The sequence below is a fragment of the Oncorhynchus masou genome, chromosome 9 (genome assembly GCF_036934945.1).
Source record: "Oncorhynchus masou masou isolate Uvic2021 chromosome 9, UVic_Omas_1.1, whole genome shotgun sequence".
In the NCBI taxonomy this organism is placed as follows: Eukaryota; Metazoa; Chordata; class Actinopteri; order Salmoniformes; family Salmonidae; genus Oncorhynchus; species Oncorhynchus masou.
Genome location: NC_088220.1, coordinates 86,386,991 through 86,459,079, shown reverse-complemented (window position 1 = coordinate 86,459,079; position 72,089 = coordinate 86,386,991). Strand labels below are relative to the sequence as shown.

At 48.8% G+C, this 72,089-nt stretch overlaps 1 protein-coding gene across 1 annotated transcript; it reads right to left on the bottom strand.

Moving 5' to 3' along the window:
- Window positions 1–28,447: 28,447 nt before the first annotated feature.
- Window positions 28,448–63,702, bottom strand: LOC135545344 (cyclin-dependent kinase-like 1). The gene is made up of 10 exons (XM_064972958.1): window positions 63,240–63,702; window positions 62,891–63,079; window positions 62,233–62,354; window positions 50,843–50,915; window positions 50,592–50,682; window positions 45,325–45,525; window positions 45,122–45,204; window positions 42,653–42,709; window positions 31,011–31,166; window positions 28,448–28,884 (listed from the first exon to the last, which is right to left on the bottom strand). Exons 2-10 carry the CDS (start codon window positions 63,056–63,058, stop codon window positions 28,780–28,782), a joined length of 1,056 nt encoding a protein of 351 aa, XP_064829030.1. The 5' UTR covers window positions 63,059–63,079; window positions 63,240–63,702; the 3' UTR covers window positions 28,448–28,779.
- Between the last annotated feature and the right edge of the window lie 8,387 nt (window positions 63,703–72,089).

Sequence of the window (72,089 nt, the reverse complement as noted above, 5' to 3'; positions counted from 1 at the left end):
TCTTAATAAAATATAAAGGCTATTTTTCCCATTCAGAAGTGTGCGGATATGAAGTGTCTGTGTTGAGCATGAAAGTCCTCATTTGAAACAGGTCTTATACACTAGATTTAGAGTTATTAAACAACTTTACTTGTAAATTATACAAACCTTAGAATGTGTTAGAAATCCAAAGATATATTGGCTGCACGCTGGGACTGCCGACTATTGATGATTCCAGTAAGTTTGCTGTCTGTCCCTTGCCTCAGGCTGCACATGCTGTTCTCTCATCAAGTGATCACATTTTACCCCACCAGACTATTCTCAGTTCAATATTGTCTTTGTTAATATGTAAAATGAGTTTTGATTTATCAAATTTGTCAGAAACAGGGGCAAGAAGAGAAATACATGTCTTCAATAATGCACTGAAATAGTGAATGGAGGCCACTACCTGATGGTAGTTAGAGCCCTGAGTACCAGGCCATTAAGACCTGATGGTAGTTAGAGCCCTGAGTACCAGGCCATTAGGACCTGGTGGTAGTTAGAGCCCTGAGTACCAGGCCATTAAGACCTGATGGTAGTTAGAGCCCTGAGTACCAGGCCATTAGGACCTGGTGGTAGTTAGAGACCTGAGTACCAGGCCATTAGCACCTGATGGTAGTTAGAGACCTGAGTACAAGGCCATTAGGACCTGATGGTAGTTAGAGCCCTGAGTACCAGGCCATTAAGACCTGATGGTAGTTAGAGCCCTGAGTACAAGGCCATTAGGACCTGATGGTAGTTAGAGCCCTGAGTACCAGGCCATTAAGACCTGATGGTAGTTAGAGCCCTGAGTACCAGGCCATTAGGACCTGGTGGTAGTTAGAGACCTGAGTACCAGGCCATTAGCACCTGATGGTAGTTAGAGACCTGAGTCCCAGGCCATTAGGACCTGATGGTAGTTAGAGCCCTGAGTACAAGGCCATTAGGACCTGATGGTAGTTAGAGCCCTGAGTACCAGGCCATTAGGACCTGATGGTAGTTAGAGCCCTGTATACCAGGCCATTAGGACCTGATGGTAGTTAGAGCCCTGAGTACCAGGCCATTAGGACCTGATGGTAGTTAGAGCCCTGAGTACCAGGCCATTAGGACCTGATGGTAGTTAGAGCCCTGAGTCCCAGGCCATTTGGACCTGATGGTAGTTAGAGCCCTGAGTACAAGGCCATTAGGACCTGATGGTAGTTAGAGCCCTGAGTACCAGGCCATTTGGACCTGATGGTAGTTAGAGCCCTGAGTACCAGGCCATTAGGACCTGATGGTAGTTAGAAGAGAAATACATGTCTTCAATAATGCACTGAAATAGTGAATGGAGGCCACTTTCCCACTCGTTAATGTTTCCCTCACGTCTGATAGGTTACTCGGGTTATTTCGCTGCCACAACGGGTGTTATTCTGCCCAAACTCTGTATACCATGGGCTCTCACAACGGGTGTTATTCTGCCCAAACTCTGTATACCATGGGCTCTCACAACGGGTGTTATTCTGCCCAAACTCTGTATACCATGGGATCTCACAACGGGTGTTATTCTGCCCAAACTCTGTATGCCATGGGCTCTCACAACAGGTGTTATTCTGCCCAAACTCTGTATACCATGGGCTCTCACAACAGGTGTTATTCTGCCCAAACTCTGTATACCATGGGCTCTCACAACGGGTGTTATTCTGCCCATACTATGTATGCCATGGGCTCTCCAACCCTGTTCCTGCTACCCAGTACTCTGTATACCATGGGCTCTCCAACCCTGTTCATGCTACCCAGTACTCTGTATACCATGGGCTCTCCAACCCTGTTCATGCTACCCAGTACTCTGTATACCATGGGCTCTCCAACCCTGTTCATGCTACCCAGTACTCTGTATGCCATGGGCTCTCTAACCCTGTTCCTGCTACCCATACTATGTATGCCATGGGCTCTCCAACCCTGTTCCTTCAGCTGCCCAGTGCTTAAATTAGGAAAACCAAATGAAATCTGTTCAGGAACATCCATAGTAACATGTTTTTACAACTAAACATATTTCCTAAAGTGCCTCTCTCTGTGTGCTGGAGAAAAGAATGAAGGCGAGAGGAGGTGGAGATGGTAACACACAGTGGTGAGAGATTCTGTAGTTAATGTGTTGGCCAATAAGTTATGAAAAATATATTTTTTAAATCCCTATTACTAGGCTAATCAAAATCAAATACAAATTCTAGGAAAACTCTGAATTTGTTTAATTTAGACTAGACAATCGCTGTTTTAATTCAGTTTTTTGGGGGGAGGCTTGGCATATGAATATGAATAAGCTCTAATTTGATTATGCATGTTTTTGAATGAATCATCACCTTAGAAAGCGCTGTCGTCCAAACAACAACCATGTTTCCCACTCAGTTTCGACCTGTTGTTGAACTTTCTTTCTTCAAATTGATCATTCACAGTGAGGTGAGTTTTAAAAAGCACAATATTGTTTTGATGATGCGATTTTCGATAGTGTTTGTATGGATGTCAGAGTGGCTAGAGGGACAATAGAGCCCTGAGTACCAGGCCATTAGGACCTGATGGTAGTTAGAGCCCTGAATCCCAGGCCATTAGGACCTGATGGTAGTTAGAGCCCTGAGTACCAGGCCATTAGGACCCGATGGTCGTTAGAGCACTGAGTCCCAGGCCATTAGGACCTGATGGTAGTTAGAGCCCTGAGTACCAGGCCATTAGGACCTGATGGTAGTTAGAGCCCTGAGTACCAGGCCATTGGGACCCGATGGTCGTTAGAGCCCTGAGTCCCAGGCCATTAGGACCTGATGGTAGTTAGAGCCCTGAGTACCAGGCCATTAGGACCTGATGGTAGTTAGAGCCCTGAGTACCAGGCCATTGGACCTGATGGTCGTTAGAGCCCTGAGTCCCAGGCCATTAGGACCTGATGGTAGTTAGAGCCCTGAGTACCAGGCCATTAGGACCTGATGGTCGTTAGAGCCCTGAGTCCCAGGCCATTAGGAACTGATGGTCGTTAGAGCCCTGAGTACCAGGCCATTAGGACCTGATGGTAGTTAGAGCCCTGAGTCCCAGGCCATTAGGACTCGATGGTCGTTAGAGCCCTGAGTCCCAGGCCATTAGGACCTGATGGTAGTTAGAGCTCTGAGTCCCAGGCCATTAGGACCCGATGGTCGTTAGAGCCCTGAATCCCAGGCCATTAGGACCTGATGGTAGTTAGAGCCCTGAGTCCCAGGCCATTAGGACCTGATGGTAGTTAGAGACCTGAGTACCAGGCCATTAGGACCTGATGGTAGTTAGAGCCCTGAGTCCCAGGCAATTAGGACCCGATGGTAGTTAGAACCCTGAGCACCAGGCCATTAGGACCTGATGGTAGTTAGAGACCTGAGTACCAGGCCATTAGGACCTGATGGTAGTTAGAGCTCTGAGTCCCAGGCCATTAGGACCTGATGGTAGTTAGAGCCCTGAGCACCAGGCCATTAGGACCTGATGGTCGTTAGAGCCCTGAGTCCCAGGCCATTAGGACCTGAGGGTAGTTAGAGCCCTGAGTCCCAGGCCATTAGGACCTGATGGTAGTTAGAACCCTGAGTCCCAGGCCATTAGGACCTGATGGTAGTTAGAGCCCTGAGTCCCAGGCCATTAGGACCCGATGGTAGTTAGAGCCCTGAGTCCCAGGCCATTAGGACCTGATGGTAGTTAGAGCCATGAGCACCAGGCAATTAGGACCTGATGGTAGTTAGAGCCCTGAGTCCCAGGCCATTAGGACCCGATGGTAGTTAGAGCCCTGAGTCCCAGGCCATTAGGACCTGATGGTAGTTAGAGACCTGAGTACCAGGCCATTTGGAACTGATGGTCGTTAGAGCCCTGAGTACCAGGCCATTAGGACCTGATGGTAGTTAGAGCCATGAGCACCAGGCCATTAGGACCTGATAGTAGTTAGAGCCCTGAGTACCAGGCCATTAGGAACTGATGGTAGTTAGAGCCCTGGGGACCGGAGGCCCCGGTCCCCAGTCCAGGGCCTCCAGCGATGATCCACGGTCCGGGTCTAGAAAGGCGGAGGGATCAGCGTAAAGAGGGGGGGCTGTGTCCAGAACCGGAGCCGCCACTGAGGGTAGATGCCCACCCGGACCCTCCCCTATAGGTTCAGGTTTGCGGCCGAGAGTCTTCACCTTTTTTTTCTACATTCCAGTTCACCAATTTGAACTATTGTGTGTATGTCCATTACATGAAATCCTAATAAAATCCATTTAAATGACAGGTTGTAAGGCATCAAAATAGGAAAAACGCCAAGGGGGTGAATACCTTTGCAAGGCCCTGTATTTAGCTACTGGCCATAACTGGGCCCAGAGTTTCTTCCTGTTTAGCTACTGGACATAACGGGGCCCAGAGTTTCTTCCTGTTTAGCTACTGGCTATAACTGGGCCCAGAGTTTATTCCTGTTTAGCTACTGGCTATAACTGGGCCCAGAGTTTCTTCCTGTTTAGCTACTGGCCATAACTGGGCCCAGAGCTTCTTCCTGTTTAGCTACTGGCTATAACTGGGCCCAGAGTTTCTTCCTGTTTAGCTACTGGCTATAACTGGGCCCAGAGTTTCTTCCTGTTTAGCTACTGGACATAACTGGGCCCAGAGTTTCTTCCTGTTTAGCTACTGGCTATAACTGGGCCCATAGTTTCTTCCTATTTAGCTACTGGCTATAACTGGGCCCAGAGTTTCTTCCTATTTAGCTACTGGCTATATCTGGGCCCAGAGTTTCTTCCTGTTTAGCTACTGGCTATAACTGGGCCCAGAGTGTCTTCCTATTTAGCTATTGGCCATATCTGGGCCCAGAGTTTCTTCCTATTTAGCTACTGGCCATAACTGGGCCCAGAATTTCTTCCTATTTAGATACTGGCCATAACTGGGCCCAGAGTTTCTTTCTATTTAGCTACTGGCTATAACTGGGCCCAGAGTTTCTTCCTGCTTAGCTACTGGCTATAACTGGGCCCAGAGTTTCTTCCTGTTTAGCTACTGGCTATAACTGGGCCCAGAGTTTCTTCCTGCTTAGCTACTGGCTATAACTGGGCCCAGAGTTTCTTTCTATTTAGCTACTGGCTATAACTGGGCCCAGAGTTTCTTCCTGTTTAGCTACATACAAGGCCCTGTATTTAGCTACTGGCTATAACTGGGCCCAGAGTTTCTTCCTGTTTAGCTACTGGCTATAACTGGGCCCAGAGTTTCTTCCTGCTTAGCTACTGGCTATAACTGGGCCCAGAGTTTCTTCCTGCTTAGCTACTGGCCATAACTGGGCCCAGAGTTTCTTTCTATTTAGCTACTGGCTATAACTGGGCCCAGAGTTTCTTCCTGTTTAGCTACTGGCTATAACTGGGCCCAGAGTTTCTTCCTGTTTAGCTACTGGCTATAACTGGGCCCAGAGTTTCTTCCTGTTTAGCTACTGGCTATAACTGGGCCCAGAGTTTCTTTCTGTTTAGCTACTGGCTATAACTGGGCCCAGAGTTTCTTCCTGTTTAGCTACTGGCTATAACTGGGCCCAGAGTTTCTTCCTGTTTAGCTACTGGCTATAACTGGGCCCAGAGTTTCTTCCTATTTAGCTACTGGCCATAACTGGGCCCAGAGTTTCTTCCTGTTTAGCTACTGGACATAACTGGGCCCAGAGTTTCTTCCTGTTTAGCTACTGGACATAACTGGGCCCAGAGTTTCTTCCTGTTTAGCTACTGGACATAACTGGGCCCAGAGTTTCTTCCTGTTTAGCTACTGGCCATAACTGTCTGGCTATAACTGGGCCCAGTTTAGCTACTGGCTATGTTTAGCTACTGGCCATAACTGTCTGGCTATAACTGGGCCCAGTTTAGCTACTGGCTATGTTTAGCTACTGGCCATAACGGGGCCCAGAGTTTCTTCCTATTTAGCTACTGGCTATGTTTAGCTACTGGCCATAACGGGGCCCAGAGTTTCTTCCTGTTTAGCTACTGGCTATAACTGGGCCCATACAAGGCCCTGTATGTCCAGATGAATATGGCTGCTGTCTAATCTAACAAAAGTTGTCTGTTTTGATCTTATCCGGGTTTCAGTCTTGACTAAAGTTCTGACCGGTAAACATTACCTTAACAGACAGTTTGTGTGTCTTCCACAGTCTCTGGCTGAAGTTGATCAGGAAAGTGAGAGAGGTAAGTACCTCACTGTTGCTATCTCGTATAATTTCCCCCATGAGTTAACAGTAGAATTTAGAATGATTGAAAATGCTTACATACGGCTTATGAATGCAGTATGTATGGGTAATGTAGTCCTTATAAGTACCCTCAAAAAACAGATGTTATTTATATTCTGTCCAGGGTTAGTTATCTGGCGGTAGTTGACTTCCTGTTTCCTCCAGGGTGTGATGTCAACGCTCGTCCTGCAGAGACAGCAGAGTCTGACCCCGAGCCTCACCGCCCACATCACAGACAGAGACCCCCAACCTGACACTCCCACCGACAGGGACACTGCCTCGCCACGGGCGACAGTGAGCACCTCGACCCCCACCGCCACCCCGACCGTCACCCCGACCGTCACCCCTACCACCACGCCCTCAGCCTCCCGGGCCGGGTCCTTCAGAGACAACAGCCTGGGTCAGTCGGGACATCAAAAAAGAGACAACAGTCTGGGCAAGTCAGGACATCAACAGAGAGACAACAGCCTGGGCAAGTCAGGACATCAACAGAGAGACAACAGTCTGGGTCAGTCGGGACATCAACAGAGAGATAACAGTCTGGGTCAGTCGGGACATCAACAGAGAGACAACAGTCTGGGTCAGTCGGGACATCAACAGAGAGACAACAGCCTGGGCAAGTCAGGACATCAACAGAGAGACAACAGTCTGGGTCAGTCGGGACATCAACAGAGAGACAACAGTCTGGGTCAGTCGGGACATCAACAGAGAGACAACAGCCTGGGCAAGTCAGGACATCAACAGAGAGACAACAGTCTGGGTCAGTCGGGACATCAACAGAGAGATAACAGTCAGGACATTAACAGAGAGACAACAGTCAGGACATTAACAGAGAGACAACAGTCAGGACATCAACAGAGAGATAACAGTCAGGACATTAACAGAGAGACAACAGTCTGGGTCAGTCGGGACATCAAAAAAGAGACAACAGTCTGGGTCAGTCAGGACATCAAAAAAGAGACAACAGTCTGGGTCAGTCGGGACATCAACAGAGAGACAACAGCCTGGGTCAGTCGGGACATCAACAGAGAGATAACAGTCAGGACATTAACAGAGAGACAACAGTCAGGACATCAACAGAGAGATAACAGTCAGGACATTAACAGAGAGACAACAGTCAGGACATTAACAGAGAGACAACAGTCAGGACATTAACAGAGAGACAACAGTCAGGACATTGACAGAGAGACAACAGTCTGGGTCAGTCGGGACATCAACAGAGAGATAACAGTCAGGACATTAACAGAGAGACAACAGTCAGGACATTGACAGAGAGACAACAGTCAGGACATTAACAGAGAGACAACAGTCAGGACATTGACAGAGAGACAACAGTCTGGGTCAGTCGGGACATCAAAAAAGAGACAACAGTCTGGGTCAGTCAGGACATCAAAAAAGAGACAACAGTCTGGGTCAGTCGGGACATCAACAGAGAGATAACAGTCTGGGTCAGTCGGGACATCAACAGAGAGATAACAGTCAGGACATTAACAGAGAGACAACAGTCAGGACATTAACAGAGAGACAACAGTCAGGACATTAACAGAGAGACAACAGTCAGGACATTGACAGAGAGACAACAGTCTGGGTCAGTCGGGACATCAACAGAGAGATAACAGTCAGGACATTAACAGAGAGACAACAGTCAGGACATTAACAGAGAGACAACAGTCAGGACATTAACAGAGAGACAACAGTCAGGACATTGACAGAGAGACAACAGTCTGGGTCAGTCGGGACATCAACAGAGAGATAACAGTCAGGACATTAACAGAGAGACAACAGTCAGGACATTAACAGGGAGATAACAGTCAGGACATTAACAGAGAGATAACAGTCAGGACATTGACAGAGAGACAACAGTCTGGGTCAGTCGGGACATCAACAGAGAGATAACAGTCAGGACATTAACAGAGAGACAACAGTCAGGACATTGACAGAGAGACAACAGTCAGGACATTGACAGAGAGACAACAGTCAGGACATTAACAGAGAGATAACAGTCAGGACATCAACAGAGAGATAACAGTCAGGACATCAACAGAGATACAACAGTCAGGACATTAACAGAGAGATAACAGTCAGGACATCAACAGAGAGATAACAGTCAGGACATTAACAGAGAGATAACAGTCAGGACATCAACAGAGAGACAACAGTCAGGACATTTACAGACAGATAACAGTCTGGGTCAGTCAGGACATCAACAGAGAGATAACAGTCAGGACATTAACAGAGAGACAACAGTCAGGACATCAACAGAGAGATAACAGTCAGGACATTAACAGAGAGACAACAGTCAGGACATTAACAGAGAGATAACAGTCAGGACATTAACAGAGAGACAACAGTCAGGACATCAACAGAGAGATAACAGTCAGGACATCAACAGAGAGATAACAGTCAGGACATTAACAGAGAGATAACAGTCAGGACATTAACAGAGAGACAACAGTCAGGACATCAACAGAGAGACAACAGTCTGGGTCAGTCAGGACATTAACAGAGAGACAACAGTCAGGACATCAACAGAGAGATAACAGTCAGGACATTAACAGAGAGATAACAGTCAGGACATTGACAGAGAGATAACAGTCAGGACATTAACAGAGAGACAACAGTCAGGACATTAACAGAGAGATAACAGTCAGGACATTAACAGAGAGACAACAGTCAGGACATCAACAGAGAGATAACAGTCAGGACATTAACAGAGAGACAACAGTCAGGACATCAACAGAGAGATAACAGTCAGGACATCAACAGAGAGATAACAGTCAGGACATCAACAGAGAGATAACAGTCAGGACATTAACAGAGAGATAACAGTCAGGACATTAACAGAGATACAACAGTCAGGACATTAACAGAGAGATAACAGTCAGGACATTAACAGAGAGATAACAGTCAGGACATCAACAGAGAGACAACAGTCAGGACATTTACAGACAGATAACAGTCTGGGTCAGTCAGGACATCAACAGAGAGATAACAGTCAGGACATTAACAGAGAGACAACAGTCAGGACATTAACAGAGAGATAACAGTCAGGACATTAACAGAGAGACAACAGTCAGGACATCAACAGAGAGATAACAGTCAGGACATTAACAGAGAGATAACAGTCAGGACATTAACAGAGAGACAACAGTCTGGGTCAGTCGGGACATCAACAGAGAGATAACAGTCAGGACATTAACAGAGAGACAACAGTCAGGACATTAACAGAGAGATAACAGTCAGGACATTAACAGAGAGATAACAGTCAGGACATTAACAGAGAGACAACAGTCAGGACATTGACAGACAGATAACAGTCAGGACATCAACAGAGAGACAACAGTCTGGGTCAGTCGGGACATCAACAGAGAGATAACAGTCAGGACATTAACAGAGAGACAACAGTCAGGACATTAACAGAGAGACAACAGTCAGGACATTAACAGAGAGACAACAGTCAGGACATCAACAGAGATACAACAGTCAGGACATTAACAGAGAGACAACAGTCTGAGTCAGTCACACATTGGTATACTGTACTGTATCTTGTGTTTATTTGTTTTCTTTGCGTGTGTGTGTGTCTAGGGGGTGGCCACAGACAGTCAGTGCGGTCCGTGCGTAGCGTGGCGTCAGTAGCTCCGCCCCACCGTACGTCAGACTGTCTTCGTCACGGTAACAGCAGCGACGCGCGGGCGGTGAGGGCGGTGTGTCTGCTGATGGGAGGGGCAGCAGCCTCCTCCGCTCTGGGATACCTCCAGTCCTGCTCTCCCTCCTCCCCTCTGACCTCCATAGCGTCCGGCCCGCTGGGCCACGGTGGAGGGGCGGGGAGCTTCTCAGAGATGGGAGGGGGGTCGGGTGGGTCCTTCCATTGCAGTCAGGACGTAGACAACCCCCCACAATTCAACAGCTTCGACTTCGAGGGAGGAGACTCCGACTTTGATGCCTTTGATTGCGGAGGGTTCGCTTTTTAAAGGGCTTAAAGAATTACAACTGTTAACTGTTGATAATATATGATCTGTTTGAATTACTGTTGTTTACTGTATAGGATCTAGAACAGTCTTTGAAAGGTCCTGTCTATAGTTGTTACTGTTGTTTACTGTATAGGATCTAGAACAGCCTGAGAAAGGTCCTGTCTATAGTTGTTACTGTTGTTTACTGTATAGGATCTAGAACAGCCTTAGAAAGGTCCTGTCTATAGTTGTCTTTGAGTGTTAACCTGGACCATTATTGACTTGTTTGATCACATGTACTTCCTACGTGTTAGTTAATGACGCCGACAGTCTTACTGATCCTAACTTGAACTCCTTAACTCCTTACCCAGGCCAGTCCCACACTGACCACCTCTTTTCCTTCTAGAATAGCTCTGTTAAGTGTTGTTTGGTCTGGTAATGCCCCTAACCCTGGGGGTGTTTGGTCTGGTAACGCCCCTAACCCTGGGTGATATCGGTCTGGTAACGCCCCTAACCCTGGGTGTGTTTGGTCTGGTAACGCCCCTAACCCTGGGTGTGTTTGGTCTGGTAACGCCCCTAACCCTGGGGGTGTTTGGTCTGGTAACGCCCCTAACACTGGGGGTGTTTGGTCTGGTAACACCCCTAACCCCGCGGGTGTGTTTGGTCTGGTAACGCCCCTAACCCTGGGTGTGTTTGGTCTGGTAACGCCCCTAACCCTGGGTGATATCGGTCTGGTAACGCCCCTAACCCTGGGTGTGTTTGGTCTGGTAACGCCCCTAACCCTGGGTGTGTTTGGTCTGGTAACGCCCCTAACCCTGGGTGTGTTTGGTCTGGTAACGCCCCAAACCCTGGGTGATATTGGTCTGGTAACGCGCCTAACCCTGGGTGATATGGGTCTGGTAACGCCCCTAACCCTGGGTGATATTGGTCTGGTAACGCCCTAACCCTGGGTGATATGGGTCTGGTAACGCCCCTAACCCTGGGTGTGTTTGGTCTGGTAACGCCCCTAACCCTGGGTGTGTTTGGTCTGGTAACGCCCCTAACAATGGGGGTGTTTGGTCTGGTAATGCCCCTAACCCTGGGTGATATGGGTCTGGTAACGCCCCTAACCCTGGGTGTGTTTGGTCTGGTAACGCCCGTAACCCTCGGTGATACCGGTCTGGTAACGCCCCTAACCCTGGGTGATATCGGTCTGGTAACGCCCCTAACCCTGGGTGTGTTTGGTCTGGTAACGCCCCTAATCCTGGGGGTGTTTGGTCTGGTAACGCACCTAATGCTGGGTGTGTTTGGTCTGGTAACGCCCCTAACCCTGGGTGTGTTTGGTCTGGTAACGCCCCAAACCCTGGGTGATATCGGTCTGTTAATGCCCCTAACCCTGGGTGTGTTTGGTCTGGTAACGCCCCTAACCCTGGGTGATATCGGTCTGGTAACGCCCCTAACCCTGGGTGTGTTTGGTCTGGTAACGCCCCTAACCCTGGGTGTGTTTGGTCTGGTAACGCCCTAACACTGGGGTGTTTGGTCTGGTAACGCCCTAACACTGGGGGTGTTTGGTCTGGTAACACCCCTAACCCCGCGGGTGTGTTTGGTCTGGTAACGCCCCTAACCCTGGGTGTGTTTGGTCTGGTAACGCCCCTAACCCTGGGTGATATCGGTCTGGTAACGCCCCTAACCCTGGGTGTGTTTGGTCTGGTAACGCCCCTAACCCTGGGTGTGTTTGGTCTGGTAATGCCCCTAACCCTGGGTGTGTTTGGTCTGGTAACGCCCCTAACCCTGGGTGATATCGGTCTGTTAATGCCCCTAACCCTGGGTGTGTTTGGTCTGGTAACGCCCCTAACCCTGGGTGATATTGGTCTGGTAATGCGCCTAACCCTGGGTGATATCGGTCTGGTAACGCCCCTAACCCTGGGTGTGTTTGGTCTGGTAACGCCCCTAACCCTGGGTGTGTTTGGTCTGGTAACGCCCCTAACAATGGGGGTGTTTGGTCTGGTAATGCCCCTAACCCTGGGTGATATGGGTCTGGTAACGCCCCTAACCCTGGGTGTGTTTGGTCTGGTAACACCCGTAACCCTCGGTGATACCGGTCTGGTAACGCCCCTAACCCTGGGTGATATCGGTCTGGTAACGCCCCTAACCCTGGGTGTGTTTGGTCTGGTAACGCCCCTAATCCTGGGGGTGTTTGGTCTGGTAACGCACCTAATGCTGGGTGTGTTTGGTCTGGTAACGCCCCTAACCCTGGGTGTGTTTGGTCTGGTAACGCCCCAAACCCTGGGTGATATCGGTCTGTTAATGCCCCTAACCCTGGGTGTGTTTGGTCTGGTAACGCCCCTAACCCTGGGTGTGTTTGGTCTGGTAACGCCCCTAACACTGGGGGTGTTTGGTCTGGTAACGCCCCTAACCCTGGGGGTGTTTGGTCTGGTAACGCCCCTAACACTGGGGGTGTTTGGTCTGGTAACACCCCTAACCCCGCGGGTGTGTTTGGTCTGGTAACGCCCCTAACCCTGGGTGTGTTTGGTCTGGTAACGCCCCTAACCCTGGGTGATATCGGTCTGGTAACGCCCCTAACCCTGGGTGTGTTTGGTCTGGTAACGCCCCTAACCCTGGGTGTGTTTGGTCTGGTAACGCCCCTAACCCTGGGTGTGTTTGGTCTGGTAACGCCCCTAACCCTGGGTGATATCGGTCTGTTAATGCCCCTAACCCTGGGTGTGTTTGATCTGGTAACGCCCCTAACCCTGGGTGATATTGGTCTGGTAACGCGCCTAACCCTGGGTGATATCGGTCTGGTAACGCCCCTAACCCTGGGTGTGTTTGGTCTGGTAACGCCCCTAACCCTGGGTGTGTTTGGTCTGGTAACGCCCCTAACAATGGGGGTGTTTGGTCTGGTAATGCCCCTAACCCTGGGTGATATGGGTCTGGTAACGCCCCTAACCCTGGGTGTGTTTGGTCTGGTAACGCCCGTAACCCTCGGTGATACCGGTCTGGTAACGCCCCTAACCCTGGGTGATATCGGTCTGGTAACGCCCTAACCCTGGGTGTGTTTGGTCTGGTAACGCCCCTAATCCTGGGGGTGTTTGGTCTGGTAACGCACCTAATGCTGGGTGTGTTTGGTCTGGTAACGCCCCTAACCCTGGGTGTGTTTGGTCTGGTAATGCCCCAAACCCTGGGTGATATCGGTCTGTTAATGCCCCTAACCCTGGGTGTGTTTGGTCTGGTAACGCCCCTAACCCTGGGTGATATTGGTCTGGTAATGCGCCTAACCCTGGGTGATATCGGTCTGGTAACGTGCCTAACCCTGGGTGATATCGGTCCAGTAACACCCCTAACCCTGGGTGATATGGGTCTGGTAACGCCCCTAACCCTGGGTGTGTTTGGTCTGGTAACGCCCTAACCCTGGGGGTGTTGGTCTGGTAACGCCCCTAACCCTGGGTGTGTTTGGTCTGGTAACGCCCCTAACCCTGGGTGATATTGGTCTGGTAACGCCCTTAACCATGGGTGATACCGGTCTGGTAACGCCCCTAAACCTGGGTGATATCGGTCTGGTAACGCCCCTAACCCTGGGTGTGTTTGGTCTGGTAACGCCCCTAATCCTGGGGGTGTTTGGTCTGGTAACGCCCCTAACCCTGGGTGTGTTTGGTCTGGTAACGCCCCAAACCCTGGGTGATATCGGTCTGTTAATGCCCCTAACCCTGGGTGTATTTGGTCTGGTAACGCCCCTAACCCTGGGTGATATTGGTCTGGTAACGCGCCTAACCCTGGGTGATATCGGTCTGGTAACGCGCCTAACCCTGGGTGATATAGGTCCAGTAACGCCCCTAACCCTGGGTGATATCGGTCTGGTAACGCCATTAACCCTGGGTGTGTTTGGTCTGGTAACGCCCCTAACCATGGGGGTGTTTGGTCTGGTAACGCCCCTAACCCTGGGGGTGTTTGGTCTGGTAACGCCCCTAACCCTGGGTGATATTGGTCTGGTAACGCCCCTAACCCTGGGTGTGTTTGGTCTGGTAATGCCCCTAACCCTGGGTGTGTTTGGTCTGGTAATGCCCCTAACCCTGGGTGTGTTTGGTCTGGTAACCCCCCTAACCCTGGGTGTGTTTGGTCTGGTAACTCCTCTAACCCTGGGTGATATCGGTCTGGTAACTCCTCTAACCCTGGATGTGTTTGGTCTGGTAACGCCCCTAACCCTGGGTGTGTTTGGTCTGGTAACGCCCTTAACCATGGGTGTGTTTGGTCTGGTAACGCCCCTAACCCTGGGTGTGTTTGGTCTGGTAACGGCCCTAACCCTGGGTGTGTTTGGTCTGGTAACGCCCCTAACCCTGGGTGATATCGGTCTGGTAACGCCCTAGCCCTGGGTGATATCGGTCTGGTAACACCCCTAACCCTGGGTGTGTTTGGTCTGGTAAAGCCCCTAACCCTGGGTGTGTTTGGCTTGGTAACGCCCCTAACCCTGGGGGTGTTTGGTCTGGTAACGCCCCTAACCCTGGGTGTGTTTTGTCTGGTAACGCCCCTAACCCTGGGTGATATGGGTCTGGTAACGCCCCTAACCCTGGGTGTGTTTGGTCTGGTAACGCCCCCAACCCTGGGGGTGTTTGGTCTGCTAACGCCCCTAACCCTGGGTGATATCAGTCTGGTAACGCCCCTAACTCTGGGTGATATCGGTCTGATAACGCCCCTAACCCTGGATGTGTTTGGTCTGGTAACGCCCCTAACGCTGGGTGTGTTAGGTCTGGTAAGGCCCCAACCCTGGGGGTGTTTGGTCTGGTAACGCCCACAACCCTGGTGGTGTTTGGTCTGGTAACACCCCTAACCCTGGGTGTGTTTGGTCTGGTAACGCAACTAACCCTGGGTGTGTTTGGTCTGGTAACGCCCTAACCCTGGGGGTGTTTGGTCTGGTAACGCCCCTAACCCTGGGTGATATCGGTCTGGTAACGCCCCTAACCCTGGGTGTGTTTGGTCTGGTAACGCCCCTAAACCTGTGTGATATCGGTCTGTTAACGCCCCTAACCCTGGGTGATATCTGTCTGTTAACGCCCCTATCCCTGGGTGTGTTTGGTCTGGTAACGCCCCTGACCCTGGGTGTGTTTGGTCTGGTAACGTCCCTAACCCTGGGTGTGTTTGGCTTGGTAACGCCCCTAACCCTGGGTGTGTTTGGTCTGGTAACGCCCCTAACCCTGGGGGTGTTTGGTCTTGTAACGCCCCTAACCCTGGGGGTGTTTGGTCTGGTAACGCCCCTAACTCTGGCTGTGTTTGTTCTTGTAACAGCCCTAACCCTGGGTGTGTTTGGTCTGGTAACGCCCCTAACCCTGGGTGTGTTTGGTCTGGTAACGCCCGTAACCCTGGGTGTGTTTTGTCTTTTAACGCCCCTAACCCTGGGTGTGTTTGGTCTGGTAATGCCCCTAACCCTGGGTGTGTTTGGTCTGGTAACCCCCTAACCCTGGGGGTGTTTGGTCTGTTAACGGCCCTAACCCTGGGTGTGTTTGGTCTGTTAACGGCCCTAACCCTGGGTGTGTTTGGTCTGGTAACGGCCCTAACCCTGGGTGTGTTTGGGCTGGTAACCCCCCTAACCCTGGGTGTGTTTGGGCTGGTAACGGCCCTAACCCTGGGTGTGTTTGGTCTGGTAACGCCCCTAACCCTGGGTGTGTTTGGTCTGGTAACGCCCCTAACCCTGGGTGTGTTTGGGCTGGTAACGGCCCTAACCCTGGGTGTGTTTGGGCTGGTAACCCCCCTAACCCTGGGTGTGTTTGGTCTGGTAACACCCCTAACCCTGGGTGTGTTTGGTCTGAACTGTATCCAGAGTGAAGACCTTTTGTCAGCTGTGTGTCTGTCATCGTTTTCTCCAAATCGGGACAATCTTTCCATCTTGTACTTTTTAAAATTCAATATCAGAAGTTAGAGTTGTGATACATTAGTGAGTCTGCAGTACTGTAAAACTACTAATACTAATAGTAATATACTGTACATCAAACTACTACCACTACTACTACGAATAATAAACTGTACATCTGTCTCTCTGTTCTCCTCAGATATTATCCGACTCCACTCTGAACCATCTCTCCTTTTACACTGACCTGCCTCCCCCTCCCTCCTCCTCCCCCTCCCCCTCATGCTCCCTCCTCCTTCCCCCTCATGCTCCCTCCTCCTTCCCCCTCTTCCCCCCTCCTTCCCCCTCATCCTCCCTCCTCTTCACCCCTCCTTCCCTCTCATCCTCCCTCCTCCCCCTCCCTCCTTCCCCCCATCCTCACTCCTCCCCCCTCCTTCCCCCTCATCCTCCCTCCTCCCTCCTCCCCCCTCCCTCCTTCCCCCATCCTCACTCCTCCCCCTCCTTCCCCCTCATCCTCCCTCCTCCCCCCTCCTCCTCCCTCCTTCCCCCATCCTCACTCCTCCATCTCATCCTCATCTTCTCTCCTCATCCTCTCCTCCTCACTCCTCCATCTCATCCTCTTCTCCTCATTCCCCCATCCTCTCCTCCTCCTTCCCCCATCCTCACTCCTCCATCTCATCCTCATCTTCTCTCCTCCTCATCCTCTCCTCCTCACTCCTCCAACTCATCCTCATCTTCTCTTCTCCTCATTCCCCCATCCTCTCCTCCTCCTTCCCCCATCCTCACTCCTCCATCTCATCCTCATCTTCTCTCCTCCTCATCCTCTCCTCCTCACTCCTCCATCTCATCCTCATCTTCTCTCCTCCTCATCCTCTCATCCTCACTCCTCCATCTCCTCCTCATCCCCACTCCTCCATCTCCTCCTAATCCCCATCCTCACTCCTTCATCTCCTCCTCATCATCTCTCTTCCTCATCCCCCCATCGTCATCCTCACTCCTCCATCCTCACTCCTCTCCTTCCTCAAAGATTCTGCATTTAAGAGGTGTTCAACAAAAAGAGAGAAAGTGAGAGAGTGGAACATACAGGACACAGTGTATCTGACATGTGACAGGGGATTGTAGAATAGCAGCCAATAGGACACCGTGTATCTGGCATGTGACAGGGGGTTGTAGAATAGCAGCCAATAGGACACAGTGTATCTGACATGTGACAGGGGATTGTAGAATAGCAGCCAATAGGACACAGTGTATCTGACATGTGACAGGGGATTGTAGAATAGCAGCCAATAGGACACAGTGTATCTGACATGTGACAGGGGATTGTAGAATAGCAGCCAATAGGACATAGTGTATCTGACATGTGACAGGGGATTGTAGAATAGCTGCCAATAGGACACAGTGTATCTGACATGTGACAGGGGATTGTAGAATAGCAGCCAATAGGACACAGTATATCTGACATGTGACAGGGGATTGTAGAATAGCAGCCAATAGGACACTGTGTATCTGACATGTGACAGGGGATTGTAGAATAACAGCCAATAGGACACAGTGTATCTGACATGTGGCAGGGGATTGTAGAATAGCTGCCAATAGGACACAGTGTATCTGACATGTGACAGGGGATTGTAGAATAGCAGCCAATAGGACACAGTGTATCTGACATGTGACAGGGGATTGTAGAATAGCAGCCAATAGGACACAGTGTATCTGACATGTGACAGGGGATTGTAGAATAGCAGCCAATAGGACATAGTGTATCTGACATGTGACAGGGGATTGTAGAATAGCAGCCAATAGGACACCGTGTATCTGACATGTGACAGGGGATTGTAGAATAGCAGCCAATAGGACACCGTGTATCTGACATGTGACAGGGGATTGTAGGCAGCCAATAGGACACCGTGTATCTGACATGTGACAGGGGGTTGTAGAATAGCAGCCAATAGGACACAGTGTATCTGACATGTGACAGGGGATTGTAGAATACAAGCATACAGGACACAGTGTATCTGACATGTGACAGGGGATTGTAGAATAGCAGCCAATAGGACACCGTGTATCTGACAGGTGACAGGGGATTGTAGGCAGCCAATAGGACACCGTGTATCTGACATGTGACAGGGGGTTGTAGAATAGCAGCCAATAGGACACAGTGTATCTGACATGTGACAGGGGATTGTAGAATACAAGCATACAGGACACAGTGTATCTGACATGTGACAGGGGGTTGTAGAATAGCAGCCAATAGGACACAGTGTATCTGACATGTGACAGGGGATTGTAGAATACAAGCATACAGGACACAGTGTATCTGACATGTGACAGGGGGTTGTAGAATAGCAGCCAATAGGACACAGTGTATCTGACATGTGACAGGGGATTGTAGAATAGCAGCCAATAGGACACAGTGTATCTGACATGTGACAGGGGATTGTAGGCAGCCAATAGGACACAGTGTATCTGACATGTGACAGGGGATTGTAGGCAGCCAATAGGACACCGTGTATCTGACATGTGACAGGGGGTTGTAGAATAGCAGCCAATAGGACACAGTGTATCTGACATGTGACAGGGGGTTGTAGAATAGCAGCCAATAGGACACAGTGTATCTGACATGTGACAGGGGATTGTAGAATACAAGCATACAGGACACAGTGTATCTGACATGTGACAGGGGGTTGTAGAATAGCAGCCAATAGGACACAGTGTATCTGACATGTGACAGGGGATTGTAGAATACAAGCATACAGGACACAGTGTATCTGACATGTGACAGGGGGTTGTAGAATAGCAGCCAATAGGACACAGTGTATCTGACATGTGACAGGGGATTGTAGAATAGCAGCCAATAGGACACAGTGTATCTGACATGTGACAGGGGATTGTAGGCAGCCAATAGGACACAGTGTATCTGACATGTGACAGGGGATTGTAGGCAGCCAATAGGACACCGTGTATCTGACATGTGACAGGGGGTTGTAGAATAGCAGCCAATAGGACACAGTGTATCTGACATGTGACAGGGGGTTGTAGAATAGCAGCCAATAGGACACAGTGTATCTGACATGTGACAGGGGATTGTAGAATACAAGCATACAGGACACAGTGTATCTGACATGTGACAGGGGGTTGTAGAATAGCAGCCAATAGGACACAGTGTATCTGACATGTGACAGGGGATTGTAGAATACAAGCATACAGGACACAGTGTATCTGACATGTGACAGGGGGTTGTAGAATAGCAGCCAATAGGACACAGTGTATCTGACATGTGACAGGGGATTGTAGAATAGCAGCCAATAGGACACAGTGTATCTGACATGTGACAGGGGATTGTAGGCAGCCAATAGGACACAGTGTATCTGACATGTGACAGGGGATTGTAGGCAGCCAATAGGACACCGTGTATCTGACATGTGACAGGGGGTTGTAGAATAGCAGCCAATAGGACACAGTGTATCTGACATGTGACAGGGGATTGTAGAATACAAGCATACAGGACACAGTGTATCTGACATGTGACAGGGGGTTGTAGAATAGCAGCCAATAGGACACAGTGTATCTGACATGTGACAGGGGTTGTAGAATACAAGCATACAGGACACAGTGTATCTGACATGTGACAGGGGGTTGTAGAATAGCAGCCAATAGGACACCGTGTATCTGACATGTGACAGGGGATTGTAGAATAGCAGCCGATAGGACACCGTGTATCTGACATGTGACAGGGGGTTGTAGAATAGCAGCCAATAGGACACAGTGTATCTGACATGTGACAGGGGATTGTAGAATAGCAGCCAATAGGACACAGTGTATCTGACATGTGACAGGGGATTGTAGAATAGCAGCCAATAGGACACAGTGTATCTGACATGTGACAGGGGATTGTAGAATACAAGCATACAGGACACAGTGTATCTGACATGTGACAGGGGATTGTAGAATAGCAGCCAATAGGACACAGTGTGTCTGACATGTGACAGGAGATTGTAGAATAGCAGCCAATAGGACACAGTGTATCTGACATGTGACAGGGGATTGTAGAATAGCAGCCAATAGGACACAGTGTATCTGACATGTGACAGGGGATTGTAGAATAGCAGCCAATAGGACACAGTGTATCTGACATGTGACAGGGGATTGTAGAATACAAGCATACAGGACACAGTGTATCTGACATGTGACAGGGGATTGTAGAATAGCTGCCAATAGGACACAGTGTATCTGACATGTGACAGGGGATTGTAGAATAGCAGCCAATAGGACACAGTGTATCTGACATGTGACAGGGGGTTGTAGAATAGAAGTCAATAGGACAAAGTGTATCTGACATGTGACAGGGGATTGTAGAATAGCAGCCAATAGGACACAGTGTATCTGACATGTGACAGGGGGTTGTAGAATAGAAGCCAAATAGACAAAGTGTATCTGACATGTGACAGGGGATTGTAGAATAGCAGCCAATAGGACACCGTGTATCTGACATGTGACAGGGGGTTGTAGAATAGCAGCCAATAGGACACAGTGTATCTGACATGTGACAGGGGATTGTAGAATAGCAGCCAATAGGACACAGTGTATCTGAATCACAATTGTAACACTGTGTGAGACTGAAAGCCTTGATTCCCAAACAGATGCTGTCCCTTAGATGCACTGACAGGATTAGACTACATCCCCACCTACCTAGTCAGCCGGCTGGCCAGTCAGTCAGTCAGCCAGTCAGCTAGCCAGTCAGTCGGTCTCTCTCTCTCTCTCTGAGGAGCATGTTTATACTGCCAAAGCAAGTGAAATAAACAATAAAAAGTGAATGTGATACTATGGGTATATACAGTTCTGTAGCGATGTGCAAATAAAAAAAATAAAAAAATGTCCTGTCACTGTCAACTGTGGGGGGGGGGGTGTCCAAATCAAAAGTAACAGTCAATATCTGGTGTGGCCACCAGCTGCATTAAGTACTACAGTGCATCTCCTCCTCATGGACTGCACCAGATTTGCCAGTTCTTGCTGTGAGATGTTACCCCACTCTTCCACCAAGGCACCTGCAAGTTCCCGGACATTGTTTGGGAGGAATGGCCCTAGCCCTCACCCTCCGATCCAACAGGTCCCAGACGTCAGGCAGAACACTGACAGTCCTGTCTTGCAGGAAATCAAGCACAGAACGAGCAGTATGGCTGGTGGCATTGTCATGCCGGAGAGTTATGTCAGGGTGAGCCTGCAGGAAGGGTACCAGGTGGAGGTAGAGGTAGGGGTAGAGGTGGAGGTAGGGATAGAGGTAGAGGTGGAGGTAGGGGTAGAGGTGGAGGTATGGGTAGAGGTAGGGGTAGAGGTAGAAACAACCCCCAGCACCTACTGTCCAGAAACAACCCCCAGCCCCTACTGTCCAGAAACAACCCCCAGCCACTACTGTCCAGAAACAACCCCCAGCCCCTACTGGCCAGAAACAACCCCCAGCCCCTACTGTACAGAAACAACCCCCAGCCCCTACTGTCCAGAAACAACCCCCAGCCCCTACTGTACAGAAACAACCCCCAGCCCCTACTGTACAGAAACAACCCCTAGCCCCTACTGTCCAGAAACAACCCCCAGCCCCTACTGTCCAGAAACAACCCCTAGCCCCTACTGTCCAGAAACAACCCCTAGCCCCTACTGTCCAGAAACAACCCCAGCCCCTACTGTCCAGAAACAACCCCTAGCCCCTACTGTCCAGAAACAACCCCAGCCCCTACTGCCCAGAAACAACCCCCAGCCCCTACTGTCCAGAAACAACCCCCAGCCCCTACTGTCCAGAAACAACCCCTAGCCCCTACTGTCCAGAAACAACCCCCAGCCCCTACTGTCCAGAAACAACCCCAGCCCCTACTGTCCAGAAACAACCCCCAGCCCCTACTGTCCAGAAACAACCCCCAGCCCCTAATGTCCAGAAACAACCCCCAGCCCCTACTGTCCAGAAACAACCCCCAGCCCCTAATGTCCAGAAACAACCCCCAGCCCCTACTGTCCAGAAACAACCCCCAGCCCCTACTGTCCAGAAACAACCCCTAGCCCCTACTGTCCAGAAACAACCCCCAGCCCCTACTGTCCAGAAACAACCCCTGCCCCTACTGTCCAGAAACAACCCCCAGCCCCTACTGTCCAGAAACAACCCCCAGCCCCTACTGTCCAGAAACAACCCCTAGCCCCTACTTTCCAGAAACAACCCCCAGCCCCTACTTTCCAGAAACAACCCCCAGCCCCTACTGTCCAGAAACAACCCCTAGCCCCTACTGTCCAGAAACAACCCCCAGCCCCTACTGTCCAGAAACAACCCCTAGCCCCTACTGTCCAGAAACAACCCCTAGCCCCTACTTTCCAGAAACAACCCCCAGCCCCTACTGTCCAGAAACAACCCCCAGCCCCTACTGTCCAGAGTCTAGACACATGTGGAGATCTGAGAGGGATTGATGGGTGGTGACATGGTGAGAGCTCCACCTTGCCCTCCGAAAGGTTTGGTGGAAGGTCGTTGGTATTGCTATACACCTGTCTAATTGTCTCAGATCTCCACAGGTGTCTCGGGGTAGCATTTCGGGGTTGTTTCTATACAGGACCCCAAAACCCTTCATTCCATTGCTATATACACACACACATATACAGGTCTGGGTAGCTGGAGACATGCTGTAAACAGTGAATGACTTATATTTAGTCTATTATTCACACCGTTGCTTCATTCCAGCTCGTTAGATGTGTTAGTCTAGCATACTGTTGGTTTGGCTGGATAGCATCATTTAATAAGATTGTCACGTTCTGACCTTTATTTCCTTTGTTTTGTCAGTCTGTTTGTTTTTCTATGATTTGGGGATTTCTATGTTTCGTTCTAGTATGGTTCTCAATCAGAGGCAGGTGTCATTAGTTGTCTCTGATTGAGAATCATACTTAGGTAGCCTGGGTATCACTGTGTGTTTGTTTGGGTGATTGGACCTGTCTCTGTGTCTGCACCAGATAGGACTGTTTGGTTTTTTTCACATTTCTTGTTTAATGTAGTCAGTTGTTCATGTGTACATTTACGTATTAAAAAGACCCATGGACACTTACCACGCCGCATATTGGTCCTCTGATCCTTTTCGCCTCTCCTCTTCGGAAGAAGAGGAGGAAATCCCTTACAAAGATGACCAACGGTTAACTAGGTAGCTAAGATGCATCGGTCAGTTCACCATTTACAGCAGTTCATTCATTTTTATTTTATGTATCCTCAGGAATCTTACCTCAGGAACTTTACCTCAGCAATCTTACCTCAGGAATCTTACCTCAGCAATCTTACCTCAGGAATCTTACCTCAGCAATCTTACCTCAGCAATCTTACCTCAGGAAACTTACCTCAGCAATCTTACCTCAGGAATCTTACCTCAGCAATCTTACCTCAGCAATCTTACCTCAGGAACTTTACCTCAGCAATCTTACCTCAGCAATCTTACCTCAGGAAACTTACCTCAGCAATCTTACCTCAGCAATCTTACCTCAGCAATCTTACCTCAGGAACTTTACCTCAGGAAACTTACCTCAGGAATCTTACCTCAGGAATCTTACCTCCGGAACTTTACCTCAGGAAACTCAATTTAATGTTGTCCATGAAGTAGGATTATTTTCTTGACTGCAGTAGTGAACATAGACACCAAAATGTTCTGCCAATCCTCCAGATCAGCTGTTTCAAGTTCTTTATAACTTGACTGTCACATAGAAAATCCTTCTCTGAATCAGCTGATGTTGCTTGATAACGTCCCCTTTTAACTAAACAGCTAGACATCAAACACGCATCAAATAACTATTATGGATAATTATTGAAGAACTACTTTATTTACATTGATTTTATTTTATTAATCAAGTTCAAGTTAGTCTTTCTGTTAAAAAGCATTGGATTTTGTAATCACATACAGTACATTGTTTTGGATATGTGTGCCCATGAAAACTGTTTTCACGCCGTGACATAAGAAGATACTAAATGTTATGAGGTCACAGTCCACTTCCCAGATCTCCACACTAAAAAGAGCAATATCCAAGAATTTCCCAGGATCAAGGTCAATGTGTAATTCAATTTTTAAAATGCTTTGTATATGATGTAACAACAAACAGCAGTATCATCAATGTAATAGGGTTTTGTGTCACATGATATTTGTCAAAACCATGAAGACTCCAAGCACGAGAAAGACTTTAAACACAGATTTTGATTCAACTCATGAATTATATTGAATGTATCTATGTTCCCCCTTTAACATCGTAATGTATTCACGTGAAAATAAATGGCAAATCATTATTAATGACTTAGTAACCGCTCCAAACAGTTCACTACAAGAAATGCTCCTTGGTGCCCTAGTTTATAGAAAGACCCACTGGAACCCTAGTTTATAGAATGACCCACTGGGACCCTAGTTTATAGAAAGACCCACCGGGACCCTAGTTTATAGAAAGACCCACTTGGACACTAGTTTATAGAAAGAACCACTGGGACCTTAGTTTATAGAAAGACCCACTGGGACCCTAGTTTATAGAGACCCACTGGGACCCTAGTTTATAGAAAGACCAACTGGGACCCTAGTTTATAGAGACTCACTGGGACCCTAGTTTATAGAGACCCACTGGTATCCTAGTTTATAGAAAGGCCCACGGATACCCTAGTTTATAGAATGAACCACTGGTATCCTAGTTTATAGAATGACCCACTGGTACCCTAGTTTATAGAATGACCCACTGGTATCCTAGTTTATAGAATGACCCACTGGTACCCTAGTTTATAGAATGACCCACTGGTACCCTAGACTTGCGTCATGCTAGACTGGTCCATGCTAGACTGGCCTTGGGGTAGACTGGCCCCGGGACAGACTGGCCCCATGCTAGACTGGCCCAATGCTGGACTGGCCCCATGCTAGACTGACCACGGGCTAGACTAGCCCTGGGCTAGACTTGCCTCATGCTAGACTGGCCCCATGCTAAACTGGTCCCATACTAGACTGGCCCCATACTAGACTGGCCCCGGGATAGACTAGCCCCATGGTATACTGGCCCCATGCTAGACTGGCACAATGGTACACTGGCCCCATGCTAGACCGGCCCCATGCTAGACCGGCCCCATGCTAAACTGACCCCATACTAGACTGGCCCCATACTAGACTGGTCCCATACTAGACTGGCCTTGGGGTAGACTGGTCCCATGCTAGATTGGCCCCATGCTAGACTGGCCCCATGCTAGACCGGCCCCATGCTAGACCAGCCCCATGCTAAACTGGCCCCATGCTAGACCGGCCCCATGCTAGACCATGCTAGACCCAGGTGCTATCCCAGGGCTAAGGTTGGTGCTAGCCCTGCTAGACTGAGCCCATGCTAGACCGGCCCCATGCTAAACTGGCCCCATGCTAAACCGGCCCCATGCTAAACCGGCCCCATGCTAGACTGGCCCCATGCTAGACTGGCCTTGGGGTAGACTGGCCCCATGCTAGACCGGCCCCATGCTAAACCGGCCCCATGCTAGACTAGCCTTGGGGTAGACTGGCCCCATGCTAGACCGGTCCCATGCTAGACTGGCACCATGCTAGACTGGCCCCATGCTAGACTGGCCCCATGCTAGACTAGCCCCATGCTAGACTGGACCCATGCTAGACTAGCCCCATGCTCGACTGGCCCCATGCTAGACCGGCCCCATGCTAGACCGGCCCCATGCTAGACTGGCCCCATGCTAGACTGGCCCAATGCTAGTCTGGCCCCATGCTAGACTGGCCCAATGCTAGTCTGGCCCCATGCTAGACCGGCCTTGGGGTAGACTGGCCCCATGCTAAACCGGCCCCATGCTAAACCGGCCCCATGCTAAACCGGCCCCATGCTAAACCGGCCCCATGCTAAACCAGCCCCATGCTAAACCGGCCCCATTATAAGCAATAAGACATTGATTAACACATTATTTTATCTTGCTTCTAGCCGAGCATTTGATTTCCAACAGTGATAGTTTTTTATAAACTTTGTTGTCTGCCTGTCCAACATTGGAAAACAATCTCTCACTTTTGAAATTCCATCCCTCCCCTGTACCGAGAATGCTGTGAACTAATGAGACATTAACTTTTTTGAACCGAATCGAAATCACGCAACGTTATTTTCATGGATACAGTATATACAATTAAACGTCAATAGAACAGCTACGAAAACAGGGGGAAAGGGAGTGTTTGCTGCCCTTCTAGCTGTAGAATGTGTAGCTTTCGTTGGCTAAGTGAGGAGAAGTTAGCCAGCCTGCATACAGTGGGGTTTTTGTCCTCAGGTGGAAGGATGAAATAGTATGAATTACAGTGCAGGACACATTAGAGGCTTCACCAGCGTCACCAGCATATGCTGATTAAGTGAAAGTGACGCTTTTGTGATTGAACAGTAAGTATTCTAGATATTGTTCGTGACCCTGTTTCACATTTGCTATTTTGGCACTGTGTTTCTGGGGCTAACCCCGAAAAGTCTGTGCTAACCCTGCTCCGGAGTAGGGCCAGCTAGCCGTGAACTAAGTTTGGTGCTAGCCCACTTTAGAATGTAGAAGTGTGAACACTTGCTAACCTCAGGCTAAAATCTTCCTTAGCCCAGGACTAAGGTTGGTGCTTGCCCAGGGCTAAGGTTGATGCTAGCCCAGGGCTGAAGTTGGTGCTAGCCCAGGGCTGAAGTTGGTGCTAGCCCTGGGCTGAAGTTGGTGCTAGCCCTGGGCTGAAGTTGGTGCTAGCCAAGAGCTCAAGTTGGTGCTAGCCCAGGGCTAAGGTTGGTGCTAGCCCTGGGCTGGCGTTGGTGCTAGCCCTGGGCTGGCGTTGGTGCTAGCCCTGGGTTGGCGTTGGTGCTAGCCCTGGGTTGGCGTTGGTGCTAGCCCTGGGTTGGCGTTGGTGCTAGCCCTGGGCTGGCGTTGGTGCTAGCCCTGGGTTGGCGTTGGTGCTAGCCCAGGGCTGGCATTGGTGCTAGCCCTGGGCTGGCGTTGGTGCTGGCCCTGGGCTGGCGTTGGTGCTGGCCCTGGGCTAAGGTTGGTGCTAGCCCTGGGCTAAGGTTGGTGCTAGCCCTGGGCTAAGGTTGGTGCTAGCCCTGGGCTAAGGTTGGTGCTAGCCCTGGGCTAAGGTTGGTGCTAGCCCTGGGCTAAGGTTGGTGCTAGCCCAAATGTTGTTGCCTGGTGGCCGGTGTTTTTTTCTTACAGCTAATGCATTTGCACTCACATACAAACATATTCACATCTCACTGTAACAGTGTCTCTCTCATTGTCCTCATGGTCCATCTCTCTCATAGTCCTCATGGTCCATCTCTCTCATAGTCCTCATGGTCCATCTCTCTCATAGTCCTCATGGTCCATCTCTCTCACCTCCGTTGTTGCCCCGGTGTCTTTTTCTTCCCTAATGCATTTACACTCACATACAAACATAGCAGATGTTGGGAAGGTGATTCTCTCTTTCTCTCCCTCTCTCTCTTTCCCACTCTCCGTCTCTCTCTCTCTCTTTCTCCTTCCATCTCTCTTTCTCTCTGTCTCTCTAGCTCTCAGATGTTGGGAAGTTGATTCTCTCTCCTTCACTCTCTCACTCCTCTCACTCTTTCCCTCGGTCTCTCTCCTTCTCTCTCTCCGTCTCTCTGTCATATGTTGGACAGGTGATCCCCCTCTCTCTAGATGCTGGACAGGTGATTCTCCTCTAGATGTTGGACAGGTGATTCTCCTCTCTAGATGTTGGACAGGTGGTCCTCCTCTCTCTAGATGTTGGACAGGTGATCCTCCTCTCTCTAGATGTTGGAAGGTGATTCTCCTCTCTAGATGTTGGACAGGTGATTCTCCTCTGTAGATGTTGGACAGGTGATTCTCCTCTCTAGATGTTGGACAGGTGATTCTCCTCTCTAGATGTTGGACAGGTCATCCTCCTCTCTAGATGTTGGACAGGTGATTCTCCTCTAGATGTTGGACAGGTGATTCTCCTCTCTAGATGTTGGACAGGTGATTCTCCTCTGTAGATGTTGGACAGGTGTTTCTCCTCTCTAGATGTTGGACAGGTGATCCTCCTATCTAGAAGTTGGACAGGTGTTTCTCCTCTCTCTGTCAGATGTTGGACAGGTGTTTCTCCTCTCTCTGTCAGATGTTGGACAGGTGACTCTCCTCTCTAGATGTTGGACAGGAGATCCTCCTCTCTCTAGATGTTGGACAGGTGATTCTCCTCTCTAGATGTTGGACAGGTTATCCTCCTCTCTAGATGATGGACAGGTGATTGTCCTCTCTAGATTTGGACAGGTAATTCTCCTCTCTAGATGTTGGACAGGTGATTCTCCTCTCTAGATGTTGGACAGGTGATCCTCCTCTCTAGATGATGGACAGGTGTTTCCCCTCTCTCTGTCAGATGTTGGACAGGTGATTCTCCTCTCTCTGTCAGATGTTGGACAGGTGTTTCTCCTCTCTCTGTCAGATGTTGGACAGGTGTTTCTCCTCTCTCTGTCAGATGTTGGACAGGTGTTTCTCCTCTCTCTGTCAGATGTTGGACAGGTGTTTCTCCTCTCTCTGTCAGATGTTGGACAGGTGTTTCTCCGTCTCTCTGTCAGATGTTGGACAGGTGTTTCTCCTCTCTCTGTCAGATGTTGGACAGGTGATTCTCCTCTCTCTGTTAGATGTTGGACAGGTGATTCTCCGTCTCTCTGTCAGATGTTGGACAGGTGATCCTCCTCTCTAGATGATGGCCAGGTGATTCTCCTCTCTCTTTCAGATGTTGGACAGGTGATTCTCCTCTCTCTGTCATTTGTGGGACAGGTGATTCTCCTCTCTAGATGTTGGACAGGTGATTATCCTCTCTCTGTCAGATGTAGGACAGCTGATTCTCCTCTCTCTAGATGTTGGGCAGGTGATGGTCTGTGTATCTGTGTTTGTTCTGTTTCTTGGTCTCTGGAGCAGGAGAGATGTTGTTGCTGGGGAGCTGAGGAAGGTACTGCTGCTGGAAGGACAGACAGACAGACAGACAGACAGACAGACAGACAGACAGACAGACAGACAGACAGACACAGACAGACAACAACGTTAGTAGGTACTGGGGTTTGAGAGATGACGAGGCAGAGAACATTCTTGCGTTATCACAGTTAACATATTTTTTATTATCTGATAGATAATTGCACCCATCTGGTGTCCCAGGTCTAAATCAGTCCCTGATTAGAGGGGGAAATAAAGAGAAAGAAATGCAGAGGAACTGGTTTCAAGGTCCAGAGTTGAGTTTGACGGCTATATCAGATGTTTTCTTCTCCTTTCTTCAAACAGGAAAATGTTGCCCTTTTATAAACACATTTCATGCAATTCTACTGCATTTGAAATTACAGGGTACTCTGCTAACACTGTCAAACAGATCAATAAAAATGACATCATCTGATCGATTATAAATCGGCCTACGAAAAGGGGAGACAAATACAACAGGACGTTCATCTAACCTGGAGGAGGAAGTTATTATTATTATCCAAAAACAAACAAAAGTGTCACTGACACAATGATAATGACAGTGAGTATGCACACACACCCGGGATACGGCCGATGATAATGAGAGTGGATATGCACAAACACCAGGGATACGGCCGATGATAATGAGAGTGAGTATGCACACACACCAGGGATACGGCCGATGATAATGAGAGTGAGTATGCACACACACCAGGGATACGGCCGATGATAATGACAGTGGATATGCACACACACCAGGGATACGGCCGATGATAATGACAGTGAATATGCACACACACCCGGGATACGGCCGATGATAATATGAATATGCAGTAGTGGAGGCCGTAACCAGTGGTGTCTAGTGGAGGCCGTCACCGGTGGTGTCTAGTGGAGGCCGTAACCAGTGGTGTCTAGTGGAGGCCGTAACCGGTGGTGTCTAGTGGAGGCCGCCGGTGGTGTCTAGTGGAGGCCGTAACCGGTGGTGTCTAGTGGAGGCCGTAACCGGTGGTGTCTAGTGGAGGCCGTAACCGGTGGTGTCTAGTGGAGGCCGTAACCAGTGGTGTCTAGTGGAGGCCGTAACCGGTGGTGTCTAGTGGAGGCCGTAACCGGTGGTGTCTAGTGGAGGCCGTAACCGGTGGTGTCTAGTGGAGGCCGTAACCGGTGGTGTCTAGTGGAGGCCGTAACCGGTGGTGTCTAGTGGAGGCCATATGCAACCAAAAACAACTTTTTTTGTGTCATTAATTCAATTCACAAGATAGAATGAACGTCTGTGATTCTTGGGCGCTGACATTGGACGCACAACAAGGGTAGTATAGCAGCATTCATTGATTTCAAAGTAAAAGTTCACCTTCAGCGTCTGATGTCTGACGGCATGCGGGAACGCTCTCAGAAAACAAGATACATACACAAAACGTAGACACTTAGCTAGCACACATAGGGCCACAAGAAAATACTCAGGAGTTGACAGTTGAGAAAAGCACCTGGCCCTAAGTATACAACCTTCACCACAGCCTGTCTGTCTCTCACTCCAGCCTGTCCGTCTCTCACCTCACCCTGTCTGTCTCCCACTCCAGCCTGTCTGTCTCTCTCCTCACCCTGTCTGTCTCCCACTCCAGCCTGTCTGTCTCTCACCCCTGCCTGTCTGTCTCTCACATCACCCTGTCTGTCTCCCACTCCAGCCTGTCTGTCTCTCTCCTCACCCTGTCTGTCTCCCACTCCAGCCTGTCCGTCTCTCACCTCACCCTGTCTGTCTCCCACTCCAGCCTGTCTGTCTCTCTCCTCACCCTGTCTGTCTCCCACTCCAGCCTGTCTGTCTCTCACCCCTGCCTGTCTGTCTCTCACATCACCCTGTCTGTCTCCCACTCCAGCCTGTCTGTCTCTCACCTCACCCTGTCTGTCTCCCACTCCAGCCTGTCTGTCTCTCACCTCACCCTGTCCGTCTCTCACTCCAGCCTGTCTGTCTCTCACCCCAGCCTGTCTGTCTCCCACTCCAGCCTGTCTGTCTCTCACCTCACCCTGTCTGTCTCTCACCCCAGCCTGTATGTCTCTCACTCCAGCCTGTCTGTCCCTCACCCCAGCCTGTCTGTCTCTCACTCCAGCCTGTCTTTCTTTCATCCCGACCTGTCTTTCTCTTACCCCGACCTGTCGTCGTCTGGAGATTTTGTTGTCATGGCGTCTCCCGGGACAATCCCCCTCGCGGCCCCAGCTGGCTCCGCCTTCTTCCAGAAAGTATGGCAGCTCCAACAGCTCCTCACAGGACAGACGCAACAACGGGTCCATCACCAGGCATGACTAATCAACACAACCATACATTCATCAGTCAATCAATCAGCCAATGAGTCAATCAGTCAGTCAATCAGTCAGTCAGATCAAAACAAATCAAATACATTTGTCACATACAACAGGTATAAATCTTATCGTGAAATGCTTACTTACAAGCCTTTAACCAACAATGCAAATTCAAGAAATAGAGTTAAGAAAATATTTACTAAATAAACTAACGGAACAAATATATATATAAAGTAACACAGGGTATATACGGGGGGTACCGGTACTGAGTCAACGTGCGGGGGTACAGGTTCGTCCAGGTAATTTGCACATATATAGAATTGAACAGTTTTACAAAATCTTGGCATTCTCTCAACCAAACAGTCTTAACGGAGTTCCCACATATGCTGAGCACTTATTAGCAGCTTTTCCTTCACTCTGCCATCCAAATCAGCCTAAACCATCTCAATTGGGTTGAGGTCGGGTGATTGTGGAGGCCAGATGATCTGGTCATCTGATTTTGCAATCCATCACTCTCCTTCTTGGTCAAATAGCCCTTATCCAGCCTGGAGGTGTGTTGGGTCATTGTCCTTTTGAAAAACAAATCATAGTCCCACTAAGCACAAACCAGATGGGATGACGTATCACTGCAGAATTCTGTGGTAACCATTCTGGTGAAGTGTGCCTTGATTTAAAAATAAATCACTGACAGTGTCACCAGCAAAGCACCCCCACACCATCTCACATCCTCCTCCATGCTTCACGGTGGGAACCACACATGTGGAGATCATCCGTTCACCTAAATTGCGTCTCAGAAAGATACGGCTGTTGGAACCATCAGGCCTCATCAGAAGTTGAGATGTGTCTGTTACTTGAACTCTGTAAAGCAGTTATTTGGCCTGTAATTTCTGAGGCTGGTAACTCTAATGAACGAATCCTCTGCAGCAGAGGTAACCCTGGGCCTTCCTTTCCTGTGGCGGTCCTCATGAGACAGTCAACAAACATTTCTTGACATTTTTCAGATTGACTGACCCTCATCTTGTAAAGTAATGATGGACTGTCGTTTCTTTTGAGCTGTTATTGCCATAATATGGACTTGGTCTTTTACCAAATAGAGCTATCAACAGTATACCACCCATCCCTTTTCTCAACTGATTGGCTCAAATGCATTAAGAAGGAAAGAAATTCCACAAATTAACTTTTAAAAAGGCGCACCTATTAATAGAAATGCATTCCAGGTGACTACCTCATGAAGCTGGTTGAGATAATGCCAAGAGTGTGCAAAGCTGTCATCAAGGCAAAAGGTGGCTACTTTATAGAAAATATATAAATAAATATTAATAATATTAATAAAATGTGGGTTACTACATAATTCCATTTGTGTTATTTCATAGTTTTGATGTCTTCACTATTATTCTGCAATGAAGAAACTAGTGAAAATAAAGAAAAACCCTTGAATGAGTAGGTGTGTCCAAACTTTCGACTGGTACTGTAGGTAAGGGTAAAGTGACAACGCATAGATAATAAACAGCGAGTAGCAGCGGGTGGGGGGGGGGGGGATGCAACCAGTTGGGCGGTGATGCAACCAGTTGGGATGCTCTCGGTGGTGGAGCTGTAGAATTTTTTTGAGGATCTGGGGACCCATCTTTTCAGTCTCCTGAGGGGGAAAATGTGTTGTCATCCCCTCTTCACAACTGTCTTGGTGTGTTTGGAGCATGATAGTTTGTTAGTGATGTGGACACCAAGGAACTTAGACACATTCTACGACAGCCCCGTTGATGCTCGGCCCTCCTTTTCCTGTAGTCCACAATCAGCTCCTTTGTCTTGCTCACGTTGAGGGAGAGGTTGTTGTCTTGGCACCAAACTGCCAGGTCTCTGACCTCCTCCCTATAGGCTGTCTCATCGTTGTCGGTGATCAGGCCTAACACTGTTGTGTAGTCAGCTAACTTAATGATGATATTGGAGTCGTACTTGGCCAAGCAGTTGTGGGTGAACAGGGAGTACAGGAGGGAACTGAGCACGCACCCCTGAGGGGCCCCTGTGTTGAAGATCAGCGTGGCAGATGTGCTGTTGCCTACCCTTACCACCTGTTGGCGGCCCATCAGGATGTCCAGGATCCAGTTGCAGAGGGAGGTGTTTAGTCCAAGGGTCCTTAGCTTAGTGATGAGCTTTGAGGGCACTATGGTATTGAACACTGAGCTGTGGTAAATGAAAAGCATTCTCACATAGATGTTCCAGGTGGGAAAGAGGAGTGTGGAGTGCGATTGAGAGCGTCATCTGTGGATCTTTTGGGCCGGTACGCAAATTGGGTCTCGGATTTCCGGGATGATGGTGTGGATGTGAGCTATGACCTTTCAAAGCACTTCATTGCTACTGGGGCTGTAGTCATCTAGGCAGGTTACCTTCGCTTTCTTGGCCACAGGGACTATGGTGGTCTGCTTAAAACATGTACAGTTGAAGTCAGAAGTTTACATAAACCTTAGCCAAATACATTTAAACTCAGTATTTCACAATTCCTGACATTTACCTGGTACAAATTCCCAGGTCTTAGGTCAGTTAGGATCACCACTTTATTTTAAGAATGTGAAATGTCAGAATAATAGTAGAGATAATTATGTATTTCAGCTTTTATTTCTTTCATCACATTCCCACTGGGTCAGAAGTTTGCATACACTCAATTATTATATGGTAGCATTGCCTTTAAATTATTTAACTTGGGTCAAACATTTCGGGTGTTATGTACTTGAGTGAAGACCCAAAAGCGGTTTTAACAGAAAACAGAGTTCTTTAATGAAAAACAGGAATGGCATAAATCCTCTTCCAACGTTGACAATGGAACAAAAGAACGTAGTATAGTGCAGGATGCACCTGCCAGGCAGACTCCGACAGGATAGGACAAGGTGGAAGCAAACGAGACGACAGCTTGCTTCTGGCATCAAAAACACAAACAAGAATCAGACACTGAAAGTAGCAGGAACAGAGAGAGAAATAGAGACCTAATCAGAGGGGGAAGAGAGAACAGGTGTGAAAGAGTGAATGAGCTAGTTAGGGGAGATGTAGAACAGCTGAGAGACAGAGAAGGTAACCTAAAAAGACCAGCAGAGAGAGACAGAGTGAAGAGAAAGGACAGGAACAGACATAACAAGACATGACAGTGAGCGCCTCCTGGCGCACTCGAGGAGGAAACCTGGCGGCAACGGAGGAAATCATCGATCAGCGAACGGTCCAGCACGTCCCGAGAGGGAACCCAACTCCTCTCCTCAGGACCGTACCCCTCCCAATCCACTAGGTACTGATGACCACGGCCCCGAGGACGCATGTCCAAAATCTTACGAACCCTGTTGATGGGTGCGCCCTCGACACGGATGGGGGGGGGGAGGGACGAGCGGGGGCGCGAAGAACGGGCTTAACACAGGAGACATGGAAGACCGGGTGAACGCGACGAAGATAGCGCGGGAGAAGAAGTCGCACTGCGACAGGATTAATGACCTGGGAAATACGGAACGGACCAATGAACCGCGGGGCCAACTTGCGAGAAGCTGTCTTAAGGGGAAGGTTCTGAGTGGAGAGCCATACTCTCTGACCGCAACAATATCTAGGACTCTTGGTCCTACGCTTATTAGCGGCCCTCACAGTCTGCGCCCTATTACGGCAAAGTGCCGACCTGACCCCCTTCCAGGTGCGCTCGCAACGCTGGACAAAAGCCTGAGCGGAGGGGACGCAGGACTCGGCGAGCTGAGATGAGAACAGCGGAGGCTGGTACCCGAGGCTACTCTGAAAAGGAGATAGACCGGTAGCAGACGAGGGAAGCGAGTTGTGGGCGTACTCTGCCCAGGGGAGCTGTTCTGACCAAGACGCAGGGTTACGAAAAGAAAGACTGCGTAAAATGCGACCAACAGTCTGATTGGCCCGTTCGGCTTGACCGTTAGACTGGGGATGAAAGCCGGACGAGAGACTGACGGAAGCCCCAATCAAACGGCAAAACTCCCTCCAAAATTGAGACGTGAACTGCGGGCCTCTGTCGGAAACGACGTCAGACGGAAGGCCATGAATTCGGAAAACATTCTCGATAATGATCTGAGCCGTCTCCTTAGCAGAAGGGAGCTTAGCGAGAGGAATGAAATGAGCCGCCTTAGAGAATCTATCGACAACCGTAAGAATAACTGTCTTCCCCGCTGATGAAGGCAGTCCGGTGATGAAATCTAAAGCGATGTGAGACCACGGTCGAGAGGGAATGGGAAGCGGTCTGAGACGGCCGGCAGGAGGAGAGTTCCCAGATTTAGTCTGCGCGCAGACCGAACAAGCGGCGACAAATCGACGCGCGTCACGTTCCCGAGTGGGCCACCAGAAACGCTGGCGAATGGAAGCGAGCGTACCCCAACGCCGGGGTGGCCGGCTAACTTGGCAGAGTGGGCCCACTGAAGAACGGCCGGACGAGTAGGAACGGGAACGAACAGAAGGTTCCTAGGACAAGCTCGCGGCGACGGAGTGTGAGCGAGTGCTTGCTTTACCTGCCTCTCAATTCCCCAGACAGTCAACCCGACAACACGCCCTTCAGGGAGAATCCCACCCGGGTCGGTGGAGACCTCAGAAGAACTGAAGAGACGAGATAAAGCATCAGGCTTGGTGTTTTTGAGCCCGGACGATAAGAAATAACAAACTCGAAACGAGCGAAAAACAGAGCCCAACGAGCCTGACGCGCATTAAGTCGTTTGGCTGAACGGATGTACTCAAGGTTCCTATGGTCAGTCCAAACGACAAAAGGAACGGTCGCCCCCTCCAACCACTGTCGCCATTCGCCTAGGGCTAAGCGGATGGCGAGCAGTTCGCGATTACCAACATCATAGTTACGTTCTGACGGCGATAAGCGATGAGAGAAAACGCGCAAGGATGGACCTTGCCGTCAGAGAGAGCGCTGAGAAAGAATGGCTCCCACGCCCACCTCTGACGCGTCAACCTCAACAACAAACTGACTAGAGATGTCAGGTGTAACAAGAATAGGTGCGGATGTAAAACGATTCTTAAGAAGATCAAAAGCTCCTGGGCGGAAACGGACCACTTAAAGCACGTCTTAACAGAAGTAAGGGCTGTGAGGGGAGCTGCCACCTGACCCCAAATTACGGATGAAACGACGATAGAAATTAGCGAAGCCCAGAAAGCGCTGCAGCTCGACGCGTGACTTAGGAACGGGCCAATCAATGACAGCCTGGACCTTAGCGGGATCCATCTTAATGCCCTCAGCGGAAATAACGGAACCGAGAAAAGGGACAGAGGCGGCATGAAAAGTGCACTTCTCAGCCTTCACATAAAGACAGTTCTCCAAAAGGCGCTGGAGGACGCGTCACCCACGTGCTGAACATGAATCGAGAGAGACGGTGAAAAAATCAGGATATCGTCCATGTAAACGAAAACAAAAATGTTCAGCATGTCTCTCAGGACGTCGTTAACTAGTGCCTGAAAGACAGCTGGAGCGTTAACCCCAGGCCGAAAGGAAGAACCCGGTATTCAAAGTGCCCTAACGGAGTGTTAAACGCCGTCTTCCACTCGTCCCCCTCCCTGATGCGCACGAGATGGTAGGCGTTACGAAGGTCCAATTTGGTGAAAAACCTGGCTCCTGCAGGATCTCGAAGGCTGAAGACATAAGAGGAAGCGGATAACGATTCTTAACTGTTATGTCATTCAGCCCTCGATAATCCACGCATGGGCGCAGGGACCCGTCCTTCTTCTGAACAAAAAAAACCCCGCTCCGGCGGGAGAGGAGGAGGAGACTATGGTACCGGCGTCGAGCGAAACCGACAAATAATCCTCGAGAGCCTTACGTTCGGGAGCCGACAGAGAGTATAATCTACCCCGGGGGGGAGTAGTTCCCGGAAGGAGATCAATACTACAGTCATACGACCGGTGTGGAGGGAGAGAAGTGGCCTTGGAACGACTGAACACCGTGCGCAGATCGTGATACTCCTCCGGCACCCTGTCAAGTCGCCAGGCTCCTCCTGTGAAGAAGAGACAGAGGAAACAGGAGGGATAGCAGACATTAAACAGGTCACATGACAAGAAACATTCCAGGATAGGATAGTATTACTAGACCAATTAATAGAAGGGTTATGGCGCACTAGCCAGGGATGACCCAAAACAACAGGTGTAAAAGGTGAACGAAAAATTAAAAAAGAAATGGTTTCGCTATGATTACCAGAGACAGTGAGGGTTAAAGGCAGCGTCTCACGCTGAATCTTGGGGAGAGAACTACCATCTAAAGCGAACAAGGCCGTGGGCTCCCTAACTGTCTGAGAGGAATGTCATGTTCCCGAGCCCAGGTCTCGTCCATAAAACAGCCCTCCGCCCCAGAGTCTATCAAGGCACTGCAGGAAGCAGATGAACCGGGCCAGCGGAGATGGACCGGAAAGGTAGTGCGTGATCCAGAAGGAGAGGCCTGAGTAGTTGCGCTCACCAGTAGCCCTCCCTTACTGATGAGCTCTGGCTTTTTGGCTGGACATGAGGTGACAAAATGACCAGCGGAGCCGCAGTAGAGACAGAGGCGATTGGTGATTCTCCGTTCCTTCTCCTTGGCCGAGATGCGGATACCCCCAGCTGCATAGGCTCAGCATCCGAGCCGGCGGAGGAGGGTGGCAGTGATGCGGCAGGTGGCAGTGATGTGGAGAGGCACGGAGAACGCGAGCTCCTTTCCACGAGCTCGGCGACGAAGATCAAACCGTCGCTCTATGCGAATAGCGAGGGCTATTAAGGAGTCCAGACTGGAAGGAACCTCCCGGGAGAGGATCTCATCCTTAACCTCGACGAGGAGACCCTCCAGAAAACGAGCGAGCAAAGCCGGCTCGTTCCAGTCACTAGAGGCAGCGAGAGTGCGAAACTCAATAGAATAATCCGTTATGGATCGATTCCCCTGACATAGGGAAGACAGGGCCCTGGAAGCCTCCTCCCCAAAAACAGAACGGTCAAAAACCCGTATCATCTCCTCCTTAAAGTCCTGAAACTGGTTAATACACTCAGCCCTCGCCTCCCAGATTGCCGTGCCCCACTCACGCGCCCGTCCGGTGAAGGAGAGAAATGAACGTAGGCGACACGGGCTGCGCTCCTGGAGTAAGTGTTGGGCTGGAGAGAAACACCACATCACACTGAGTGAGGAATGAGCGGCACTCAGTGGGCTCCCCAGAGTAACAGGGCGGGTTGTTGATCCTGGGCTCCGGAGACTCGGAAACCCTGGAAGTGGGCGGTGGATCGAGGTGGAGTTGGTGAACCTGTCTTGTGAGGTCGGAGACTTGGACGGCCAGGGTCTCAACGGCATGTCGAGCAGCAGACAATTCCTCCTCGTGTCTGCCTAGCATCGCTCCCTGGATCTCGACGGCGGAGTGAAAAGGGTCCGGAGCCTGGGTCCATTCTTGGTCTGATTCTTCTGTTATGTACTTGAGTGAAGACCCAAAAGCGGTTTTAACAGAAAACAGAGTTCTTTAATGAAAAACAGGAATGGCATAAATCCTCTTCCAACGTTGACAATGGAACAAAAGAACGTAGTATAGTGCAGGATGCACCTGCCAGGCAGACTCCGACAGGATAGGACAAGGTGGAAGCAAACGAGACGACAGCTTGCTTCTGGCATCAAAAACACAAACAAGAATCAGACACTGAAAGTAGCAGGAACAGAGAGAGAAATAGAGACCTAATCAGAGGGGGAAGAGAGAACAGGTGGGAAAGAGTGAATGAGCTAGTTAGGGGAGATGTAGAACAGCTGAAGAATGAGAGACAGAGAAGGTAACCTAAAAAGACCAGCAGAGAGAGACAGAGTGAAGAGAAAGGACAGGAACAGACATAACAAGACATGACATCGGGTAGCCTTCCACAAGCTTCCCACAATAATTTGGGTGAATTTTGGCCCATTCCTTCTGACAGCTGGTGTAACTGAGTCAGGTTGGTAGGCCTCCTTGCTCGCACACGTTTTTTCAGTTCTGCCCGCAAATTTTCTATGGAATTGAGGTCAGGGCTTTTTGATGGCCACTCCAATACCTTGACTTTGTTGTCCTTAAGCCATTTTGCCACAACTTTGGAAGTATGCTTGGGGTCATTGTCCATTTGGAAGACCCATTTGTGACCAAGCATTAATAACTTTCTGACTGATGTCTTGAGATGTTGCTTCAATATATCCACATAATTTTCCATCCTCATGATGCTTTCTATTTTGTGAAGTGCACCAGTCCCTCCTGCAGCAAAGCACCCCCACAACATGATGCTGCCACCCCCGTGCTTCACAGTTGAGATGGTGTTCTTACAAGCCTCCCCCTTGTTCCTTCAAACATAATGATGGTCATTATGGCCAAACAGTTCTATTTTTGTTTCATCAGACCAGAAGAAATTTCTCCAAAAAGTGTGATCTTTGTCCCCATGTGTAGTTGCAAACTGTAGTCTGGCTTTTTTATGGCAGTTTTGGAGCAGTGGCTTCTTCCTTGCTGAGCAGTCTTTCAGGTTATGTCAATATAGGACTCATTTTACTGTGGATATACAGTGGGGCAAAAAAGTATTTAGTCAGCCACCAATTGTGCAAGTTCTCCCACTTAAAAAGATGAGAGAGGCCTGTAATTTAGGTACAGGTACACTTCAACTATAACAGACATAGTTTTGGCCGGATATGGTTCTCAATCAGGGACAGCTGTCTATCGTTGTCTGTGATTGGGAACCATACTTAGGTAGCTTTTTCCTACATGATTCTTGTGGGTTGTTGTTTTCTGTTTAGTGTGTTTCTGCACCTGACAGGACTGTTTCGGTTTTGTTTATTCACTTTGTCATTTTTGTTTCAGTTTCGATTCCTCCTCTTCAGAAGACGACACCCGTTACACTTGTGGAGGTCTACAATTTGTTTTTCTGACTTCTTGGCTGATTTCTTTTGATTTTCCCATGACGTCAAGCAAAGAGGCACTGAGTTTGAAGGTAGGCCTTGAAATACATACACAGGTACACCTCCAATTGTCTCAAATGATGTCAACTAGCCTATCAGAAGCTTCTAAAGCCATGCCATCATTTTCTGGAATTTTCCAAGCTGTTTAAAGGCACAGTTAACTTAGTGTCTGAAAACTTCTGACTCACTGGAATTGTGATAGAGTGAAATAATCTGTCTGTAAACGGTTGTTGGAAAAATGACTTAAAGTAGATGTCTTAACCAACTTGCCAAAACTATAGTTTATTAGCATGAAATTTGTGGTGTGGTTGAAAAACAAGTTTTAATGACTCCACCCAAGTGTTTGTTGATATCTGACTTCAACTGTAGGTATTATTGACTCGGTCAGGGACAGGTTGAAATTGTCAGTGAAGACACTTTCCAGTTGATCCACTTATGCTCTGAGTACACGTCCTGGTAATGCGTCTGGCCCCTCGGCCTTGTGAATGTTGAGCTGTTGAAAGGTCTTAATCACATCGGCTACCAAGAGCTAGATCACACAGTCATCCCGAACAGCTGGTTCTCTCATGCATGTTTCAGTGTTGCTTGCCTCGAATCAAGCATAAAAGGCATTTAGCTCGTCTGGTAGGCTCGCAACACTGGGCAGCTTGCATTGTGTAATCCGTAGTAGTTTGCAAACCCTGCCACATCCAAAGAGACAGAGTCGGTGTAGTAGGATTCAATCTTAGTTCTATATTGACACTTTGTCTGTTTCATAGTTCGTCTGAGGGCATAGCGGGATTAATTATAAGCATCCTGATTAGCGTCTTAAAAGCGGCAGCTCTAGCTTATAGCCCGGTGTGGATGTTGCCTGTAATCTATGGCTTCTGGTTGGGATATGTACGTACGGTCACTGTGGGGATGACGTTGATGATGTGCACTTTTTGATGAAGCAGGTGACTGAGGTGGCATACTCCTCAATACCATTGGACGAATCCCGGAACATTTTCAAGTCTGTGCTTGCAAAAAAGTCCTGTAGTGTAGCATCCGCGTCATCTTACCACTTCCATATTGAGTAAGTCACTCGTACTTCTTGCTTTAGTTGTTACGTGTAAGCAGGAATCAGGAAGATAGAATTATGGTCAGATTTGCCAAAAGTAGCGTGAGAGAGAGCTTTGTATCGACCTCTGTGTGGAGTTAAGGTGGTCTAGACACGTGACATGTTGGAAGAATTGAGATAAAAATGGATTTAAGTTTGCCTGCATTAAAGTACCCGGCCACTAGGAGCGCCACTTCTGGATGAGCATTTTCAGCTGGTTGAGTGGCTTTATAGAGTTGGTTGAGTGGCCTTATAGAGCTGGTTGAGTGGCCTTATAGAGTTGGTTGAGTGGCCTTATAAAGCTGGTTGAGTGGCCTTATAGAGCTGGTTGAGTGGCCTTATAGAGCTGGTTGAGTGGCCTTATAGAGCTGGTTGAGTGGCCTTATAGAGCTGGTTGAGTGGCCTTATAGAGCTGGTTGAGTGGCCTTATAGAGTTGGTTGAGTGGCCTTATAGAGCTGGTTGAGTGGCCTTATAGAGCTGGTTGAGTGGCCTTATAGAGTTGGTTGAGTGGCCTTATAGAGCTGGTTGAGTGGCCTTATAGAGCTGGTTGAGTGGCCTTATAGAGTTGGTTGAGTGGCCTTATAGAGCTGGTTGAGTGGCCTTATAGAGCTGGTTGAGTGGCCTTATAGAGTTGGTTGAGTGGCCTTATAGAGCTGGTTGAGTGGCCTTATAGAGTGGCCTTATAGAGCTGGTTGAGTGGCCTTTATAGAGCTGGTTGAGTGGCCTTATAGAGCTGGTTGAGTGGCCTTATAGAGCTGGTTGAGTGGCCTTATAGAGTTGGTTGAGTGCAGTCTTAGTGCCACAATCAGTTTGTGTGGTAAATAGACAGCTCCGAAAAATATAGATGAAAACTCTCTTGGTAGATAGTGTGGTCTGCAGTTATCATGAGGTACTCTACCTCAGGTGAGCAATACCTCGAGAGCTCTTTAATATTAGAAATCATTACAAATAGACACACACTACCACCCCTCGTCTTAAAAGATGTAGCTGTTCTGTCCTGCCGATGCACGGAAAACCCAGCCAACTGTACATTATTTGTGTTTTCATTCAGCCAAGATTCAGCAAAAACATACAATATTACAGTTTTTAATGTCCATTGGTAAGGTAGTCTCGAGCGGAGATCATCCAGTTTATTCTCCAGTGATTGGCTAATAGAACGGATGGTAGAGGTGGGCTACCCACTCGCCGACAAATTCTCACAAGGCACCCCGATCTCCTCCCCCTGTATTTCCATCTTTTCCACACGCGAATGATGGGGATTTGGGCCTGGTCTCGGAGAAGCCGTATATCCTTTGCGTCGGACTCATTAAAGAAAAAATATTTTTCCAGTTGAGGTGAGTAATCGCTGTTCTGATATACAGAATCTCTTTTCGGTTATAAGAGATGGTAGCAACAACATCATGTACAGAATAAGCTACAAACAATGCGGGAAAAAAACAGCACAGTTCGTTAGGAGCTAGTACAACGGTAGCCATTCCCTCCGGCGCCATTCTTCTTTACACAGTAGGTAGGTATAAAGCACAGACCTTCATGACAGTGAGAGCGTGAGAGGACACACCATGGAAGTGTTTCTCCAGGGGCTCCTACAGAGAGAACAGAGAATAATCAAGCAAAATACTATACTGTCAACAGACAGTGATATGATGTTATCAACAGACAGTGATACGATGTTATTAATAGACTTCTATAAAATTAGATAACATTGGAACCGTACCGAAGTGTCTGGCTAGGCCAGGGGATATAGTAATATAGTTAGTTATAGTATAGTATTTATAGTATAGTACAGTATATATAGTTAGGTACCATAGTGTCTGGCTAGGCCAGGGGATATAGTAATATAGTTAGTTATAGTATAGTATAGTATGTATAGTATAGTACAGTATATATAGTTAGGTACCATAGTGTTGGGCTAGGCCAGGGGATATAGTAATATAGTTAGTTATAGTATAGTATTTATAGTATAGTACAGTATATATAGTTAGGTACCATAGTGTCTGGCTAGGCCAGGGGATATAGTAATATAGTTAGTTATAGTATAGTATTTATAGTATAGTACAGTATATATAGTTAGGTACCATAGTTTCTGGTTAGGCCAGGGGATATAGTAATATAGTTAGTTATAGTATAGTATAGTATTTATAGTATAGTACAGTATATATAGTTAGGTACCATAGTGTCTGGCTAGGCCAGGGGATATAGTAATATAGTTAGTTATAGTATGGTATTTATAGTATAGTATTTATAGTACAGTATAGTACAGTATAGTACAGTATATATAGTTAGGTACCATAGTGTCTGGCTAGGCCAGGTGTTATAGTAATATAGTTAGTTGTAGTATATAAAAGTATAGTACAGTATAGTATATATAGTTAGGTACCATAGTGTCTGGCTAGGCCAGGGGATATAGTAATATAGTTAGTTATAGTATACAGCACCAGTCAAAAGTTGGGACACCTACACATTCAAGGGTTTTCTTTATTTTTACTATTTTTTATAATAAAAACTTTTAAATTATACAAATGGAATCAAGTAGTAACCAAAAAGGTGTTTAAAAAACCCAAAATGTATTTGATATTTGAGATTCTTCAAAGTAGCCACCCTTTGCCTTGATGAGAGCTTTCAGAACTCTTGGCATTCTCTCAACCAGCTTCACCTGGAATGCTTTTCCAACAGTCTTGAAGGAGTTCCAACATATGCGGAGCACTTGTTGGCGGCTTTTCCTTCACTCCACGGTCCGACTCATCCCAAAACATCTCAATTGCATTGAGGTCAGGTGACTGTGGAGACCAGGTCATCTGATGCAGCCCTCCATCACTGTCCTTCTTGGTCAAATAGCCCTTACTCAGCCTGGAGGTATGTTGGGTCATTGTCCTTTTGAAAAACAAATGATTGTCCCACTAAGCACAAACCAGATGGGATGGCGTATCGCTGCAGAATGTTGTGGTAGCCATGCTGATTAAGTGTGCCTTAAATTCTAAATAAATCAGTGACAGTATCACCAATAAAGCACCCCCACACCATCACACCTCCTCCTCCATGCTTCACGGTGGGAACCACACATACAGAGATCATCTGTTTACCTACTCTGCGTCTCACAAAGACATGGTGGTTGGATCCAAAAATCAACATTTGGATTCATCAGACCAAAGGACAGATTTCCACCAGTCTAATGTCCATTGCTCGTGTTTCTTGGCCCAAGCAAGTCTCTTCTTATTATTGCGGTCCTTTAGAAATGGTTTCTTTGCAGCAATTCGACCACGAAGGCCTGATTCACCCAGTCTCCTCTGAACAGTTGATATTGAGATGTGTCTGTTGAACTCTGTAAAGTATTTATTTGGGCTGGAATTTCTGAGGCTGGTAACTCTAATGAACGTATCCTCTGCAGCAGAGGTAACTCTGAGAGGTCCTCATGAGAGACAGTTTCATCATAGCGCTTGATGGTTTTTGTGACTGCACTTGAAGAAACTTTCAAAGTTCTTGACATTTTCCGGATTGACTGACCTTCATGTCTTAAAATAATGATGGACTGTCATTTCTCTTTGCCATAATATAGACTTGGTCTTTAACCAAATAGGTGCTTCTGTATACCCCCCCCTCCCCCACCTTTTCACAACACACCTGATTGGCTAAAACGCATTAAGAAGAACTTTTAACAATGGACACCTGTTAATTGAAATGCATTCGAGTTGACAACCTCATGAAGATGGTTGAGGTAATGCCAAGAGTGTGCAAAGCAGTCATCAAGGCAAAGGGTGGCTACTTTGAAGAATCTCATATATTTTTTCGAGTTGTTTAACACTTTTTTGGTTACTACATGATTCCATATTTGTTATTTCAAAGTTTTGATGTCTTCGCGATTATTCTGCAATGTAGAAATTAGTAAAAATAAAGGAAAACCCCTTGAATGAATAGGTGAGTCCAAAATGTTGACTGGTACTGTATATAAATAAATATATATATATTAATAGTATATAAATATAGTAATAGTTAGGTACCGTGGTGTCAGGCTCGGGGATGCTGACTCCACTGAAGAACGCGTTGGATCTGAACACCTGCTGGTGACGAGGGATCAGGTCACCTGATGTGGTCAGAACGGAGGTTATCACAGGTAGCAGGCAACATAAAGCAAAAACAACAAACAGTGTGTCGTTTGGAAAATTAACCTTGACAATAGATTGGCCCCTTCTCACATGTGTACCTAGAGTGCTTCTGATGAGGTAGAGCTGGTCAACGTCAGAGCGTCCAGGCCAGAGAGGGTTTCCATGGAGTAGCTCAGCGAATACACAGCCCAGCGCCCAGAGGTCCACCGGGGCTCCATACTGAGTATCACCCACCAGGAGCTCTGGAGCCCGGTACCACCGAGTAGCCACATAGTCTGTATAGTCATCACCTGGCCCCGCTGAACACAGAGAGAGACATTGAATAACATGTACAGTACATTACACAGCGAGATAGAGACATTGAATAACATGTACAGTACATTACACAGCGAGAGAGAGAGAGAGACATTGAATAACATGTACAGTACATTACACAGTGAGAGAGATAGAGACATTGAATAACATGTACAGTACATTACACAGCGAGAGAGAGAGAGACATTGAATAACATGTAAATTACACTGAGAGAGCAAGAGAGAGTGGTAGACATTGAATAACATGAGAGAGAGAGAGACATTGAATAACATGAGCGAGAGAGAGAGAGAGAGAGACATTGAATAACATGAGCGAGAGAGAGCGAGCGCGAGAGAGAGAGAGACATTGAATAACATGTACATTACACACAGAGAGAGAGAGAGAGACATTGAATAACATGTACATTACACACAGAGAGAGAGAGAGAGAGAGACATTGAATAACATGTACATTACACACATAGAGCGAGAGAGAGAGAGAGACATTGAATAACATGTACATTACACACAGAGAGAGAGAGAGAGAGAGAGAGAGAGAGAGAGAGAGAGAGAGAGAGAGAGAGAGACATTGAATAACATGTACATTACACACAGAGTGTCACGCGGTATAAAGGATTAGTAGACGGCTGCAGGAAAACATAATAGGGGTTTTTAATACGCCCCAAACAAACACGTAAACAAAAACACTGGGATGTACCCAAAGAAAAGAACGAGGGTAACCCTCATAGAACGACACGGGACCCGCAAAACGCGCAGCACAGAAGCTGAAAGAACGCATAGGTACTCACACAACCAACGGACATGGGAACAATAACCGACAAGGACAAATGGGGAACAGAGGGCACATATATAACATACTTAACGGGGAAATGGGAACCAGGTGTGCCTAATCAGACAAGACAGTCCGGGGTTGATGACAAAGAATCCAGTTCAGTGAAGCCGGTGACGTCGACCCCCGGAACAAGCAGCAGTACCAGGGGGATCCGTGACAGTACACCCCCCCCCCCCCCCGCCACCGAAGCGGGATGACAGCGGCCTCGGGAGCGACCACAGGGGCACGGTGTTGGTCGGTCCGGGCGGCGAAGGTGAAAATCAGCGAAGCGTCCAAGATGTCCACCGCATAAACCCAGCACCGCTCTTCTGGGCCGTACCCCTCCCAGTCAATGAAGTGCTGGAGACACCCCCCTCCCCAATGCCTCGAATCCAGGACCTCACGGACCGAGTACGCCAGACCTCCCTCAATGTCCAGAGGCTAATATGTATAACAGAACTGTTATGACAGGCGAAACCCCAAGGACAAACCCCCCCCACCACCCCAAAAAAATAATTCAGCCTACCACTGTTTTCAATGGCTGTCACCTTTATTATAAGGTGAAGTCCTCCCAGATTGCAGTTCCCAGATGTCAGCAGTCTCTAGAAAGAGTTTCATGCTGGTTTTTGGAAAAATGAGCTAGAAGTTGTAGTTTTTTTCAGTGGCTCCCATTTTGGCTGTAGTGTTTCCAAGCGCGTGGATGAAAGACTGTTCTTTGTTATTTATCTCCGGTAATGAACATACTTTTCACCGTCTTAAATTGTGTATTTTATTTGCGTATTAGGGTACCTAAGGTTTGATTATAAACGTTGTTTGACTTGTTTGGATAAGTTTATTGGTAACGTTTGTGATTCATTTTGTATGCATTTTGAAGGGGGAAACCGATGGATTATTGCCTGAAGCGCACCAGCTAAACTGAGTTTTTATGGATATAAATTAAGGACTTTATCGAACAAAATTACCATTTGTGATGTATAAGGGACCTTTTGGAGTGCCAACAGAAGAAGATCATCAAAGGTAAGGCATTTTTTATATCGCTATTTCTGACTTTCGTGTCGCAACTGCCTGATTGAAAAAATGTTTTTTATTCATTTGTATGCAGGGCGCTGTCCTCAGATAATCGCATGGTGTGCTTTCGCCGTAAAGCCTTTTTGAAATCTGACACAGCGGCTGGATTAACAAGAAGTTAAGCTTTATTTTGATGTATGACACTTGTATTTTCATGAATGTTAAATATTTATTATTCTGTAGTTTGAATTTCTCGCTCTGCAATTACACCGGACCTGCCCGTAAAAAGTTAACCCTCCTCAGGACCTTAAACGACCCCACAAACCACAGGCCAACCCTCCGGCTGGGCAAGTGGGGTGGGTTCCGGGTGGAGAGCCAGACCCGGTCGCCTGGAGAAATTATTTTACACATTTTTTCCGTGGTAGTTGGCCTGTTCCTTGTGCCGTCACACGGCCCGCTGGAGATGAGTGTGTGCAGCGTTCCAGATCTCCTCAGCACGCCGAAACCACTCGTCCACCGCAGGAGCCCCAACATGCAGACATGCAGTAGAGGATTGGTGGAGGGAATTCTGCGCGTACTCTGCCCAAGGTAGAAAATCCGTCCACTCTCCCGGCCGGTCCCGACAGTAACACCTCAGGAACCTGCCCACCTCCTGATTGACCCTCTCCACCTCCCCATTAGGTTGAGGATGTTACCCGGAGGCGAGACTGACCGTGACCCCCAGGCGTTCCATAAATGCCTTGAGATGAACTGAGGGCCATGGTCTGACACAATATCCTCCGGGATACTGTAGTACCTGGGAGACGTGCATACAAAGAGCCTCCGTGGTTTGCATGGCCGACAGAAGCCCAGGCAGAGGAAGGAGATGACAAGCTTTGGAAAAACAGTCCATTACAACGAGAATGGTAGTATTCCCCTCGGAGGGGGGAAGGTCAGTGACAAAGTCCACCGAGAGGGTCGTTGTAGAACCCGGCAGGGGAAGACGCTTTCCATTAGGGAGGTGTCTGGGTGTCTTAGACTGAGCACAGATGGAGCTGGAAGAGACGTAACCCCGGATGTCCCTAGCCAAGGTGAGTGACCAGTACTTCTCTGTTAGGCAGGTGATGGTACGGCCAATCCCAGGATGACCCGACACTGGCGCCGTGTGTGCCCAGGAAAGGAGGCGGTCCCGCACACCTGTGGGAACGTAGGTGCGATTTTCCGGGCACTGTGCAGGTGCTGGTTCTGTACGCAGGGCCTGCCGTATGTCGGCATCCACATCCCACACCACTGGCGCGATGATGCGGAACGGAGGGATGATGGAGGTCTCCTCTTCCTGCCTCTCCTCTGCGTCATAGAGGCGAGACAGGGCGTTCGCCTTCACATTCTTCGAGACTGGCTTATAGGAAATTGTGAATTGGCACCTGGCGAAGAATAGAGCCCACCTGGTCTGTCTTGGGTTTAGTCTGATGTACTGCGGTGCGGTGGTCTGTCCACACCAGGAAAGGGTGTTTGGATCCCTCCAGCCAGTGCCTCCACGCCTTCAGAGCCTTCTTGACCGCCAAGAGTTCCCGGACCCCTACGTCGTAGTTCTTCTGGGCGGGGCTCACTAGATTGGAGTAGAAAGCGCAGGGCCGCTGCTATGCAGGGGTTCCAGTGCACTGGGATAACAATGCCCCGACTCCTACCTCGACGATGAAGGAGAGTTAGGGGTCGGGATATGCCAACACGGGAGCAGTGGTGAAACGTGCCTTCAGCGTGTCAAACGCCCCCTCCGCCTTCGCCGTCCAACAAAGCTGCTGGGGACCTCCTCTCAGCAGGGAGGTAAGAGGTGCGACCACCGTGCTGAAGCTCCGGATGACCCTCCGAAAGGAGTTTGACGAACCCCAGGAATCGCTGGACTGTTCGATAATCAATGCAGGGGCGCAGTCTCCCATCTTTCTTCTGAACAAAAAAAAATCATCTTGAGGAGGCTGGTGACTTAGAGGGACGGATAAAACCCTGCTGGATGTTCTCCTGTACACAGGTCTCCATGGCCTTGGTCTCAGGAGAGGGGACAGACATGTCCTCTCGGGAGGGCTGCGTCAGACAACAGGTCGATGGTACAGTCCCAGGTGCGAAGGGAGGAGCTGTAGTGGTATTGACAGACACTGTGAGACACCTCCCCTGACACTCCTGCGACCAACCCAGCTGTCTCCTCTCGGACCAGGAAATAACCGGGTTATGCAAACTCAACCAGGGGAGACCTAAAACAATGGGGTGCGTGGGGCTGTTTATAATGAAGAAGGTGATCTGTTCTGAATGATTGTCCTGGGTCAGCAAAGAAACAGGAACAAAAATGTGATGTACGAGCTCTGTCCCTATTGGACGATTATCCAGGGCTTGAACTAGAATGGGTGACTCTAGGAGAACCAAAGGGATGCCTAATGCAGTGGCAGCTAATGCACAGCAGCTCCGGAATCAATCAAAGCTAATGGGAGTGAAGGGCTAGGGTACACAGGGAATTTAAAGGGAAAACACACGGGTTGATTTGACAGACGGGGTTGGTGATAATGAATCCAGTTCAGTGAAGCCTAGAAGGCCGGTGACGTCATGAACTGGTGAACAGAACGAGCAACAGTACTAGGGGGATCCGAGAGAGAGAGAGAGAGAGAGAGAGAGAGAGAGAGCGAGAGAGAGAGAGAGAGAGAGAGAGAGAGAGAGAGAGAGAGAGAGAGAGAGAGGCTGGAAGTTTCTGACTCACTGACTGACTGGCTGAATAGCTGGCTGACTGACTGACTGGCTAGCTGACTGAACGTACTAGGGGGATCCGAGAGAGAGAGAGAGGGAGAGAGAGAGAGACTGACTGGCTAGCTGGCTGACTGACTGGCTGACTGATTGGCTAACTGGCTGGATAGCTGACTAGCTGACTGGCTAACTGACTGAACAGCTGACTGGCTAGCTGATTGGCTGACTGCCTAGCTGGCTGACTGGCTAGCTGGCTGACTGGCTAGCCAATTGGCTGACTGTTTAACAGGTTGACTGGCTGGTTCTTCTCCTCTTCTCTCCTCCCTATACTTCCCTGCTGTGGAAGTGAGGAGACCAGAACAGCAGATGATATCTTTAGGTTCCTTGATGAATTAATCATTAGAGAAACATAGAACGCTAAGCACACACAAACGTACTCACGGGCCGTGGTGTGTGTGTGTGTGTGTGTGTGTGTGTGTGTGTGTGTGTGTGTGTGTGTGTGTGTGTGTGTGTGTGTGTGACCTACTGAGGATCCTGGCGAATCCAAAGTCACAGAGTTTGATGACTCCTGTCTTGGTGAGGAGGATGTTCTCTGGCTTCACATCCCGATGAATACACTGCAACACACACACACACACACACGCACACACACACACAATTACAGAACTGAAAAGTAATATAGATGTCAATAAAGCTATGAAACAAAATAACTCAAAAGTTAAAAAGATAACCTTTCTAGCACACAGACATTAGAAGTAAGAATTAGCTGAAACTAACGTTGTGTTTGTGGCAGAAGTTGACGGCCTGCAGCGTCTGCCACACTATCCTCTTCAGTTGAACCTCAGGGACCCTGGAGGAGACCAGGACATAACGGGATGTTTCATAGAACATACAGAGGTCAGAGGTTATAGAGGGATACTTAGTTGTTGACAATAGTTCAGAAACACATACAGTTGAAGTCGGAAGTTTACATACACTTAGGTTGGAGTCATTAAAACAAAACACATTTTTTTGTTAACAAACTATAGTTTTGGAAAGTGGGTTAGAACATCTACTTTGTGATTGACACAAGTAATTTTTCCAACAATTGTTTACAGACAGATTATTTCACTTATAATTCACTGTATCACAATTCCAGTGGGTCAGAAGTTTACATACACTAAGTTGACTGTGCCTTTAAACAGCTTGGAAAATTCCAGAAAATGATATCATGGCTTTAGAAGCTTCTGATAGGCTAGTTGACATCATTTGAGTCAATTGCAGGTGTACCTGTGGATGTATTTCAAGGCCTACCTTCCAACTCAGTGCCTCTTTGCTTGGCGTCATGGGAAAATCAAAGAAATCCGCCAAGACCTCAGAATATAAATTGTTGACCTCCACAAGTCTGGTTCATCCTTGGGAGCAATTTCCAAACGCCTGAAGGTACCACGTTCATCTGTACAAACAATAGTACGCAAGTATAAACACCATGGGACCACGCAGCCGTCATACCGCTCAGGAAGGAGACGCGTTCTGTCTGCTCAAGATGAACGTACTTTGGAGCGAAAAGTGCAAATCAATCCCAGAACAGCAGCAAAGGACCTTGTGAAGATGCTGGAGGACGCAGGTACAAAGTATCTATATACACAGTAAAACGAGTCCTATATTGACATAACCTGAAAGGCCGCTCAGCAAGGAAGAAGCCAATGCTCCAAAACCTCCATAAAAAAGCCAGACTACGGTTTGCAACTGCACATGGGGACAAAGATCGTACTTTTTGGAGAAATGTCCTCCGGTCTAATGAAACAAAAAGATAACTATTTGGCCATAATGACCATCGTTATGTTTGGAGGAAAAGGGGGAGGCTTGCAAGCTGAAGAACACCATCCCAAGCGTGAATCACGGGGTGGCAGCATCATGTTGTGGGGGGTGCTTTGCTGCAGGAGGGACTGGTGCACTTCACAAAATAGATGGCATCATGAGGATGGCAAATTATGTGGATATATTGAAGCAACATCTCAAGACATCAGTCAGGAAGTTAAAGCTTGGCCGCAAATGCGTCTTCCAAATGGACAATGACCCCAAGCATACTTCCAAAGTTGTGGCAAAAAGGCTTAAAGACAACAAAGTCAAGGTATTGGAGTCACAAAGCCCTGACCACAATCCTATAGAAAATGTGTGGGTTGAACTGGAAAAGCGTGTGGGAGCAAGGAGGCCTACATACCTGACTCAGTTACACCAGCTCTGTCAGGAGAAATGGGCCAAAATTCACCCAACTTATTGTGGGAAGCTCGTGGAAGGCTACCTGAAACATTTGACCCAAGTTAAACAATTTAAAGGCAATGCTACCAAATACTAATTGACTGTATGTAAACTTCTGATTCACTGGGAATGTGATGAAAGAAATAAAAGCTGAAATAAATAATTATCTCTACTATTATTCTGTCATTTCACATTCCTAAAGTAAAGTGGTGATCCTAACTGACCTCAGACAGAGAATTTTAACTTGGATTAAATGTCGGGAATTGTGAAAAACTTAGTTTCAATGTATTTGGCTCAGGTGTATGTAAACTTCCGACTTCAACTGTAATCATCATGATATGTAATGCTACTGTAAAATCATCACAATAATCATTATGATATGTAATGCTACCGTAAAATCATCACAATAATCATCATGATATGTAATGCTACTGTAAAATCATCATGATATGTAATGCTACTGTAAAATCATCATGATATGTAATGCTACTGTAAAATCATCATGATATGTAATGCTACCGTAAAATCATCACAATAATCATCATGATATGTAATGCTACTGTAAAATCATCATGATATGTAATGCTACTGTAAAATCATCATGATATGTAATGCTACCGTAAAATCATCACAATAATCATCATGATATGTAATGCTACTGTAAAATCATCATGATATGTAATGCTACTGTAAAATCATCATGATATGTAAGGCTACTGTAAAATCATCATGATATGTAATGCTACTGTAAAATCATCATGATATGTAATGCTACTGTAAAATCATCATGATATGTATCGCGCCGTCCCAACCTTCGCTCTCTCTCCCCCGCTACTCTCTCCTCTTCCATCCTATCATCTCTTCCCTCTGCTCATACCTTCTCCAACCTATCTCCTGATTCTGCCTCCTCAACCCTCCTCTCTTCCCTTTCTGCATCCTTTGACTCTCTATGTCCCCTATCCTCCAGGCCGGCTCGGTCCTCCCCTCCCGCTCCGTGGCTCGACGACTCATTGCGAGCTCACAGAACAGTGCTCCGGGCAGCCGAGCGGAAATGGAGGAAAACTCGCCTCCCTGCGGACCTGGCATCCTTTCACTCCCTCCTCTCTACATTTTCCTCCTCTGTCTCTGCTGCTAAAGCCACTTTCTTCCACTCTAAATTCCAAGCATCTGCCTCTAACCCTAGGAAGCTCTTTGCCACCTTCTCCTCCCTCCTGAATCCTCCTCCCCCTCCCCCCTCCTCCCTTTCTGCAGATGACTTCGTCAACCATTTTGAAAAGAAGGTCGACGACATCCGATCCTCGTTTGCTAAGTCAAACGACACCGCTGGTTCTGCTCACACTGCCCTACCCTGTGCTCTGACCTCTTTCTCCCCTCTCTCTCCAGATGAAATCTCGCTTCTTGTGACGGCCGGCCGCCCAACAACCTGCCCGCTTGACCCTATCCCCTCCTCTCTTCTCCAGACCATTTCCGGAGACCTTCTCCCTTACCTCACCTCGCTCATCAACTCATCCCTGACCGCTGGCTACGTCCCTTCCGTCTTCAAGAGAGCGAGAGTTGCACCCCTTCTGAAAAAACCTACACTCGATCCCTCCGATGTCAACAACTACAGACCAGTATCCCTTCTTTCTTTTCTCTCCAAAACTCTTGAACGTGCCGTCCTTGGCCAGCTCTCCCGCTATCTCTCTCAGAATGACCTTCTTGATCCAAATCAGTCAGGTTTCAAGACTAGTCATTCAACTGAGACTGCTCTTCTCTGTATCACGGAGGCGCTCCGCACTGCTAAAGCTAACTCTCTCTCCTCTGCTCTCATCCTTCTAGACCTATCGGCTGCCTTCGACACTGTGAACCATCAGATCCTCCTCTCCACCCTCTCCGAGTTGGGCATCTCCGGTGCGGCCCACGCTTGGATTGCGTCCTACCTGACAGGTCGCTCCTACCAGGTGGCGTGGCGAGAATCTGTCTCCTCGCCACGCGCTCTCACCACTGGTGTCCCCAGGGCTCTGTTCTAGGCCCTCTCCTATTCTCGCTATACACCAAGTCACTTGGCTCTGTCATAACCTCACATGGTCTCTCCTATCATTGCTATGCAGATGACACACAATTAATCTTCTCCTTTCCCCCTTCTGATGACCAGGTGGCGAATCGCATCTCTGCATGTCTGGCAGACATATCAGTGTGGATGACGGATCACCACCTCAAGCTGAACCTCGGCAAGACGGAGCTGCTCTTCCTCCCGGGGAAGGACTGCCCGTTCCATGATCTCGCCATCACGGTTGACAACTCCATTGTTTCCTCCTCCCAGAGCGCTAAGAACCTTGGCGTGATCCTGGACAACACCCTGTCGTTCTCAACTAACATCAAGGCGGTGGCCCGTTCCTGTAGGTTCATGCTCTACAACATCCGCAGAGTACGCCCCTGCCTCACACAGGAAGCGGCGCAGGTCCTAATCCAGGCACTTGTCATCTCCCGTCTGGATTACTGCAACTCGCTGTTGGCTGGGCTCCCTGCCTGTGCCATTAAACCCCTACAACTCATCCAGAACGCCGCAGCCCGTCTGGTGTTCAACCTTCCCAAGTTCTCTCACGTCACCCCACTCCTCCGCTCTCTCCACTGGCTTCCAGTTGAAGCTCGCATCCGCTACAAGACCATGGTGCTTGCCTACGGAGCTGTGAGGGGAACGGCACCGCAGTACCTCCAGGCTCTGATCAGGCCCTACACCCAAACAAGGGCACTGCGTTCATCCACCTCTGGCCTGCTCGCCTCCCTACCACTGAGGAAGTACAGTTCCCGCTCAGCCCAGTCAAAACTGTTCGCTGCTCTGGCCCCCAATGGTGGAACAAACTCCCTCACGACGCCAGGACAGCGGAGTCAATCACCACCTTCCGGAGACACCTGAAACCCCACCTCTTCAAGGAATACCTAGGATAGGATAAAGCAATCCTTCTCACCCCCCCTTAAATGATTTAGATGCACTATTGTAAAGTGGCTGTTCCACTGATGTCAGAAGGTGAATTCACCAATTTGTAAGTCGCTCTGGATAAGAGCGTCTGCTAAATGACTTAAATGTAAATGTAATGTAATGCTACTGTAAAATCATCATGATATGTAAGGCTACTGTAAAATCATCATGATATGTAATGCTACTGTAAAATCATCATAATAATCCTCATTATAATCATTGTGACATTGTTATGTTCTCAAGTCCTTTCTCGTTACATCCAAACGGACTGCTGCTTTAAACAGTTCTCTATCACCCGGGCAACTGTATGCATGTCGCCCCTAGCAACCACAGCTTTTGTTTTCAGGGGCGGCTTGAGTTTCTGCTGCATGGCATTCTGGGTAAAGGACCTGTAGTGAGGCAGCGAGGGAGGAAGCTTTCTCCTAACATAATACACACACTGCCCTTTGTCTTGGGAACGGAGAGTGTGTGGGGTAGAGGGGTCTCTGTGTGTTCTATGATACATCCCGTTGTGTCCTGGTCTCCTCCAGGGTCCCTGGGGTTCAACTGAAGAGGATAGTGTGGCAGACGCTGCAGGCCGTCAACTTCTGCCACAAACACAACGTTCTGTTCTTGTTTAATGTCATTCTGTATTACGTGTCATGTTTTGTGTTGGACCCCAGGAAGAGTAGCTGCTGCTATTGGAACAGCTAATGGGGATCCCAATAAAATACCAAATACTTCTGTCTGCGTGCTGGAAAGGATTTATTTTTAACTTTTGAGTTATTTTGTATCATAGCTTTATTGACATCTATATTACTTTTCACTTCTGTAAAAGCGTGTGTGTGTGTGTGTGTGTGTGTGTGTGTGTGTGTGTGTGTGTGTGTGTGTGTGTGTGTGTGTGTGTGTGTGTGTGTGTGTGTGTGTGTGTGTGTGTGTGTGTGTGTGTGTGTGTGTGTGTGTGTGTGTGTGTGTGTGTGTGTGTGTGTGTGTGTGTGTGTGTGTGTGTGTGTGTGTGTGTGTCAATTAAAGTATGCTGACACAATACTTTTTCTTCTAACGTTCTCTGTCTTTAGTGTCTCTTAGCAACGGTCTCCCACCACATAGTTCAGACGCTGTTCCTCCTCTCTGTCCCCCTATCCCTCTCTTTCTCTCTGTCCCCCTATCCCTCTCTTTCTCTCTGTCCCCCTATCCCTCTCTTTCTCTCTGTCCCCCTATCTCTCTCTTTCTCTCTGTCCCCCTAGCTCTCTCTTTCTCACTGTCCCCCTATCCCTCTCTTTCTCTCTGTCCCCATATCCCTCTCTTTCTCTCTGTCCCCATATCCATCTCTTTCTCACTGTCCCCCTAGCTCTCCCAACCCCTACCTCATTCTGTCTGTCCCCTATCTCTCCCTCCCCTCTCTTTCTCTCTGTCCCCCTATCTCTCCCTCCCCCTACCTCATTCTGTCTGTCCCCTATCTCTCCCTCCCCTCTCTTTCTCTCTGTCCCCATCTCTCCCTCCCCTCTCTTTCTCTCTGTCCCCCTATCTCTCCCTCCCCCTACCTCATTCTGTCTGTCCCCTATCTCTCCCTCCCCCCTACCTCATTCTGTCTGTCCCCCTATCTCTCCCTCCCCCTACCTCATTCTGTCTGTCCCCTATCTCTCCCTCCCCTACCTCATTCTGTCTGTCCCCCTATCTCTCCCTCCCCTCTCTTTCTCTCTGTCCCCCTATCTCTCCCTCCCCCTACCTCATTCTGTCTGTCCCCCTATCTCTCCCTCCCCCTACCTCATTCTGTCTGTCCCCTATCTCTCCCTCCCCCTACCTCATTCTGTCTGTCCCCTATCTCTCCCTCCCCCTCCCTCATTCTGTCTGTCCCCCTATCTCTCCCTCCCCCTACCTCATTCTGTCTGTCCCCTATCTCTCCCTCCCCCTACCTCATTCTGTCTGTCCCCTATCTTTCCTTCTCCCTCTCTTTCTATGTCCCCCTTCTCCCCACTTCCCCTCCCCCTACCTCTTTCTGTCTGTCCCCTATCTTTCCTTCTCCCTCTCTTTCTATGTCCCCCTTCTCCCCACTTCCCCTCCCCCTACCTCATTCTGTCTGTCCCCTATCTTTCCTTCTCCCTCTCTTTCTATGTCCCCCTTCTCCCCACTTCCCCACCCCCTACCTCATTCTGTCTGTCCCCTATCTTTCCTTCTCCCTCTCTTTCTATGTCCCCCTTCTCCCCACTTCCCCACCCCCTACCTCATTCTGTCTGTCCCCTATCTTTCCTTCTCCCTCTCTTTCTATGTCCCCCTTCTCCCCACTTCCCCACCCCCTACCTCATTCTGTCTGTCCCCTATCTTTCCTTCTCCCTCTCTTTCTATGTCCCCCTTCTCCCCACTTCCCCACCCCCTACCTCATTCTGTCTGTCCCCTATCTTTCCTTCTCCCTCTCTTTCTATGTCCCCCTTCTCCCCACTTCCCCACCCCCTACCTCATTCTGTCTGTCCCCTATCTTTCCTTCTCCCTCTCTTTCTATGTCCCCCTTCTCCCCACTTCCCCACCCCTACCTCATTCTGTCTGTCCCCTATCTTTCCTTCTCCCTCTCTTTCTATGTCCCCCTTCTCCCCACTTCCCCACCCCCTACCTCATTCTGTCTGTCCCCTATCTTTCCTTCTCCCTCTCTTTCTATGTCCCCCTTCTCCCCACTTCCCCACCCCCTACCTCATTCTGTCTGTCCCCCTATCTCTCCCTCCCCCTCCCTCATTCTGTCTGTCCCCTATCTCTCCCAACCCCTACCTCATTCTGTCTGTCCCCCTATCTCTCCCTCCCCCTCCCTCATTCTGTCTGTCCCCCTATCTCTCCCTCCCCCTCTCTTTCTCTCTGTCCCCCTATCTCTCCCTCCCCCTCTCTTCTCACTGTCCCCCTAGCTCTCCCAACCCCTACCTCATTCTCTCTGTCCCCCTAGCTCTCCCAACCCCTACCTCATTCTCTCTGTCCCCCTAGCTCTCCCAACCCCTACCTCATTCTCTCTGTCCCCCTAGCTCTCCCAACCCCTACCTCATTCTCTCTGTCCCCCTATCTCTCCCAACCCCTACCTCATTCTCTCTGTCCCCCTATCTCTCACAACCCCTACCTCATTTTGTCTGTCCCCCTATCTCTCCCAACCCCTACCTCATTCTCTCTGTCCCCCTATCTCTCACAACCCCTACCTCATTTTGTCTGTCCCCCTATCTCTCCCTCCCCTCTCTTTCTCTCTGTCCCCCTATCTCTCCCTCCCCCTACCCTTCTCTCTGTTACCCTATCTCTCCCAACCCCTACCTCATTCTGTCTGTCCCCCTATCTCTCACAACCCCTACCTCATTTTGTCTGTCCCCCTATCTCTCCCTCCCCCTACCTCATTCTGTCTGTCCCCCTATCTCTCCCAACCCCTCTCTTTCTCTCTGTCCCCCTATCTCTCCCTCCCCCTTTTTCTCTCTGTCCCCCTATCTCTCCCAACCCCTACCTCATTCTGTCTGTCCCCCTATCTCTCACAACCCCTACCTCATTCTGTCTGTCCCCCTATCTCTCCTCCCCCTGCCTCATTCTGTCTGTCCCCCTATCTCTCCCAACCCCTCTCTTTCTCTCTGTCCCCCTATCTCTCCCTCCCCCTTTTTCTCACTGTCCCCCTAGCTCTCCCAACCCCTACCTCATTCTCTCTGTCCCCCTAGCTCTCCCAACCCCTACCTCATTCTCTCTGTACCCCTATCTCTCCCAACCCCTACCTCATTCTCTCTGTCCCCCTATCTCTCCCAACCCCTACCTCATTCTCTCTGTCCCCCTATCCCTCTCTTTCTCTCTGTCCCCCTAGCTCTCCCAACCCCTACCTCATTCTCTCTGTCCCCCTAGCTCTCCCAACCCCTACCTCATTCTCTCTGTACCCCTATCTCTCCCAACCCCTACCTCATTCTCTCTGTCCCCCTATCTCTCACAACCCCTACCTCATTCTGTCTGTCCCCCTATCTCTCCCTCGCCCTCTCTTTCTCTCTGTCCCCCTATCTCTCCCTCCCCTACCCTTCTCTCTGTTCCCCTATCTCTCCCAACCCCTACCTCATTCTGTCTGTCCCACTATCTCTCCCAAACCCAACCTCATTCGCTCTGTCCCCCTATCTCTCCCAACCCCTACCTCATTCTGTCTGTCCCCCTATCTCTCCCAACCCCTACCTCATTCTGTCCATCCTAGTGGTCAGACTAACCACCAGGCAAAGTGTATGACGTGAGGAGTCACTAAATGAAACAGGAAAGATGATCTTGGTGATCAGTCATAGAGCCCCTGAGAGTGAGAGAGTTAGACCAACACAAAGGACATCACATGTTTATTTTAGCAGCTGAGTTGGGGTTGGGCCCGAAAGAGTCATGACAGGGTGATACGAGTTAACGTGCCCACGGGGTTAGGGAAGTCATTACAGGGTGATAAGAGTTAACGTACCCACGGGGATAGGGAGTCATGACAGGGTGATAAGAGTCAACGTACCCACAGGGTTAGGGAGTCATGACAGGGTGATAAGAGTCAACGTACCCACGGGGATAGGGAGTCATAAGAGGGTGATAAGAGTTAACGTACCCACGGGGTTAGGGAGTCATGACAGGGTGATAAGAGTTAACATACCCACGGGGTTAGGGAGTCATGACAGGGTGATAAGAGTTAACGTACCCACGGGGTTAGGGAGTCATGACAGGGTGATAAGAGTTAACGTACCCACGGGGTTAGGGAGTCATGACAGGGTGATAAGAGTTAACGTACCCACGGGTATAGGGAGTCATGACAGGGTGATAAGAGTTAACGTACCCACGGGGTTAGGGAGTCATGACAGGGTGATAAGAGTTAACGTACCCACGGGGATAGGGAGTCATGAAAGGGTGATAAGAGTTAACGTACCCACGGGGATAGGGAGTCATGACAGGGTGATAAGAGTCAACGTACCCACGGGGATAGGGAGTCATGACAGGGTGATAAGAGTCAACGTACCCACGGGGATAGGGAGTCATGACAGGGTGATAAGAGTTAACGTACCCACGGGGTTAGGGAGTCATGACAGGGTGATAAGAGTTAACGTACCCACGGGGTTAGGGAGTCATGACAGGGTGATAAGAGTCAACGTACCCACGGGGATAGGGAGTCATGACAGGGTGATAAGAGTCAACGTACCCACAGGGTTAGGGAGTCATGACAGGGTGATAAGAGTCAACGTACCCACGGGGATAGGGAGTCATAAGAGGGTGATAAGAGTTAACGTACCCACGGGGTTAGGGAGTCATGACAGGGTGATAAGAGTTAACATACCCACGGGGTTAGGGAGTCATGACAGGGTGATAAGAGTTAACATACCCACGGGGTTAGGGAGTCATGACAGGGTGATAAGAGTTAACGTACCCACGGGTTAGGGAGTCATGACAGGGTGATAAGAGTTAACGTACCCACGGGTATAGGGAGTCATGACAGGGTGATAAGAGTTAACGTACCCACGGGGTTAGGGAGTCATGACAGGGTGATAAGAGTTAACGTACCCACGGGGATAGGGAGTCATGAAAGGGTGATAAGAGTTAACGTACCCACGGGGATAGGGAGTCATGACAGGGTGATAAGAGTCAACGTGCCCACGGGGATAGGGAGTCATGACAGGGTGATAAGAGTCAACGTACCCACGGGGTTAGGGAGTCATGACAGGGTGATAAGAGTTAACATACCCACGGGGTTAGGGAGTCATGACAGGGTGATAAGAGTTAACGTACCCACGGGGTTAGGGAGTCATGACAGGGTGATAAGAGTTAACGTACCCACGGGGTTAGGGAGTCATGACAGGGTGATAAGAGTTAACGTACCCACGGGGATAGGGAGTCATGACAGGGTGATAAGAGTTAACGTACCCACGGGTTAGGGAGTCATGACAGGGTGATAAGAGTTAACGTACCCACGGGGATAGGGAGTCATGACAGGGTGATAAGAGTTAACGTACCCACGGGGATAGGGAGTCATGACAGGGTGATAAGAGTCAACGTACCCACGGGGATAGGGAGTCATGACAGGGTGATAAGAGTCAACGTACCCACGGGGATAGGGAGTCATGACAGGGTGATAAGAGTTAACGTACCCACGGGGTTAGGGAGTCATGACAGGGTGATAAGAGTTAACGTACCCACGGGGTTAGGGAGTCATGACAGGGTGATAAGAGTCAACGTACCCACGGGGATAGGGAGTCATGACAGGGTGATAAGAGTCAACGTACCCACAGGGTTAGGGAGTCATGACAGGGTGATAAGAGTCAACGTACCCACGGGGATAGGGAGTCATAAGAGGGTGATAAGAGTTAACGTACCCACGGGGTTAGGGAGTCATGACAGGGTGATAAGAGTTAACATACCCACGGGGTTAGGGAGTCATGACAGGGTGATAAGAGTTAACGTACCCACAGGGTTAGGGAGTCATGACAGGGTGATAAGAGTTAACGTACCCACGGGGTTAGGGAGTCATGACAGGGTGATAAGAGTTAACGTACTCCACGGGTATAGGGAGTCATGACAGGGTGATAAGAGTTAACGTACCCACGGGGTTAGGGAGTCATGACAGGGTGATAAGAGTTAACGTACCCACGGGGATAGGGAGTCATGACAGGGTGATAAGAGTTAACGTACCCACGGGGATAGGGAGTCATGACAGGGTGATAAGAGTCAACGTACCCACGGGGATAGGGAGTCATGACAGGGTGATAAGAGTCAACGTACCCACGGGGATAGGGAGTCATGACAGGGTGATAAGAGTTAACGTACCCACGGGGTTAGGGAGTCATGACAGGGTGATAAGAGTTAACGTACCCACGGGGTTAGGGAGTCATGACAGGGTGATAAGAGTTAACGTGTGCGGGGTTAGGGAGTCATGACAGGGTGATAAGAGTTAACGTACCCACGGGGTTAGGGAGTCATGACAGGGTGATAAGAGTTAACGTACCCACGGGGTTAGGGAGTCATGACAGGGTGATAAGAGTTAACGTACCCACGGGGGTGTCGGTCCAGCTCGTTCAGGACGGTCTGCTCACAGAACTCAAAGACCAGGTGGAGACGTCTCTTCCTTCTGAAAACCTCCAGGAGGTTAACCAGGTTCACATGCTTCAGCTGCTGCAGGGATGAACACAGTGGGTGGTGAGAGGGTGCTGTCCGTCTGTGTGTGGTGTGTGTGTGTGTGTGTGTGTGTGTGTGTGTGTGTGTGTGTGTGTGTGTGTGTGTGTGTGTGTGTGTGTGTGTGTGTGTGTGTGTGTGTGTGTGTGTGTGTGTGTGTGTGTGTGTGTGTGTCTGTATCTGTGTGTGCGTGTCTGTGTCTGTGTCTGTGTCTGTGTGTGTGTGTGTGTGTGTGTGTGTGTGTGTGTGTGTGTGTGTGTGTGTGTGTGTGTGTGTGTGTGTGTGTGTGTGTGTGTGTGTGTGTGTGTGTGTGTGTGTGTGTGTGTGTGTGTGTGTGTGTGTGTGTGTGTGTGTGTGTGTGTGTGTGTCTGTCTGTATCTGTGTGTGCGTGTCTGTGTCTGTGTCTGTGTCTGTGTGTGTGTGTGTGTGTGTGTGTGTGTGTGTGTGTGTGTGTGTGTGTGTGTGTGTGTGTGTGTGTGTGTGTGTGTGTGTGTCTGTGTGTGTGTGTTTAAGAGCCTGGTGTGTATCTCTCCTACCTTCAGCATGCGTATCTCCCTCAGTGCTATCTTCCTGATGACTGGGTCATCCTCTGACTCAACAAACTTCTTGATGGCGACTATCTGTCCGGATTCTCTGTGTCTGCATTTAAACACCACACCGTATGAACCCTCTCCAATCTTGGCCAGCTTGTCATACTTCTCCATCAGACAGGTAAGGAATGTGACCTGTCACACACAAAACACTTTTAAAAACTGATATTCTGAATACCGTAGCCTTCAGATCTGTCGTTTCACTGAGGTCCTACAGGAGGAACTACACTTCTTTTGAGCTTGTTATTTCAGAGAAATGTACATCCTACTCACGACAATCACTATATGTACTCACTGCTGCCTGTGTTGACTCGGAGCGCCAAACGGTCTTTAGACCAAATTATATGTACATCCACGCGAACATGATCGCACCCATGACGTCTTTAGGCGCAGGTATATTAAGTATTTCCCGCTTTACTGCTTTCTACTTAATTTCCAATTATAGGCTGACTTCGATTGCCGTTGTTAACGCGCGGTTCTCTCCGGTAGACCGAGTCATTCAACAGAGTGGTTCTCGTTTCCACTTCGTTGGGACTAACGCTGGGCGCCCTACCAACAGCGGTTCCTTGGTTACCCAGTAACTCGTCATTCCCGTTTTAGCTAAAAGTCTATAATATCCTGCTCGTGGTCCTTAGCCTCCGTTCTGTAATCCTATTATGTTGTTGATGCTTATATTTACAGGCGCAAATATAGCCTACACCTTTTGGCGTCGGCGACTCCAGTCCTCGGTGCACCTGATCGCTCCCATGGAAACACGTCTGAGAAGTGAGACAGGGTGACTACCGTAGTTACAGTATATCTACGTTACCTGTCCATTAGTTACACATGGTGCTGCCGATAACATATATGTTGGACTTGGTTGCTTTGAGAAAATGGTGTAATGTCCAATATTGATGTGAAATAATACATAACTTAAATGAGTTCATTATAAACTATATTGCAATATCTACAATAGGCCTTGCCTCCATTATCATACCATGCAAGTTCCATTCCCTTGCTATAGCATATAAAATACATCATGAACTGGGAACAACTACAATCTGCACTGAACAAAAATATAAACGCAACATGCAAAGTGTTGGTCCCATGTTTCATGATCTGAAATAAAAGATCCCAGAAATGTTCCATACACACAAAAAACGTATTTCTCTCAAATGTTGTACACAAATGTGTTTACATCCCTGTTAGTGAGCACTTTTGCCAAGATAATCCAACCACCTGACAGGTGTGGCATACCAAGAAGCTGATTAAACAGCATGGTCATTACACAGGTGCACCTTGTGCTGGGGACAACAAAAGGTCACTCTAAAATGTGCAGTTTTGTCACACAACATAACGCCACAGATGTCTCAAGTTTTAAGGGATGGTGCAATTGACAGAAATGTCCACCAGAGCTGTTGCCAGATAATTGAATGTTCATATCTCTACCATAAGCCACCTCCAACGTCGTTTAAGAGAATTTTGCAGTACGTCCAACTGGCCTCACAACCGCAGACCACGCGTAACCATGACAACCCAGGACCTCCACATCCGGCTTCTTCACCTGCAGGGATCGTCTGACCAGTCAACCAGACAGCTGATGGAACTGAGGAGTATTTCTGTCTGTAATAAAGCCCTTTTGTGGGGGAAAACTCTGATTGGCTGGCTCCCCAGTGGGTGTGCCTATACCCTCCAATGCCCACCAATGGCTGCGCACCTGCCCAGTGATGTCAAATCCATAGATTAGGGCCTAATGAATGTATTTAAATGGACTGATTTCCTTATTTGAACTTGCATTTATATTTTTGTTCAGTTTTACTTTTGATAAAATGGTTCATATTTTGTCAAATCTGACTGTGTATTGTAGAGAAGGCAGTTGCTTAATGATTGTTTAATGTTCATACTCTGCTATATTATTAGAAACCAGGGGCTACCAAGCAATCATGAGAGCATATCATAGTCTGTCTGGGGCAGTGGTTGGAGAAGGCCTAAGCCCTCCAATACCATAACAGCTGGCTGATCCCTCCCCTTCCTCTACTTGGCATGGTACACTGAGTTGGTCGAGTGGTGGTTTTCTGTGGTCCACTGTGGAAGACTAATGCAGCTGTTGACGTCAACAACAACACCAACAACGATCCCACGGGAAAATCAAGTTTATCATCTTTTTAAAAAGGTTTAAAAGCAAAACGGGGTCAACATGTATCAGGGTCAACAGGGTCGACATGTATCTACAACACAGCTATCAACATGTATCTACAACACAGCTATCAACATGTATCTACAACACAGCTATCAACATGGTCAACATGTATCTGCAACACAGCTATCAACATGTATGTACAACACAGTTATCAAATCAAATACAATTTATTTATATAGCCTATCTTACATCAGCTGATATATCAAAGTACTGTACAGAAACCCAGCCTAAAACCCCAAACAGCAAGCAATGCAGGTGTAGAAGCACGGTGGCTAGGAAAAACTCCCTAGAAAGGCCAGAACCTAGGAAGAAACCTAGAGAGGAACCAGGCTATGTGGGGTGGCCAGTCCTCTTCTGTCTGTGCCGGTTAGAGATTATAACAGAACATGGCCAAGATGTTCAAATGTTCATAAATGACCAGCATGGTCAAATAATAATAATCACAGTGGTTGTCGAGGGTGCAACAAGTCAGCACCTCCGGAGTAAATGTCAGTTGGCTTTTCATAGCCGATCATTAAGAGTATCTCTACCGCTCCTGCCTTCTCTAGAGTGTTGAAAACAGCAGGTCTGGGACAGGTAGCACGTCCGGTGAACAGGTCAGGGTTCCATAGCCGATCATTCAGAGTATCTCTACCGCTCCTGCCTTCTCTAGAGTGTTGAAAACAGCAGGTCTGGGACAGGTAGCACGTCCGGTGAACAGGTCAGGGTTCCATAGCCGCAGGCAGAACAGTTGAAACTGGAGCAGCAGCACGGCCAGGTGGACTGGGGACAGCAAGGAGTCATCATACCAGGTAGTCCTGAGGCATGGTCCTAGGGCTCAGGTCCTCCGAGAGAGAGAAAGAAAGAGAATTAGAGAGAGCACACTTAAATTCACACAGGAAACCAAATAAGACAGAAGTACTCCAGATATAACAGACTGACCCTAGCCCCCCGACACATAAACTACTGCAGCATAAATACTGGAGGCTGAGACAGGAGGGGTCACTGTGGCCCCATCCGATGATACCCCCGGACAGGGCCAAACAGGAAAGATATAACCCCACCCACTTTGCCAAAGCACAGCCCCCACACCACTAGAGTGATATCTTCAACCCCCAACTTACCATCCTGAGACAAGGCCGAGTATAGCCCACAAAGATCTCCGCCACGGCACAACCCAAGGGGGGGCGCCAACCCAGACAGGAAGATCACATCAGTGACTCAACCCACTCAAGTGACGTACCCCTCTTAGGGACGGCATGAAAGAGCACCAGTAAGCCAGTGACTCAGGCCCTGTAATAGGGTTAGAGGCAGAGAATCCCAGTGGAAAGAGGGGAACCGGCCAGGCAGGGACAGCAAGGGTGGTTCATTGCTCCAGAGCCTTTCCGTTCACTGTCACACTCCTGGACCAGACTACACTCAATCATATGACCCACTGAAGAGATGAGTCTTCAGTAAAGACTTAAAGGTTGAGACCGAGTTTGCGTCTCTCACATGGGTAGGCAGACCATTCCATAAAAATGGGGCTCTATAGGAGAAAGCCCTGCCTCCAGCTGTTTGCTTAGAAATTCTAGGGACAATTAGGAGGCCTGCCTCTTCTGACCGTAGCGTACGTGTAGGTATTTACAGCAGTACCAAATCGGAAAGATAGGTAGGAGCAAGCCCATGTAAGGCTTTGAGCTATCAACATGTATCTACAACACAGCTATCAACATGTATCTACAACACAGCTATCAACATGTATCTACAACACAGCTATCAACATGTATCTACAACACAGCTATCAACATGTATCTACAACACAGCTATCAACATGTATCTACAACACAGTTATCAACATGTATTACATTTACATTTACATTTACATATCTACAACGAAGCTATCAACATGTATCTACAACACAGCTATCAACATGTATCTACAACACAGCTATCAACATGGTCAACATGTATCTACAACACAGCTATCAACATGTATCTACAACACAGTTATCAACATGTATCTACAACACAGCTATCAACATGTATCTACAACACAGTTATCAACAGGGTCAACATGTATCTACAACACAGCTATCAACATGTATCTACAACACAGCTATCAACATGGTCAACATGTATCTACAACACAGCTATCAACATGGTCAACATGTATCTACAACACAGCTATCAACAGGGTCAACATGGATCTACAACACAGTTATCAACATGGTCAACATGTATCTACAACACAGTTATCAACATGGTCAACATGTATCTACAACACAGCTATCAACAAGGTCAACATGTATCTACAACACAGCTATCAACAGGGTCAACATGTATCTACAACACAGTTATCAACATGTATCTACAACACAGTTATCAACAGGGTCAACATGTATCTACAACACAGTTATCAACATGTATCTACAACACAGTTATCAACAGGGTCAACATGTATCTACAACACAGTTATCAACATGTATCTACAACACAGTTATCAACAGGGTCAACATGTATCTACAACACAGCTATCAGTGATGAGGCTTCACTGCAGTGAGAAGGTGATTTATAGACCAACTGACACTCAGCTGAGAGTCTGTGTGTTTGCGACCGGATGATGACTGATCCAACCTGCCGTAAGCTGGAGGTGTTGAGACTGGCGTTGTAGTTCAGGGGTTAGCCGACCACTGCACCCTGGCCTATCACAGAACAACACGTGTTACTTGAAGATACTGGCCCTGGCGGAAGAGGAAGTTGGGAAAGAGATTGATGAGAGAGAAAAGGGACACGTGGGCATTTTGTCATGAGTAAGAAACATGGCACAAAGGGTTTTATCTGTGAGTATAGGTTGACGGGGAGGAGGGTTTATCTGTGAGTATAGGTTGACGGGGATAGGGGGGTTTATCTGTGAGTATAGGTTGACGGGGATGGGGGGTTTATCTGTGAGTATAGGTTGACGGGGTGGGGGGTTTATCTGTGAGTATAGGTTGAACATGGGGAGGGGGGTTTATCTGTGAGTATAGGTTGATGGGGATGGGGGGTTTATCTGTGAGTGTAGGTTGACGGGGTTGGGGGTTTATCTGTGAGTGTAGGTTGACGGGGGGGGGGTGTTAACAGTGAGTATAGGTTGACGGGGATGGGGGGTTTGTCTGTGAGTATAGGTTGACGGGGATGGGGGGTTATCTGTGAGTATAGGTTGACGGGGATGGGGGCTTTATCTGTGAGTGTAGGTTGACGGGGATGGGGGGTTTATCTGTGAGTGTAGGTTGACGGGGATGGGGGGGTTTATCTGTGAGTATAGGTTGACGGGGATGGGGGGTTTATCTGTGAGTATAGGTTGATGGGGATGGGGGGTGTTATCTGTGAGTGTAGGTTGACGGGGATGGGGGGTGTTATCTGTGAGTGTTGGTTGACGGTGATGGGGGGTTTATCTGTGAGTATAGGTTGACGGGGATGGGGGGTTTCTGTGAGTGTAGGTCAACGGGGATGGGGGTGTTATCCGTGAGTGTATGTTGAAGGGGAGGGGGGGGTTGTTATCTGTGAGTGTAGGTTGACGGGGAGGGGGGCTTGTTATCTGTGAGTGTAGGTTGACGGGGATGGGGGTGTTATCTGTGAGTGTAGGTTGACGGGGATGGGGGGGTGTTATCTGTGAGTGTAGGTTGACGGGGTGGGGGGGTGTTATCTGTGAGTGGAGGTTGAGGGGATGGGGGTTGTTATCTGTGAGTGTAGGTTGACGGTGATGGGGGTGTTATCTGTGAGTGTAGGTTGACGGGGAAGGGGGGTGTTATCTGTGAGTGTAAGTTGACTGGGGGGGTGTTATCTGTGAGTGTAGGTTGACGGGGATGGGGGGGTGTTATCGGGGAGAGTAGGTTGACGGGGATGGGGCGGGGTGTTATCTGTGAGTGTAGGTTGACGGGGAGGGGGGCTTGTTATTTGTGAGTGTAGGTTGACGGGGATGGTGGTGGTGTTATATGTGAGTGTAGGTTGACGGGGATGGGGGGTGTTATCTGTGAGTGTAGGTTGACGGGGATGGCGGTGGTGTTATCTGTGAGTGTAGGTTGACGTGGATGGGGGGGTGTTATCTGTGAGTGTAGGTTGATGGGGATCGGGGGGTTGTTATCTGTGAGTGTAGGTTGACGGATGTGGGGGGGTTTATCTGTGAGTTTAGGTTGACGGGAATGTGGTGGTGTTATGTGTGAGTGTAGGTTGACGGGGATGGGGGTGTTATCTGTGAGTGTAGGTTGACGGGGAGGGGGGTTTGTTTTCTGTGAGTGTAGGTTGACGGGGATGTGGGGGTGTTATCTGTGAGTGTAGGTTGACGGTGACGGGGGTGTTATCTGTGATTATAGGTTGACGGGGATGGGGGGGTTTATCTGTGAGTGTAGGATGACTGGGATGTGGGGGTGTTATCTGTGAGTGTAGGTTGACGAGGATGGGGGGTGTTATCTGTGAGTGTAGGTTGACGGGGATGGGGGTGTTATCTGTGAGTGTAGGTTGACGGGGATGGGGGGTTGTTATCTGTGAGTGTAGGATGACTGGGATGTGGGGGTGTTATCTGTGAGTGTAGGTTGACGGGATGGGGGGGTGTTATCTGTGAGTGTAGGTTGACGGGGATGGGGGTGTTATCTGTGAGTGTAGGTTGACGGGGAGGGGGGTTTGTTTTCTGTGAGTGTAGGTTGACGGGGATGTGGGGGTGTTATCTGTGAGTGTAGGTTGACGGGGATGGGGGGTTGTTATCTGTGAGTGTAGGTTGACGGAGATGGGGGTGTTATCTGTGAGTGTAGGTTGACGGGGATGGGGGTGTTATCTGTGAGTGTAGGTTGACGGGAGGGGGGTTGTTATCTGTGAGTGTAGGATGACTGGGATGTGGGGGGTTTGTCTGTGAGTATAGGTTGACGGGGATGGGGGGTTTGTCTGTGAGTATAGGTTGACGGGGATGGGGGGTTTATCTGTGAGTATAGGTTGATGGGGATGGGGGGTGTTATCTGTGAGTGTAGGTTGACGGGATGGGGGGTGTTATCTGTGAGTGTAGGTTGACGGGTATGGGGGGTTCTATCTGTGAGTGTAGGTTGACGGGGAGGGGGTTTGTTTTCTGTGAGTGTAGGTTGACGGGGATGGGGGGTGTTATCTGTGAGTGTAGGTTGACAGGGATGGGGGGTTGTTATCTGTGAGTGTAGGTTGACGGAGATGGGTGGGTGTTATCTGTGAGTGTAGGTTGACGGGGATGGGGGGTTGTTATCTGTGAGTGTAGGTTGACGGAGATGGGTGGGTGTTATCTGTGAGTGTAGGTTGACGGGGAGGGGGTTTGTTTTCTGTGAGTGTAGGTTGACGGGGATGTGGGGGTGTTATCTGTGAGTGTAGGTTGACGGGGATGGGGGGGTTGTTATCTGTGAGTGTAGGTTGACGGAGATGGGGGGTGTTATCTGTGAGTGTAGGTTGACGGGATGGGGGGTGTTATCTGTGAGTGTAGGTTGACGGGGAGGGGGGTGTTATCTGTGAGTGTAGGATCACTGGGATGTGGGGGTGTTATCTGTGAGTGTAGGTTGACGGGATGGGGGTGTTATCTGTGAGTGTAGGTTGACGGGTATGGGGGGTTCTATCTGTGAGTGTAGGTTGACGGGGAGGGGGTTTGTTTTCTGTGAGTGTAGGTTGACGGGGATGGGGGGGGTGTTATCTGTGAGTGTAGGTTGACGGCGATGGGGGGTTGTTATCTGTGTGTGTAGGTTGACGGAGATGGGTGGGTGTTATCTGTGAGTGTAGGTTGACGGGGATGGGGGTGTTATCTGTGAGTGGAGGTTGATGGGGATGGGGGTGTTATCTGTGAGTGTAGGTTGACGGGGAGGGGGGGTTGTTATCTGTGAGTGTAGGTTGACGGGGATGGGGGTGTTATCTGTGAGTGTAGGTTGACGGGGAAGGGGGGGTGTTATCTGTGAGTGTAAGTTGAGGGGGATGGGGGTTGTTATCTGTGAGTGTAGGTTGACGGGGATGGGGGGTGTTATCTGTGAGTGTAGGTTGACGGGGAGGGGGTTTGTTTTCTGTGAGTGTAGGTTGACGGGGATGGGGGTGTTATCTGTGAGTGTAGGTTGACGGCGATGGGGGTTGTTATCTGTGTGTGTAGGTTGACGGAGATGGGTGGGTGTTATCTGTGAGTGTAGGTTGACGGGTATGGGGGGTTCTATCTGTGAGTGTAGGTTGACGGGGAGGGGGTTTGTTTTCTGTGAGTGTAGGTTGACGGGGATGGGGGGTGTTATCTGTGAGTGTAGGTTGACGGGTATGGGGGTTCTATCTGTGAGTGTAGGTTGACATGGGGTTTGTTTTCTGTGAGTGTAGGTTGACGGGGATGGGGGTGTTATCTGTGAGTGTAGGTTGACAGGGATGGGGGGGTTGTTATCTGTGAGTGTAGGTTGACGGAGATGGGTGGGTGTTATCTGTGAGTGTAGGTTGACGGGGATGGGGGGTTGTTATCTGTGAGTGTAGGTTGACGGAGATGGGTGGGTGTTATCTGTGAGTGTAGGTTGACGGGGAGGGGGGGTTTGTTTTCTGTGAGTGTAGGTTGACGGGGATGTGGGGGTGTTATCTGTGAGTGTAGGTTGACGGGGATGGGGGGGTTGTTATCTGTGAGTGTAGGTTGACGGAGATGGGGGGTGTTATCTGTGAGTGTAGGTTGACGGGGATGGGGGGGGTGTTATCTGTGAGTGTAGGTTGACGGGGAGGGGGGGTTGTTATCTGTGAGTGTAGGATCACTGGGATGTGGGGGTGTTATCTGTGAGTGTAGGTTGACGGGATGGGGGGTGTTATCTGTGAGTGTAGGTTGACGGGTATGGGGGGTTCTATCTGTGAGTGTAGGTTGACGGGGAGGGGGGTTTGTTTTCTGTGAGTGTAGGTTGACGGGGATGGGGGGTGTTATCTGTGAGTGTAGGTTGACGGCTGGGGGTTGTTATCTGTGTGTGTAGGTTGACGGAGATGGGTGGGTGTTATCTGTGAGTGTAGGTTGACGGGGAT

Coding starts and splice junctions, on each gene's coding strand:
- LOC135545344 (XM_064972958.1), bottom strand. CDS start 63,058: ATGGAGAAGTATGACAAGCTGGCCAAGATTGGAGAGGGTTCATACGGT. Junction 45,526..50,591: donor TGGATTCGCCAGGATCCTCA/GTAGGTCACACA, acceptor CTCTGTGTTCAG/CGGGGCCAGGTGATGACTAT. Junction 28,885..31,010: donor CCAGACGACGACAGGTCGGG/GTAAGAGAAAGA, acceptor CTGTCCTTCCAG/CAGCAGTACCTTCCTCAGCT.